General features: G+C 36.7%; 1 protein-coding gene across 1 annotated transcript; it reads right to left on the bottom strand.

The window, feature by feature from the left end:
* Window positions 1–16,908: 16,908 nt before the first annotated feature.
* TMEM47 (transmembrane protein 47) lies at window positions 16,909–45,316 on the bottom strand. The gene is made up of 3 exons (XM_037512548.2): window positions 45,070–45,316; window positions 29,898–30,038; window positions 16,909–20,254 (listed from the first exon to the last, which is right to left on the bottom strand). The coding sequence occupies exons 1-3, from the start codon at window positions 45,293–45,295 to the stop codon at window positions 20,076–20,078; spliced, it is 546 nt and encodes a 181-aa protein (XP_037368445.1). The 5' UTR covers window positions 45,296–45,316; the 3' UTR covers window positions 16,909–20,075.
* Between the last annotated feature and the right edge of the window lie 26,773 nt (window positions 45,317–72,089).

The raw sequence follows: 72,089 nt of genomic DNA, 5'->3' as shown, positions 1-72,089 counted from the left end.
AAACAAAAAAAACTGAGTAACTCACCAAAATGGCCCAAACCACTCTGTCAAATACCATCTCAAGATTAAAAAAAAAAAAAAAAAAAGATGTTGGGAAGGGGGAGCCAGTTATAGGAGGTTACCAGAAAAAGCTCAGTAAACAAGAGTATGGTTGTAATGCAGCTCTTACCTGCTCCACTGATAAGTTTCTAGAGATTTGCACATCCTTCATTCCTGGTACAAAAAGGGAGATATCTTTACAAATGGAAATTTACTTTGTAAATATCTCTTGTAAAATGGTAAGAGGAGCAACAAACATGAAATTATATCTCTTGTATCTCTTGTAAAACGTACTCAGTTTTCAGAACTTTTCCTATGTATGCTGTTTCTTTAAAGTAATCATAAAATAGACCTTATGTCAAAGACTCATATTTTGGGGTGGCAAATTGTGCTTCTCTTCACGCTAATGCGATTAAAAGCAATGATTTGAAAGCCCCAAATAATGAAAATTTAAAAAAAAAACTAATGAAAAAAATCTATTCTTCGTGCTTTATACTAATTATCTGATGTAAGTCCTCACAATGTTTCTATGAAATGAGATTTTTTCCTATTATAATTCCCATTTTACAAATAAGAAAACTGAAACTTAAAATTTTTTACAGAAAGTGAAATGATAGTAAGTGGATGATTTGGAATTTTAATAATGATCTGTCTTACATCAAAGCATCTTAAAACATATGTTAGGATGCTAGGATACTAATACTGCTAGGAGGAATTCCCTGGCGGCACAAGGGGTTAAGCACCGCACTATGAAGCAATCCGCAGCCTCTGCAGCACAAGTTCCATCCCAGGCCTGCCACGGAGCAACCCACATGGCGCAGCAGACCTCTCCTGTCTCGCCCACTGCTCCCCTCAGCAGTGTATTTCAGTCAATCTGCCTGTTCTGTTCCCCACTCTGTCTCTGATGAATCCTCTCACCCCCCTGCATCTCTGGCCTGTACCCAGCTCTTGTATGCATAAATAAATCTTTAAGAAACAAAACAAATTAATACTCCTAGGATACTAATCAAACCTTAAAAAAAATAAATAACAGGGCCTCCCCTGGTGGACTGCGAAGCTGCCCACAGCCTCTGCAGTGCCGATTAGATCCCCAGCCGCCAGCGAGGGTCCCACATGACGCGCAGACCTCTCCTGCCGTGCCCACTGCTGCCCTCAGCAGTGTACTACGTCAGTCTGTCTGCTCTGCTCCCCACTCTGGCTCTGGTGAATTCTCTCACCCTCCCACGCTTCTGACTGTACCCAGTGCTTGTATAAATAAATAAATCTTAAATTAAAAAAAGTTAAAAATTTTTGAGATATTAGTAAACTGAATGTAACAGAACTTTGCAAGGATAATGCACCATGATCAAGTGATACTAACTCTTGGAATACAGAATGGTTAAGCATACACATATCAACAAAAGTGATTTGAAAGATAAATTATTGCAGCAATAAAAGATGTTTGAAAAATACTATCACCTAAAGTCTTGAATCAAAACAAATATGTGGAAATATTATATGCAAAAAATATAAACCCTAAAATAATGCACTGTAACTGGAAGATTTGATTGGTAACTTCCTCAGCTTTAGAGGTGGTGTAGGCTATTTTTTTACTTTTTTATTCACTAGATATATAAGCAGATATCTCTTAAATGCCTCTGATGGGTCACAGATATCCAGATCATTCTCTGTATTTGCAGTTCACAGCTTAATCAACAACTGTGTGGTGCTGAAATTTACATAAGATCCCATTTGATGCTAAGTAATACTGTTCATTTGCGTTTAAACAAATAATGAAAACAAAGATCTGAATTTAAATAACTTTCCCAAAGTCACAGTAGTAGTACATGACAGCAATAGGAATCAAGTATGAACTCTGTGAAGTCATGTTCCATTCTCTCACTCTACCTTTAGATGACATATGACAGGTGTTTCATATACATACCCTCTTCAGGTTCAGAGAAGAAAACAGCACTAAGAAGTATAAGTGCTTAAGGCATCACTAGTGCTGATAAGATATTATGGACTTTTACATTAGTAACACATGTCCTTAATTTGACAGCACCAACAAAATTAATTAGTGCAATCATTCAGTTTAATAAGAATCAAGTAACAGAGTTCTGCAGGCCCCGATTACCAGTTTTTCAGAGAATAAAGAATCCTTTCATGGTGTAGACCTCAATGGGAGTAGGAAGGGGAGAATGAAATTGGTTTATTGTAAATAAATAAGGTACTAACTGGAAGATAAGGAACATAATTTAGCAGCAATATATGATAATAAGGAATTTCGTGTTTGTTGCTCCTTTTAAATATTCTTTCCTGAGATATATGCAAATTATTTGTAATTGGAAAAATAATTTGAATTGAGTATTCATTTAATTGACTCATCTGCACACACACAGGGAAATCTATTGTGCTGTAACTGTATGGCTACTTACAAATCCAGTCAATTCATTGAGTAGAGGCCATCTGAAAGATAATACATAGGACATCTCTAAAAGCATTATGATGCACAGTATCGTGCTAAATATATACTAGATACATATATAAAATAGTCCAAGTGTATTTATACATATATATGTATATATACATAAGTAGACACATTATATATATGTATATATAATGTATGTAGATAAGTAGACACATTATATGTATATATATATATACATATAATGTGTCTACTTATCTGGCTCAAATATAACTAGATGTACAAACAGGAATAAATGTGTAAAAATGTCATGACTACCATGTTTAGGAAAATACAAGTGAGATAAGCATGAAATAATGTTTTTAGCTGTAACTCACACATTCTCAAGTGTTTTTGAGGTGGTTTTTCTCAGAGTACTAATATAGCATTTAGCTACTCCAGCTCCATTTCTATTTCTGGGAGCTAGTAACCAGGAGATGGAAAGCTACAGGGTTATTGTTGGCAAAAGACCAGGTGTTTCAAATGCCATTACTCACTGGCAGTGCATGAGTTTTACAAGGATGAAGACTTGGGAAATGATGTCTCTGTGTTATATATATAAAGTCATATCACAGAATTATTTATCTATCACCAAGCATCTCAAAATGCTGCTATAATATCAGAGAAGACACCTGAATTTAGAGTCAGAAGACTACACTGAAATAAAATGCTAAAATTTACTAGCTGAGTAACCTTGAAATTTAATTAAAAATTTAAAATAAATTAATTAGTTTCTTCCACTGAAAATTAGGTAATTCATTTTTATGGAATATTTTCATATTTATTTGAAGTTGAATCACATAACATTGATGATATTCAATCATTTTTTATCTACAAAAATTATTTCATTTGTATCAATCCATAGTAATAGCTACATATTTGTTGAATTCTCTTTCAGGTACTTTGCTTTGTTTCACATGTTATAGTAATCTAGAATGATTGCTCTATTTTTTTTTTTATCACTCCGGGTATTTTTGCCCTTTGCAATATACATTTTTAGTATCCTTCCATCATGAGTGGGCTGACCTTCCCTGCCTCTTGAGTCTAAGCTCAACAATTTGACTTGTCTTTGTCAATGAGATGTTAGCAAGGATATGCAAACAGGAGGCTTGAAATGAACTTTAGCAATGGGGCTTGCCCTCTTGTACCATGAGAATATGTCTGGAATACACTGCTGGAGAATGAGACACATCTAGAACAGAGTGAAGGACACTCGGTCATCCCAACCTAGGCCACCCTACGACATCCTGCCAGCTCCCAGACTTGTTCAGGAAACAGTATGATGAGCATACCCAACCTCCATCCAAACTTCAGCCAACCTCCTGCTGTAAACTTATAGCTGTATACCACCGAAGATTTATGTCAGTACACATACTATTGTGGCAATAACTAACAGATATGAACAGTGGTCTCATTGCATTCATACAACCAATCAGTAGGCACTATTATCACTCTCACTAAACAAAAGAACACACAGTGACCCAGAGGGACGTTCAATAAACTGCCCTGAGTTATATTAATAGACAGTAAATGACAGAGGAAAGATTTGAAATGAGGGAGTCTGCCTCCACAGGCCATATTCTAAACAGTACACTGAATGGCTTTGTTCTTGTGAAGATGGAATGAGATTATTTTTTTTGAAAGTGCTTTGTCAATGTTAAACTACACTAAAAATATAAGTCATTATTATGAAGCTGCAACTCCTTTTCGAAGATGCTATAAAATTCAAGCTAAGTTTTTTCTTTGTCTCATAAAAAAAGAAACCCCAGGCAAGCACGAGATGATTTAAAATGCACTGTTCTTTGATATGCCAGTTACAAAAGGAAAACTGATAAATGGTGAAATTTAACATGCCACCTTCCTTCCAAATCAGTGATAGACCGTTGCTATTTGCTAGGCAACTACCATGTAAACAGAAAAATAAAGCCACGATCTTCTTGGCAAGTGTCATTAAAAATAGATTAAGTTTACAGTAAATGTAATCTGTGGCATAGATCATACAGACAAAAAACCTGAAGGGGAAATGAAGGCATTAATAAGATATTTCTTAATTTTATGAAGTGTTACACACATCAGACCACTGAACCAAAATAACCTAGGGAAATAGCAATGAAATAGTGTATTTATTCCTCAGCTTCAAGCATTGCAAATATAAATGGTGCAAGACAAGAAGTTGATTATGCCTAGAAATTGGAATAAACATAAAAAAGAAAAGTCTGGAGATGTTAATAAGCATTAAGTTTATGAGGTATGACTTTATTTACATGGAATATTCTCCATGGGCATGAATTTTTAAAATTCCATTCAATTTTTCATATATATATATATATATATATATATATATATATATATATATATCAACCCCCAAGTTATTATTTTCTTGAAAAAAATAAAATAAAACTTGAATGATTCATGGGGTGAAATGAATAATGGTGTAACTGAAGTGAAACAGGACTTTCTGGAAGTACATGCCTAAGCTCAGCAAGGCCTGGTCAGAAAAGGGTCTTTCTGATTTTGAAGGCTTTTTCTGAAGGAATCCTTTTTAAAAATAAAACACAGAAATGATACTTTCTAAAAAGGAGAAAGAAAAAAAATGTTCTTAATAGAAGAAACAAATGTAAAAAGGAAAACAAAAAGGCATGGATTGAGAATAGGAAAAGAGAATTCTGCTTTGAAAAGTGTAACTATCAATAAAACTTAGATGATTTATACTGAACCTACTGTTTTCTAAATGTTGCCCCAAATCCTAGGCTTGATGTAAATGACTTATTTTAATCATTCCCTTATTCTCTGAAAATTGCCACCTAATTGCCTCTGTCCTTTCTTTTAATAGAAAATAAATTTAGGGGGAAGGAGAGATACCTAGAGGTTTTGCTTTTCAGTGTTTTTGAATACAAACTACATTCATTCATTCACTTATTCATTGACTAACAAACATCTACTGAGTGAAATGATAATTCCTTTTAAGTGGGTGAGCATGCACAAGTACTTCTCAATGTATAATTGGATGGCATTGTATTTTTTCAATTTTTTAAAAGATTTATTTTTATATAAGAACCGGGGTACAGGTCAGAGATGCAGGGGCTGAGAGGATCCACCAGAAGACAGAGCAGGGAACAGAACAGGCAGACTGATGAAATACACTGCTGAGGGGAGCAGCGGGCGAGACAGGAGAGGTCTGCTTTGCAATGTGGGAATCTCGCTGGCTGGCCGGGATCAAACCCGCGCTACAGAGGCTGAGGACAGCTTCACAGTGTGGTGCTCAACCGCCAGCGCAACCAGGGAGGCCCTATTTTTTCAATTTTTAATGTTATTTTTACTATAAAAGTATTTAAACTTACAGAAAAACTAGAGAGAATAGAAGTATGAACACTTCTTATATCTATCATCTATATTTAACACTTTTAACATTTGCCAAATATTTAATTTTTTATTTATACATTTTTTTTTTCTTTAAATCATTGCTCATTTTTTGTACAATGCTTGATTTTTCCTCTCAGGTGTATTCTCTGTAGAATTCCCACCACCAAGTCACCCATGAACCATCACCATAGTCTCTTGTGCTCTTTCCAAACCTGTTTTAATCACTCTCCCTCCCCCTCCCCTGCTGAATGTCTCAGATTTCTATTTTGCCTGATAGTTTTGTCTTTGTTGTTTTTATCCCGACAACTATACCTTGGTAACATCCCACCATCTTTTTGTGTGTGAAATTCTGTGACACTTAGTGTCCTCATGCCATATCTGGTCAGATGACATAGCTTTGTGCTGCTGCTCAATTTTATTATTGTCATTGCTTCACTGTCCTAGTCTGTCAAACTTTTCAATCCCAACTATATAATGTCACAATATTACCTGTAAATATTAATGTGTTTTAAAAGTCAGTGAACATTTTTTTCACAGATTTATGACTAAAATATAAAGAATTGAAAAAATGACACTCCATTACATAGCTGCTGGGCACACAAATTGATACTACTCTTTTAGAAAAGTGCTTGGAAAGACGTATTAAGGTGAACATATGAATTTCTTTTTTTATATTTGATTTTATTTTTTTAGCTTTATTTATTTATTTATACAAGCACTGGGTACAGTCAGAAGTGTGGGAGGGTGAGCAAATTCACCAGAGCCAGAGCGGAGAGCAGAACAGGCAGAGTGACAAAGTACACTGCTGAGGGGAGCAGCGGGCGGCAGGAGAGGTCTGTGCGCCATGTGGGACCCTCACCCGGTGGCTGGGGTTTGAACTGGCACTGCAGAGGCTGTGGGCAGCTTCGCAGCACAGCACTCAACCGCTGCGCCACCAGGGAGGCACTGAATTTCTTTTTTTTTTTTTTTTAAGATTTATTTATTTATGCATACAAGAGCTGGAGTACAGGCCAGAGATGGGGTGGCGGATGTGAGAGGATTCACCAGAGACAGAGTGGGGAACAGAACAGGCACACTGACTGAAATACACTGTTGAGGGGAGCTGTGGGCGAGTCAGGTGAGGTCTGCTTCACCATGTGGGTTTCTCTCTGGCCAGCTGGGGATCGAACTCATGCTACAGAGGCTGTGGATTGCTTCATAGGGTGGTGCTCAACCCTTTGCACCACCAGGGAAGCCCGAACATATGAATTTCTTATAATACATTAATTGTATTGTAAATTATAGTTACACAACAGAATTATGTGCACAGTGCTAAGGGACCTGTACAGGAATAATACTGTCAATAAATGTAAAAGTCCAAACTGAGAGTAAACTATATGCAAAATAGTATGGATAAATAAATTATGTTTTTTTTAATATAATGAAATAATAAGCAAGAAGGAGGTGAATAAATTATAGCATATATGCGACAACATGGATAATCTCAATAACATGATATTGGGAAAAATAGAAATAAAAAAACTGAAACTTATATAATGTTATAATGCAATGTATGTCAATAAGAAAAAAAAAAGAAAGAAAAACTTCCTCAAAGCCAAGGGGGAATAAAAGGGAGGAGAGAAGAGGGAAAGATGGAAAAATCTAAGTTCACACATTTCAAAGAAATTCTTGGGCAACCAAGCAGAACAATCTATAGTTGGTAAGATCAATTACAGAGGGTAGAAATTTGGAGAAAAAAGTGCGCTACAGGTATATTATAAAATATATTAAATAAAAGTTCTGGAATGCACAAATACAAGAAACAAATAAAACATTGCATAAATCAATTTTCCTGAGTTCCAAAAACAGAATAAGTAAAACTGTAATGTATAATATCGTTGAATAGTTACATGGCCAAACTTTAAAAAGAAAATGATATAAGGAAATTATTATCTCTAGGGTGAAGGGAATGGGAAACTCACTGAATGGGAGTAGCTTAAGAGATCTCTGAAATTCTACAATTTGTTTCTTGATCTTTGTTGTGGTTATATAGATGGTTATTCACTGAGTGATAAATTACTGAGCTGTATATATGTATCTGTAATATCTACTGGTTCATCTTCATTTCTTTAGCCTAAGCTGCCATTAAATATTATGTACGTTCTTAAAACAGTTGCTTTTACATAGCGCAAGTCTTAAAAAAAAAAAACAAACACTTTAAGTGGTATCTAATATTTGCCAGCATTATTCTTTTTTGAATAGTGACAATTAGCCTAGAATTGTTAGCATGGAAGTGTATTTCCCTTGGTATATAAATAAGCTACCTAGAATTAAAGGCACAGAAAAATAATGACTAAGAGATGTACGACAATAAGATCTTCTTAAATCTCAGATATTTTCATCATAACCAAGAGCTAATTGTGAAGTAAAAGTCCTTTAATTATTACAAATAACCATATTTCATGAATTCTAAAACATATTTTTATACTTATATACTCAGGATGTATCTTATAATCAATTTCATCCCCAATCTTTCTCAGCCTAGATCCAAGTTAAGGTCTTCCAGAAAAAAAATTTGTTTGCTTTTGAGTGCCACCTTCAGTCACTATCCATCTGAGACCATTTTAAATTAAATTCTCTGCTTGAGGTTTTTTGGACCACACTGGAAGTGTGAATTCAGATCTCAAACCTGCATGAGTACTGACTAGTGGTTTGATTTCTCCACCCAGTGCCAACATTGAGACGTTAAGGTTCCCTTGCTGTTCCTGTCTGTGGCCACTCTCTTCAATTACTTAGTTTTACACTGAAGCTATAACCTGTGGTGACCCGATTTTATTCAGAGGACTCCTGTTAGAACACCCTCCACCTAATTTTGATTGTATTTTTCCTTTCTTGTTGGTATATAAGATCGTACAATAGTGGTGTCTTAGATTATACAAAATATAAGTCATAGGCAGATATTTGCTTTTTTTCCCCCAAATAAAATATTTTGCCTACAATTGGACAGGAAACCCCAGACTGATTATTACATGTATCATTATATTTAATCATGTTTGACTTTTAGTCAAAATCTTGCTACATGCTCTATATTGTTAGTAAAAGAATCTGGTAGCAATAAAATCAGTGAATTTATTTTGAGAACTTTAAGTTATTTTACCATATAAGGCAGAATTATTACTACTATGCGTCTATTTTGTGTTGCCTACTTAAGTTATAAGACCTGTGAAATATCAGATTATATCTTTGGCCTGTTGCCTTGTATGGTATTGGACTCACATTAGAGACAAATAAATCTTTTTTTTTTCATTTTCTTTAGTTTAACATTTATATATATATTTTTACCTTTTTTTAGATAATATTTGCTTCCCCCACCCCCTCAGATTGAGTCCCCATAGAATCTTCTTCCCCAAGGCACCCGTGCACCATCACCACAGTCCCCTGTGCTCCTCCCTCCATCCCTCTCACCTCTCTCCCTCCTCCTCCCCTGCAGGATGTCTCTGGTTTATAATTGTCTGTTTTTGCTTTGTTGTGTTTTGTACTATTATTTTTTTTACACTGATGTCTTATTTGGTTCTCCTACATTCCTGCTATAAGTGAAACCATCCGATATTTTTCTTTTTCCTTCTAGCTTATTTCACTGAGCATAATTCCTTCTAGCTCCATCCATGTTGCTGCGAATGACATGAGTTTATCTTTTTTGATTGCTGAGTAATATTCCATTGTGTATATATACCACATCTTCTTGATCCAGTCTTCTATTTTTGGGCATTTGGTGGTTGTTTCCAGGTTTTACCTATTGTAAATAGTGTTGCAATAAACATAGGTGTACAGGTGCTCTTTTGAATCACTGTTTTTGTGTCATTTGGATAGATCCCTAGGAGTGGAATTGCTGGATCATATGGTAGCTCCATTTTTAGTAGACTGAGGAAACTCCAAACAGCTTTCCACAATGGTTGGACCAGTTTGCACTCCCACCAGGAATGTAGGAGAGTTCCTTTTTCACCGCATCCTCGCCAACATTTGTTGTTGCTTATTTAGAGACACAATAAATCTTAATAAATAAAAAAGGGGTGAAAATCAAAACACATAAAATTCGTAAGAAACAAGCAAACATTAGGTAAATAGGATGTGTGTGAGAACGTGTTTGTGCTTCTCAATGCAACGGAAAGGTCAAGAAGTGAAGGGAGCTTCTTGGTTGGTCTTCATTATGAAAATATTTTGGCCTTGCCAGGATTAGATATTATGGATGAGTGCTTGGGAGGGGATTGGAAATCCTATCTACAATGTTTGCTCCAACAGATTCAATTCATAGCCTTAACAGGTAATAAAAGAAGTCTCTGGACCATGTAAGGGATTGCCCAGGCAAAGCTAGGTGCATTGGCCATTTTATGTATTAATGCCAATCTCAAATAAATCACTTTTCTGGTCTGCTGTGGAAGGAAAGAGGATATTTCTGTCAGTAAGTGAATGGACGATTACTGACTTGCTGACCTTTCCTGACTGTGATAAAAGATGACTTCTTTCCTTTCAGCAATACTTCAAAAATGGAAATTGCTCTTTTAAACGTACGATGTGAGAATGAAGTAGAGAGCCTGCTATTATTCCATAAATAGATGGTGGCAGAGGGCACCCCTTGGGAAAGGGAGAAATTCTCATTAGGGCTATTTTTCTGAAAGCTGTCAGTATGCATGGGTTTGCATTTAAAGACAGTGGAGAAAGGAGGAAACACGTTCTGACCGGATGTATTTTTAAGACTCTATTCTTATTCCTGCAGCATTTAAATATAGTGTGCAAAATATAGCACTCCTAATGTCTCATGCTATGTTTGTTATATGGATTCTTATGTCATTTTCTTTAATGAAGGAGCTAGGAATGCAAGATTATGTTGCCTTGTATTGTTAGATCCAATTAAGAATGGGAAATAAAAATAAATGCATTTTCCACCTGACCCTGGAAATGTGACAGTTGCCTGTTAGTTCAGAAACAAATGGCTTTTGCTGTTCAGGCCACAGGAAGAGAGAATGTGTAAAAGTTGGATTGTTTGTTAAATATGTTCAAGGGTCTCTTGAAGATCTGAGAAATGATGTCTTAGTATTTAGTGATACCAAATACTAAAATTACTAAAATGACCCGGAGTCCTACCATATCCCTGAAGTCTTCTATGAAGTAAGACTCAAGGACACTTCTTTCAGTAGTACTAGTTGTCAGACCACTCTTTTTCCTCATGCTCTGGGTGCAAGTAACTTCTCTAGACAACTTGAAGACATTCACAAAAGCAGGGATCATATATTACACCAGTAGATGCTTGTGGTAATGAATCAGTTCATCTTAAAGGGCTTGAGGCCATCTGCAGTCATAATCACAGAAAAATGTCCATCACAGCTAAAATTCACGCCAATAGATAGAAGTTTGTTTTGAAATTAAATAGGAAAACAAGTATCTCAAAGTGAATGACTTTCTTAGCTCCTGGATGATAGTTGTGGAGATGATAGATAATTTGAGTGTCTGTAATGCTTTGGGCTAAGAACTAATAAAAATGTTCTAGCATGTAATTTATTTATTTTTTTTTTAGAGGCATGTTTTATTTATTTATTTATTGGTTTGTTTGTTTGTTTTCTTTATACATGCACTGGGTATAGTCAGAATCACTGGAGGGTGAGAGAATTCACCAGAGCCAGAGCGGGGAGCAGAGCAGGCAGAAGGACCGAAGTACACTGCTGAGGGGAGCAGCGGGTGGCAGGAGAGGTCTGTGCGCCATGTGGGACCCTCCTCTGGTGGCCGGGGAGCAGCTGGGGATCGAACCGGCGCCGCAGAGGCCGCGGGCAGCTTCGCAACCCAGCGCTCAACCGCTGCGCCACCGGGGAGGCCCACTAGCATGTAATTTAAACACCAAAATATTTTTGGTCTCATTACAAAAAAAGAAAAAAAAAAGTCTTTATCCTTTTGAAGGTGATAATCTACATCATAGTGTATCTGATATTAAAAGACATTATATGTGGATTTTCATTAATGACTAATATTCTTTTCTTAAAACACACACACATTTGCCATTAGGAGGACACAATACCAGAAAGGGGAGATCTTCACTTCCCATCTCTTGTGTAATTCTAGGCTGAGTTAGGAAAACAATTGTGGAGGAGAGATTAAGTCCTTGACCTTGGGTTCAGTTGTCTATGTTTGTATATAACTACTTTTTCATGTGTGGAATCACTATGTTAATCAAAGAATTATCCAGGAGTAACTGTCAGGTTGACTTGCTTACGTCTACATGAAGATAAAGTCTCCAGAGGGGTTGGAAGAATTTACCATATATAATTAACCTGTTTGCTCCAATATTCTTGATTCTACTTAGGGTTGATTTACCTGAGCCTAAGGCAGCTCAAGTGTGAAGGGAAAGGAAACCCTCATTGGTAGTGTTGTGTGAGGCACGGCTCTGAAATCCTCAGGAGAAGTCATATGTGCAAAGAAACAAAGTGTGCAGGACTAGCATTCTTTGAAAAGATGAAGGGTGCTTTCTGGAGTTGTACAGTGTGACAAAGCTTATGTAGACTGCCAAGGTAGCCTACATGTAAGATGGGGGAGAAGGGGCCTCCCTGGTGGCGCCAGGGTTTAAGTGCCAGCACTATGAAGCTATGTGCAGTCACTGCAGCATGAGTTCGATCCCCGGCCAGGGAGAAGACCCACATGGCACAGAAGACCTCTCCTGCCTCACCTACTGCTCCAATCAGCAGTGTATTTCAGTAGATCCACCTGTTCTGCTCTCCACTCTGTCTCTGGTGAATCCTCTCACCTATACCCCAGTTCTTGAATGCATAAATAATCTTAAAAAAATGAAAAATAAGATGGGGGAGAAACCACCCCGAGAGACTTCAGTGGTTTCAGAGCAGCTTTCCTATAATCTAATAATTATTGATCTTGCCCCCACAGCAGATCTCTTTGATCTTGGAAAAAATATGCACACAAAAGGGAGAGTTAACACTAAAATAATTTTACTTGTTTACATTTAACTATGATGAGACAACTCAGAGCAATTTCTGAGAGGGAAGTAGTGTTGGATACCCCAGGGTTGGATGGAGTGTCAAGAAATCTTCATGTACTTCCCAATTCTTTTTTGGGGAGAGAGAGAGAGAGAGAGAGAGAGAGAGAGAGAGAGAGAGAGAGAGAGAGAGAGAGGGATGGAAATCCCCATGATGGTGATGTGAGTTACCTGATAGTATAGTTATGCATTTGTCAGTGCCCACAGATATCCTAAACATTGGTGAATGTCTTTATTGTTTTAGATTGATCCTACCTGGTGGCTAATATAAAGATTTTTTACTTTTCAAGCATGAGTGACCCTTAATGAACTCTGTTTTAATTGGGATATGTTCTGCTTGCAAATGTGACAAATTTCATTTGACAAAGGATCATTATTTTTTCCACAGTTATCAAATTCATTTGTATTAAGAATCAATCACTTACAAGATTTTGAAACCTTCTAAATAATGTCCACAGGCCAAATTTAAAACATTTAATCTGCTGAATAGCTTTTCAAGAAAACTTCTTTGCAGTCACTATTTCTTTTTCCCTTCATTTCCCATACCCCATCTACCTCCCTCCCTCCACCCTTTACCCTTTTTCAGAGATTTAAAACAACTAGGATATTGAGCCCTCTAACAAAGGGGTGCTTTGTCTTACAAAATGTCCTTTTGGTTTTAACTAAAATTGGTTTAATCAAAACATTAAATTACTGTAAGGATGCAGGAGTATTTCATGGAGCACAAGACAGTTTGACATTATTAGAAACTGGGGCAACCTGTCTTCCATTTTCTCTGGGTCTTACATGGTCTCTTTTGACTAATTCTCTCTATATCTAGTTCATTCCTTTATTTTATGCAGTTTTACTTGCATCTCTGCACATACCCCAAAACCCCACAGTTTATGCATTTTATTACTAAGTACATGCAGAGACTAATTCCAAATTAATGGGCAAGAAAAACAGAGGATTAGCTTAAGGCAAGAACCATCTCTGCTGTAATCACCTCTGACCAGATGCGCAAGGTCATGTGGTAAAAATATGGCTGCTAACCTAGACCTCTATTGTTCTCATAAAGATCATTATGCATGAGGCAGACTCAAAAACAATTAAGCTACATCAATCTACCAGGTTTATACATCATGCTTGTAGTCTTGTATCACAGTTAAGACTAAACAGTAAAATTTGGAAAACCCAACTGTTTGATCTCCTTTTCCTGTACATATATTTCCCCATTCCTTACTCTTTCTTTCCCTATAATTACAGAAATGCTCCAGTTCTGAAATAGACCACATGCAAACCATTCCAAGTACATAAGTACATGAAATTTGTATATATTTATACTAGTAAATCAAAATCAGTCTAACTTTTGGAAGACAGTATGTTACATGTGTTTTCCCCATCTAAATAACACAATAGTCAAACAAGGCTAACTGAAGCCAAATAGTGTTTTTGGTTTGAATGGAGGTAAGAAGTCTTAATTGTTGGCTCAATATTTAGAGCATTCCTGGTTCAAAGATGCCATAGAATCATTGGCAGCAGGAGACAGTTTCTGTTTTTAGAATCATATTTGAACTTCCTGGAACTTAAATGCCTGGTTCATTATGTACAGTTTATTGCCTTTCTGATACAAAGAAAAAAACACCTTTTCCAGGCCTGAGAAAAATGGGGAAAAATAACTCAATGTATTCCATGTCCTGAAAATTTCCTGGAAAGATGTGTTAATATTGAGGTTTGCCCAAGGTTCTGAAAAGTGGATTTTCCAAAATCCCACTTAAGAAGCATTTAAAAATATCAAGCTATGCAGAAAACAAAACTGGATGTTTTATATGAAGCATTATGTGTTCATAAAATTTTCTGTGTTGTCTAATTTATGCCATATTTGTTCCATCTGTAGCTTTGAGGTCAATGAGAAATATGTTTTTCATGATTGTGTTAAATGTTTGATTACAATTTCTCATTTTGCTTTTTTCACACATACCACAACTCAATTAACACAACCACAGTAGTTGATATTTAAATAAAAAATCTGAAAACATGTTCTGGATATCAGGAGTTACCACAACATAACCACCGAGCACTGATATGGCCACAAAAGGGACGGATCCCCCACCCCCCAAAAAAAAAATGCCTGGGAGAGGTTGCCAAGCATGGTAGCATTTTTTTTTTTTTTCAGTTAAGACACAGTATCAAAGATCAACAAATTACTGCTTTTCCTTCATTTAACCCTGAATTGAACTCCCCACTCACAATAATCTTAACTATCTTCTATTCAGGCTTAAAACACTTTCTTTGGATTCATCCTTGTGAACTACATCTTTATAAAAAATTTAAATAGGCTACATAGATGACTGATACTACCTTTACAATGATAAATTCAAAGCAATCAAGGAGTAGTCTTTAGTACCATCATCACATGTATATAATATTTTAAGTCTAACTCCGTGCCTGACTTCCTCTCTTCTAGCATTTCTAAAGAACTGTTTTCAGGCCTCCTATCCGATAAACACATGCTCACCCATGCTGAAATGAGTAAACACACAATATTTTTTGATACATTTTTCATGAATCCTTGTCACATGTAGAAATTGAAGTACTCAAGATTTTTGGTGGTTTGATGACATGATTTTCCAGTACTTGTTCCAAGCTTCTTTTATAATCATTATTTCTATGAAGTCATTCAACTTGGAAATAATTGCTTGCCAAAACTGAGTTTCTCTGGTGAATCACTCAACACAGCTTTAGTTTTACAAAGAACACCATTCTTTTTGTGCTGTTAATCTTGGCTTAGAAATACCACATATTATCCTTCCCACTTGAACAGTTCAGCTCCTGTTCTCTTAGTTATACTTCGGAATCATTAGACTTACTGCTGGAATATAAATGTGCATCACCTCTTTGACTCTCTGAGATGGTGCTTTGAAAACAGATTTTCCAAGTATAGATATAAAGATGGACCCTCTCTGCTCATGGCAACATTTAGCAGTTGTTAAAGATGTGAGGACTTCCCAGTCTACAAGTTTGCCTAATATAAGAAAAATTGTTGGGCATTTCATTACAGGGAATTTTATTTAGTCTGATGTTAACTTTGACATTAAGTAGCTATTTACCATGTTTCAGAATTTGACATGAAATTAAATTACTCAAATAAATTAGTGCTTCCTGTAAAAATAACTCCTAAACACTTTATTCTTTATTAACAGGTCATAACATGAAAAGTTGCTAAAATAAAAATTCAGGTATTTAGTATTCTTCAGAATGCAAGATAATTCACTACCAATTCATTTTCTAACCAAAATTACATTAAAACTATCAAAATGGAACACTGTGTTGCCACAGCATCGGCCTGACTTAAAACAAACTGCCAACAACTCTTATGGTCATTATGGCAAAGCAAACTGTAATTGCTTTCCTATTCATGTTCACAATGAAATCTCTAAAGGCAAAGGATATTCCCTTGTCCAATCCTAGTGAAGTGATGTCTCCATGTATTCCTAATTCAAAGAAACTGGGTCACGGATAATTATCAGGCAGGACATGTTTGTAAAGGTGTTTTGCTCATGAGAATTATGTATAAAAATGAAAGTGCTTTATACTAAAAATATATCGAATGATGCTACTTCATTGAACAAGGACACTGAAAAGGATAATTTCTGATATAAAAATGTGTGCAAATGCTGAAACTTAGAGCTGTGAAACGTGTGCTTTGGAAAGTTTGTTCCTATAACTCAGGTGCAAAAGATAGGATCTTGGGAGGAATTTTTTTAAAATAAAATTTTATTGATTTATAATACTATACAAATTTGGGAGCACAGCTCCACACCTACCTCTCTGTGTATAAGCCTCACCTCACCCACCATCGAAGTTTTAGTGTCATTTCCACTATCAGGTTGACCTTGGGAAAAAATCTGAAATAAAAGTCACAAAATTTTTTCCATTAAATGAACATATTATATTGAGCTGTGTTTTCTAAATATTATATATCTTCTTTTTATAAAGGAGTAAATGAACTGAAAACATGTAATTTAGAAACTGGTTAAGGTTCTACACAGCAGAAAAGACACAAAGTCAAACCACATCAGTGAAACCACTTTTATTTTTATTTTTTCCACATAGATAACTTCATGTCAGCTACAAAAATCATAAAATGAAGAACTGATTGTGAAACTGCAAACTCAAAACCACTGGAGTGATAAACAGATTTCCCCAGAAGACTGTTAAAAAAATCAGAATACCATGAATTCATATTTAAGTAGTAAACATGTCATATATTTTAAAATAAATATAGAACAGCAGTAGAGAAACAAATAGCATAAACAGCATGAAGTATATTTTAATTTTTAAGACAGATGAAATTTCTAGGCACAGTTTTAGGCATTAAAGAGGACACAGAGGCATAGGTTAGTGTGCGCTGATCTGTACAAAAATACAGTCTGAATAAATTACATTGCTAGCCATACAATTAGACGTCACCAGTCAGTTCATTGCATGTTTAATAATGTACAGGTACATGCTAATCCATAGATACCATTTATATTTCAAACACATAGGTCTCTCTATATTTATGTCTTTAAAATTTACATGTTAAACTTACAAAAAGCTAAAGAGTTGTGCAAGAAACCCCATAACTAGCCCTGCTGAGTACTTGATGCAATTTGTGTGTTTGTGTATATATAGCTTTCTAAGATAAATGATGGGTTCAAACAAACCTAAAGCTGCAAAGACATATGTAAGTGAAAATTTACTTGTGTTTATTCTGATAGACAAACAGTATTTCAGATGAGCAACAACTTTCAAGTTGTACTGAGCTTATTAATAATGAAACACCTTCAAATATTAGTGATGGTGGAAATATAGCATAGGGCTCTTCAATAAGAAGGGGGGAAAGTTACATAAGAAATACAATTTTCAGAAAACTCCAAATATGTGTGTCTTAGCCTATAACATTTTCTGTTACTTTCCAGCTTTGTCCTATTGACAGAGAATAAAAACTTTGTAGGACTCAAGATGTGATATCGGTCTAACAGCACACTGTGCCCTCTACTAGAACTAAGAAAAGTGCCTCATAGCACCAAAGTACTGTTCTTCCATTATCCAGGAATAAAGAGATTCACTCACCAGTGAGAATGTTTAGTAGCCGATATCCCTATTTAACAAATACCATATTTCTCATGCTGCCTCTGACGATATGCAAAATTAACTGCAAGACAGTCTGGCCCAGATATTACTATTTATCAAGAAAACTGCTTCAAAAGAGTCTATAATACTACTATCTTTCTGAAAAATGTCCACTCATAGTATCTTATGATTCAATGTAGAATCATATACTTTCATAAAGGTTTCTCTCTAGGATGCATTAAATCACCTTTGTCTGTCATTGAAAAAATAAAAATTAGCCTGATTCTTCAGATTTACTTTGTGATTCCATAGAAAAGTCACAAGCTCTTTTTTTAAAAGCACTTGAATAATAAAATAGTTCTTTTTTCCTGTTGTTTTTGGCAACAGTTCTTAAGATAAGCTGGAATTAGAACTCTGCTTTGAAAAGTAAAGCGAATTATTAAATACTATTGAGGTGGTCCTTCTTTTAATGGATTCTGCAATACAATGGAACATAGTTTACTCGCTTTAAATGATTTTTCCAATGCTTCTTTCTGCAAGAGGGCCAAAACCAGGACACACTGTTTTAACGCCTTCGTTAACAAAAATAACTATTTATAACTTTTATATTAGAACTGTATATTTGATATAAAAATATGTTTATAATTAAACTATCCAAATTTGTATATTAAACAGGATTAACGTAAATTTGCAGTGAGATTAATTGCAAACTTACTCCATATTATTGATATTTCCTTCCATTTGAACAGTCAACAAATAATTCCCGTATCATAAATCCATCATAATTGTGAGCACAAATTAGTTAGCCCATTAGTTAACTTCAGAGGACCAGGTGATAACCAGATGAATTCTACTCCTCTACTGAGACATTTATATAAATCTATCACTATATTCCTTTATTTTTTTAATGAAGATATCTAAAATACTTGGGGAAAAAAAAGCAGCTTTCTATCTAATGAATTTTAAACAAAATCATCATCCTAACTGCTACTCTCTTTTGACCTACAGTGCTTACAGAAGAATCATTAATTTTCAGATTAACACCATTTCAATTTTTCTTCTTATGCAATTCTATTAAAACTTTCCAGTGAAACAGTAGAGAACACAGAGCAAAGCTTTAAAGGATATGTACTTTTGTACGGTAAGTGTGAATACCAGTCTAAGTCTCTTAACAACGTGTACAAGATTAGTGTTCAAATCACTTCACTAGCGCAAATATTAGTTTTATGTGAATAGGCAAATGCATGTATAGGGCTAGGAAACAACTTATAACAATTTATACTAATGGTTCACCTTCTATAAAAATATTTAAGCTTGTTACATATGCACAATTGTTTGCTGTAATATTTGCTAAATGATTTAAAGGGTACTTAGGACAAATGCAACTCATGCATATTTCTTTCTAGTTGCCCCAGGGGAAGTAGAAACTCAATTTTTCCTCATTCTAGATATGGCTGAGACAATTTCTAACCACATAATGAAAAGCACATGTCTCCACATCTTGACTCCCTTCCCAGGGAGATGCTGATTGGCAAAGCATAACCTCCCGTTCAAATAAGTATTCTTGAAGGTAAAATATGTACCATTAACCAGTTACATTCAGAACTCCCATTAGATGCTGAAGGGCAGTTCACTTTTCAAGAGATCACACAAGTAAACAACCAACAGCCAATGTAGTTGTTGGTTGGGTTGGGATAAGCAGCAATAAGCCTCTGACAGTGGAATCCTTGTCAGCACAAAGGAACCTCTAAATGTTGCTTATGCCAGCTGCTCCCCTGAAGGCAATAGGAGATTCAGGCATTTCTCATTCCAACTAGTTTCTCACAATGGTTGCTGTCATACAGACCCTTCACTTGTCAAGAAAAATGACACAAACATATTGGAAGTTGGCAGCATTTGCCTATGTCTAATCAGCTCTCTTTATTTGTGCAGGTCCCTAAAATGGATGTAAAAGCTGGTTATGATGTTGACAGCCAAAAGGCAAAAGATATTAAAATCAACTGAGCAAACTGCTTTATGCTCCACAAGTGTTTTAGAAAACAGTGAGTTAGAAAAGATGCAGACGTAATTCTTTTGTTGGATGGTTGTTTCCTTTTCAATATGAGACTACTGGTTCTAGTAGTAGTCTTCATAGTTCTTAGGGTTCAGGCAATAAAGGATGGCACCCCCAAATGAAAATATAGTTGCACCCCAGGCCAGACCATAACCCCAATTGAACTCATGGTAAATTTTCAAGCTCACAGTTTCAATGAACTTGATTGGGTAAAGGACCAGACTGCAAACCTGTAAAACAACTGAAAGAAAAGCAAAGCAAAATTAGAAAAATGTTACAGGAAATAAAATAATATATAAATACACACAAGTGAAAATTACTTTTTAATCAAATAAATATAAAAGTCAAAAAAGTTGAAGCAATGTTTATTCTAGATGGCACATTTTAAAATATTAATATTTCTTCTTTAACATGATTTCACAATAAGAATTACTCTATTTATAGCTAGAAAATCAGTATAATAGTTTGGTAAAATAATTTATACAACATAATAATCTTAGCACACAAAATGATGACTTACTTTATAAACACACATATAATTATCACTATTATAGCAAGTAGAACTTATTAAACTAAAACTGCTCTACTATGCAAAACCTGTCAATAGTACCCCAAGAATAGTGACTCCAAATACCATCTAAAACTATTGTCATTTACTCATGCTCTTCAGTGATTAAAGCATTCGGATTCATTTGTATTGAAGAAACTGGTCAGCCTGAGATTCAAAACATGCTTTACTTCTCGTTGCTTCTCTACACCATCTAACTAAGACCAGTATTTTAATAAGTCCTACCTGACGTCTTTGCTTATATTACTCTGATAAAAAAAAAAAAAAAAAAAAAAAAAAAAACTATTTCATCCTTTTCCACATTTGGTCTTTCCCTATCATTAAAAGGGGTATCAAAAGTCATCTTTGTCAAGAAGCCACACCCAATTATGTCCTTTTAGTTAGATATACATGGCATTTATATATTTATTACTTACTTTCAAAAAAGAGTTAAGTCAATGGAGGCACAGGAGATTACAGTACTAAAGAAGAAAGCTAGTGACAGCTACTATAATACAGCACAAAATGTAGCTCTTAGTTCTAAGTTAGATCTTAGCTCTCAGTCAGGGCTAAAGGGGAAATGTGATCATTTGCATCTAATAAAATAAGACAAACCAATTAATCAGGAAAAGGAAGGGCTTTTTAATATCTAAAATTAAAATGCTATTTATCATGTGGATATTTTGTATGGGATTACACTGGATTACACAAGAGATGTCTTCCATTCAAAATCATAACTTCCTATTGACTCAACTATGATATAATTTCTATTTTATTTAAATTGATTTAAATTTATGGGATGCATCTGCATCATTCTCTACTATATGACAGTTTCTACCCTCAAGAAACAATCTTCCTGAAAAATACGGGGTGCAGTAATGTGACAGGGAGTAGCAGACAAACTACCAAATCTGGTCTTACTGCCTGTTTTGAAAAAAGGTTTCATTAGAGCACAGCCAGGCTCATTCATTTATATTCTGACTGCACTACAATGGTAGGCTTGAGTAACTACAAGAGAAATCCCAATGTGGACCACAAAGTCAGAAGTATTTACTGTCTGGCCCTTTATAAAAAAGTTTGTCAACCCCTGATATAGGAAATTCATCTATTATTTAACTCATCTTAAGGAAAAATCTGTAAATTCCTAAAGTGCCACAAAATGATGTGAACAATTAAGGAACAAAAGACAAGAATAAATTTTGATAAAATTTTATTAATGTTTTAAAAGCAATAGGATGGACAATGTGTTTAATTAAACTAGAATTTTGTGCTGTAAAACCTACTCTCATCTATTTGCAGTACCTATAAAAGATCATTTTTATTAATATGATTAATGTTCCTAGAAAGTCTACATAATAGTGTTCTATCTCTGTCATAAAACTGAAGAACAAAAGAAAATTCAGAAGGCACAATTCCTCTAAACGGTAACTTCTGTAAGGCTCTGTCAAGGGGGGAGATGTCAAGTGACCTCTCTGAAATCAGAAAATTCCAGGCATTTTTGCTAATTAGTTCAATTACTATGGGCTTTCACTGGCCTGCTGTATTTGCACATTGCTACTGAGAGCCAATGAACAGACCCATAAGAGGAAAATGTATCAAGATCCAAAGTAGAAATCATAACTTGTTTATAGTTGAAAAATATCCAAAAAGATTTTAAGTTGTTGCTTTAAGTTGTTGCTAAGTTGCTTTAAGTTGTTGTTATATAGCCCATACTTCATATATTTCCAACTAATAAGTACTAAATATATATTAATTAAAAAAATTCAGCTTATTGAGGAAAGGGGTACTTTCAATGTTTTAAAAGTCTTAAAACTAAGAAATAGTCAGTCAATTACTATTAATCATGAAATAACAGGGAAAAAAATTACAAGTTACTAAATAAGTATTTTTTAAAAAAGGCATTTCTCCTTAGGTCTTTATACTCTTGGTCACTAGTCAAATCATGACTGATCCTGCCAGGATATGTTTGAAATATCAGTCTGCATTAGGAATAGTAATCGACATATTCATTCAGTAAGTTAATTTACCCAGTAACTATCTGAATGTGTCCAAAGTGATACAGTTTAAGGTATTGTGACAAAACACGCTACCCTCAGGACAGAAAATCCATCAGCAAATGAAACAGCTGATATTGTAAGAGATATGAAAATATAAGAGAACAAGATGAAGAGATGCAGGCTACTCTTTTAGGTTGAGACTGAAAAAGGTGTCTCTGAGAATAAATCATTTGAAAACAGAACTAACAACAGGAGGGGTACAGACAGGTTGATATGGTGGGTTAGGAGCACAGGAGGTAGAAGGCACAGGAAGGGCAAAACTCCTGCGATAGAAACAGACTGGGTATACTGGCACATCAGTAAGCTTGTTGTGATTACAGTACACAGCGTAAGGACAGGAGTGGCATGAGATGAGATGGAAAAGTCAGCCAGGTGCCTATCTATGGATGCCCATGAGATGGGTGTGGATTTTATCCTAAGCATGATGGACAACTGCAAGGAGTATGAACAGACAAGTAGTAGCTGATCTGTATTATATGCTAAATGGATTATACTGGCTTTTATTGTGAACCAGCCAATCTATAAAATGATGCTTATCTAGACTGCTTTACTAGTCATTTCACTCTGTTTTATTCAGCAAATATTTGGCTTCCATGGCATGATACAATATAATTTCCCTCTGACAGAAAAACAACTCCAGTAGACTCCACTGGCATATTCTCCTAAACAGCTTTCTTAGAAATAAACCTTTATTGTGGTGGTAGCCAGATAAAAATTACCCTAAAACACTTCATGCCTCTGAATTAGTTTACTTTCTTTGGAATCATGGAGAAAAATGCATGTAATGGCAAAATTGAAGGAAAAAAAATAATCCCACATTTGTAAATAATTTTTCATTCTAAAAAAATACATAGATGCAGGCAAAAATGCCTCCTTGCTTTTTTTTTATAGTTTTTTTTTTAAATATTTATTTATTTATTTATACAAGAACTGGGTATAGTTAGAAGCACGGGAGAGTGAGAGAATCCCCCAGAGCCAGAGCGGGGAGCAGAACAGGCAGACAGATGGAGGACACTGCTGAGGGGAGCAGCAGGCGCGGCAGGAGAGGTCTGAGCGCCATGTGGGACCCTCACTGGCGGCTGGGGATCGAACCGGTGCTGCAGAGGCTGCAGGCAGCTTCGCAGCCCAGCGCTCAATCACTGCACCACTGGGGAGGCCCTCCTTGCTTTTAGTTATGCAGGAAACAAACAACAAAAGAAACAAGACGACAAATCTATATATTTCTATTTTCCCACCTATCAATGAAACATTATAGATGCTACCTATGGTATTCTCTATGCTCTACCTCCGAGGCAACATAGATAAAGTTGTATAGCATTTCAGAATTTGAAGAGAACCTGAGATTCATTTTATTCTGCTTCCCCACTTTTTGAAAAGAGGCAACAAAACTTTACCAACCATGAAATTGTGTGGATAGAAGCATGAAAAGAACTCAGTGGTACTAATTTCTGTGTTATTTCTAGGTTTCTTTATGTCAATATTTTTTAGGATTGAAATATTCAGTACTTTCTTCTATGGGAATATATCAATATTTCAAATGACATCGGAACTCACTGTGTTCTAAGTGAAAGGGTTAAGATAGGGTATGGCTCTTGCCTTTTGATATTTCATACTCTGTGATGGAGAGACACATGTAAGTGCAAATGGGTATGATCTACAGTAGCAGTAGAGGTAGGCTCACTTACAATTCATTCATCACCTGTTTACTGAGCTCTACGCTATTCCAAGCACCAATCTGGCCTAGAAAATAGGTGGACTTCAGAGAAGCACCACCTGAACTAGTTCATGACAGATGAATTAGCCTTCTCAGTAGAGAACGATGAAAGATCTCTAGGCAGTTTGCACAGAATTTAGAGGCGTGCTATAAAAGATTCACATGGGTGGAATGAAGGACACATTCACAGGAAGAAGTTTGGTTGAGACTATAAAAGAGTTACCATTGCCATAAAAATAATAGACCGTGCTTTCTATAGGGAGACATCTCAGAGTTTCTTTTAATTTGTAGATGCCTTTGGTGTCCTAACCATATACTCTTATGCCCAACACTCTAGTACATGTCAGCTTGAGTTCTGCTTGTTGTTATACAAAAGTTTGTTGGCAAACTTTTCTTTACCTGAATTTTTCCCTTCCACTAAAGCTACTTCTGGCTGTGGAGCAGGGCTGATGTTTTGGGAAACACTGCTGTCTCCCCAACAGCCCTTACCAATGACTCTCAGAATTTGGTTTATAAATACCCCAGTTTCCTAATCCTTCCAGTGAGATAACTCTGAGCTGTGTACATTGGCTTTCAATTTTTTTCCAGGAAGATTAAGCACTAGCTGCTTACAGTGACAACTGGCATGATAATGTATTCTTTATTGGCTGCCTTCCCTGCTCTGTCTCTCTTTTCATACCCCTTCTATTACCTCCCAGATTAAGTACTTGCACTTTGATTCCATGTCTCAAGTTCTGGCTCTGGAGAAACCAAAAGGACAACTGATGAGACCAGGCTTGTATTTCAAAACTCCACCTCATGTATTTGTGTCTAAGACTGACTAAATGGTCAGGAGACCAGAACCCCAAGAAGTCAGTCAGTACATGAATACCTGTGCACAATGATGACTGAGGTGATGTCAGTGGGAAAGAGAAGCCAGCGAATGTAAAGACTGAAAAAGAAAAACCAAACAACTGGATTCCAAGGAAGAAGTTACAAAGACATTTAAAGTCAGATGTTAGCACAGAAAAATAAAACAGGGTAGGAGAAGATCAAATTTAGGAACTGTGTTCCACTTGAGGAACAGCTGTATCCTAACCTGAGGTAATTCTGCTGGCATATGAAAAGAAGGTGCTATAGACTTAGAAGATAATTTAAAGACAGAATTGATAGAATTTATCAGTAAAGTTTCTAAATATTGAATTTACTCACATCAGGAAATGATAACTTGGAGAATAGAAATATATGCTGATGAAGGATTAATATGAAGCTATCAACTTTTCTTTTTATAAATTTAAGCTAAAATTCCTGAAAATAGTAGTACACACAAAATTAAGTATCGGCAGTGATACTATAAATTGTCCTAGCCAAAGGAGTCTGATAATGATAAATGGACAGTAACTTGGAATTTGAAGATCTGTGAATAGAAGAACTCCTTTTTAGCTTGAAATCTAAGTTGGACATTGATTTTCCTGTCAAAACCATCTCATGGTGACTTTTAAAATAGTGAGGGAGATGGTAAAACACAAACCTCTAATCACAGAAAGCTCAGAGATGGAAAGTAATTGCAGGATGCTGAAAAAAATGTCACCGTTCTGCATAAACAAACATTTATCGAAGGCTTTTTGCAGATACAACTGAAAGGAAACATCTTTAATGATACAATTAGTAAGGAGCCTGTTCTTTAAAAAAAAATCTGAATTAGAAGAGATTTAAGAATTTTCTGCAATTTGTGTCAAGGACCTTCGAGAAAAAAAGGAAAGAATCTTTCTAAGTCCCAGCGGGAAATAAAGAGACATGTGAATCCAGACAATATAAGAGGATGCACAGAGATGTACCCCTCTAATTTCACTGTCTTTACTGATAATCAGATGCCAGTTGTCAGAATCTCATCCTACATTATCTGTCACTGTGGGTTACTCAAGAAGCAACATGCTGTAGTAAACTGTACTGGACACATGGGCAGCTTTTCATGATGCGCTATGGTTCAGCCATGCTGCACTGATCAGTTTATAGTATATAGGGCATCTCAAGTTGTTGATTTCCTTTAGCTGTTGCTCCCAAGAGAAGGAGTAGCTGGTGTTACAGGGTGGATTCTAACTGCAGTACAGTAGGCCACTGAATGCAAAATTTAAGGCTGATTCTGCTCTTATTTTTCTGTAAGTTAAACATACCCAAGTAGAGATGACTCATGAATCCTGACTTGTGTTCTCAAGTCAGAGGGATGACCTGAATTTAAACCTAGATTTCAAAACTTACTACCTGCTTAATAACCCTGGGAACTTTTCTGAGTCTATTTTTTCATTGATAATATGAGGAAAATAAATACCTAATTTAATTATTGGCAATGATACTATAAACTGTTATAGGCAAAGAGCAGTTATATGGAATCTGAAGTTCTGTGGTTAAGTGTCCAGTATTGTGATACAAGTTAAGTGCTCAGTTAATTACTGATTATTATTATTCTATAGATGACTGGACCACTGAGTGAGTGTTGTAGAACATAGGACAATGTTTTGGAAGGGCTACAGTGATGGTTAGCTCTTAGATCTTCCAGCAACTATTCAAGCAGGTAACACGCCCACCCAACAAGCTCAGAGAAAAATAGAAGATAAAAAAATCTTTAAAATTTTTAAAAGACTTAATCATCAGCTTTTAGTAAAGACCCTTAGAGTATATGTTGTCTAACATTGACCTAGTATAGTTGCATACTGCAAAAGCCTAAATTACTTTTTGGGCTGTTTTGGTCTTGGCTTTGGGGTCACATGAAACTCATCTCTTCATAAATTGCAGAGAAGTGATAAAAAAAAAAAAAGACTGAACTGGGCGCCCATGGGGAAAAAAACTAAAGAACATGAACTACAGTTAGCTAGCTGCTGGCACGCCTGTTATCTCCCATCAGATTATAAGCCACATGCCTTAGTCATTTTCCATCATTCATTCATCATATATTTATTGAATGCCTCAGTGTGCCAGGTAGAGTACATGGTACTGAATTAATTATGCAGTCCTGGGTGGAGACATTTCCATGTGTCAGTGCCATGTCTGTTTTGACAAGTCTCAATATAACAAAGAATATTTTTTTCATTGAGATAGATATATTCTATGTGTGTGAATGTCAGACTTGATGTAATTTGGAGAAAGTATTTTAAGAGAGAGGAAATGCAGATCATTTTCAAGTTTGACCAAGGTGAGTAAAAAGGGGAAATTTTCCCAAATACTCATTTATAAAGAATCACTAAACTGAATTACAAGTGAGACAAGCTAACCACTCAACTGTGTATTTACAAAGTTAGCAAAAGAAACAACCATAACTTTACTTAGTATTGTTTCAAAGTAGACAGATTTTACAACTTTGTTAATGTTATACCCAAATCAATAATAGATTATTATGTGTAATGAGAATCTTTTCCAGAAATCAGCTACAGGTAACTCTTTAATGACTTCTGTAGATACAAGACAGCAATCTTTTTATGAAATGTTTCAAATAAACAGGTTTTATCTTGTTTATATGCAAAATTAACACTATTTTTTTTAAAAAGGTTCTGTAAACATCATGTCCAATGAGAGTGAGTAAAATTAACTCTCAGCACATGTATATTTTTTAAAAGTAGCAGCATAATGTTCATTTTAGGACTCAGCAGGCAGAATAACACCATATGAATATTGCTGTAGGGATTCCTTTCATTATTTTACAACTTACTAATATTTGCAGCAGCTAGAATCAAAGCAAAATCTTTATTTTGACCAAGCCCATTCACCTTTAACTGATGTTCTTTTATGTTTTTGTTATAGCCACTACTTATTTTCACAAATTTTATTATACTTGCAAAAACACATTTATCGTCTTAAGAAAAACCAAGAAACTTCCAGTTATTTTTCTAAGCATGTTTAAAACAGTTGCTAGAAACAATGGATTTCTTTATAAATTTGCAGATGCTATTATGCAGTAAGTTAAAGGCTACATGGGCTAGTAATTAGGTATACAATAATTCTGGAGACTTGGAAAAAATGTCCAAAATAACTATACCTTCCTAAAATAAGAAATATCAGAGTATTATAAAATTTATTCAAAACACAATTTCAGTTTAAAAACTTGGTATATAATTTCAGAAAAAATTATTGAAAACATCTAATAATTATTATCTAATCTCTGTTAACGAATCTTAACTGCAAAGACAAACATATTACAGCTATTTAAATTACATCATTCTAAAAAAAGAAAAAAAGAGCCATGGTACATGCATGAACAACAACAACAAAAAAAACTAGAGAAAAATCATGGCAATCTTCATGTTGTACTGATTCATGACAGAGACCTTTTATGACATGTGAAATCAACAAAATAATGTTATAGTCACTACCTAAGACTTCAAAATATGTTTTATAGTAGTGTTTCCTATTCTATTAGAAGGCATCTGTGGTGCTATTAGTTTTACAGTGTCTTACAATGTTCAGTCTTTAATAGGCACCCAATAAACAATTGGATGAATGAATGAAGGATCTGGTAAATAGTTTAAGTAGCCTCCAAGCCCCAGGTAAGCCAGAAACTACTTGAGCAAATCACTTAAGACATTGCAATTAAATATACTTTCAGATTCTCTCAGCCCTTAGGGTCTTTTTTTTGTTTGTTTGTTTTACGTTGTGGACATTTGTTAAGACACCTACATTCTGACCTGTCTTCCTGGGTATAAAATGAACACAAACAGCAGGGGGCAGCAGAACACTTCTGATTTTGTATTTTTAGCTCAAACTACAACATTGAGAAGTTTCATCTATTCCCATCTTTAAACAGCTTTAAAAAATCCATCTAACAGTCTAGATGGTTCTGTCAGTATCTTTATTATTGACAGTCACAGGGGCTTCTTTTGCAGTCTTCAAATCAGATATGACTGACAGAGAAAATGGAAGGCACCATAAGAATATTTCAGTTTGTGTCAAAGAGAATATATTCAAGGATAATCTTATAAATGAAAATTAAACACATAAAATAATGCACTGGGCTTTTAGTATTTAAGCCCCTTTTCTAAATAGCTCCATAGCTTTTAGTAAAACTTACATTTTTACCTTTTAAATTGATAAATATACAAATGATATTATACAATTGAATTCTCTAATGGTTCAAGTTATATATCATTTTTCAATATTAACTACGTTTATTGCAAAAACAGACTTATTTTATACCTTTCGATGATACAAACATTGAATTTTTTTTCAGTTAATTTCAGGAAAAAATGTTGCTTTCAGATCACCAAAGGAGCAGTAAAAGAAGGGGGTGGGGGAAACTAGATGTGAACAAATACAGTTGGTAAATACATCTGCTGCAAATCCAAAGTTGACAGCCCTAGAACAATTTTTTACTCATGTTTTAGTTAGAAGTTTAGAAATTGCCACTGTGTTCTGAGAAATGCTTACCACACTGAAAAGTGATATGATAAACCTTTAGCCAATTTACCATAAAATATAACAAATGGGTCTCAATTTGTATGTAACGCAGTAACCACATACTGCTTCTGCATGAGAACGGAAAAGAGTAGAAAGGCTCATGAAACTTTAATACCAGTTTGAAAGTAATGAATATATTTACCTGCTGCAAAAAGCATGACAGCAACAGGTCTGTAGAAGCGCCTTCGAGATCCCACGCAGATAGAAATCAACCCCACCAGGAATGCAATGAGAATGATGGCGGCACCGCCCAAGAGTAAAGCCAAAGTAGCAATCTGCCAATCTGGAAAGAAAAAGGGCATTGCTTTTAAGCAGTAAGTCCTCAAAGTATCAACAGAACTATGCTCAGCAGCCTTCACCTTGCTGCAACTAAATACAAGGGATTTTACCATAAGCTAAGCATCCTTTGGGATTTGAAATGTTTTGCAACAAAAATTACTGTAAATGTCATTCAGAAAAGTCTCCAATGCTAAACTTAGCAGAAAGTTTGCCATGCTTTTCTTACAAGGACACTCTTACCTATTTTCATGACTATTATTTAATTTTCCATTGAGTTATTAAGTTCACAGATCTTAAGTATATAAAGTGTTGTACTTGATGAATTATATATATATATATATATATATATACACATTTACCCGTTGCAGATAAATATATATATAATACACTCATGTAACCACCATCCAGATTAAGAACATGGAGTATTTCCATCACTCTGAAGGTTCCCTTGGGCTCCTTCCCACCCAGGCTACTGAGGAACATCTATCACTATTGATGAGTTTTGTCAGGTCTTAAACTTTATATAAATCAACCCTTGTGTATGTGGCTTTTATGTCTCTGGTATTCATTCATGTTACTGTGTGTGGTAACCATGCATTCTTTTGTTCACTGCTGTCCTAATCCCCTAAGTATTTTTTTAATATTTATTTATTTATAAATACAAGAACTGGGGTACAGGCCAGGGGTGCGGTGGAGTGACAGGATTCACCAGAGACAGAGTGGGGAACAGAACAGGTGAATCTACTGAAATACACTACTGAGGGGAGCAGCAGGAGAGACAGGAGAGGTCTGCTGCACTCCTGCTGCAGAGGCTGCATAGAGCTTCACAGTGCTGTGCTTAACCCCTTGTGCTACCAGGGAGGCCCCCTAATCCCCTAAATTTTGAGGTGCCTTTCTGCCTTTCCTCATCACTAGAAGAATTCCCCCAGGAAACTGGTATCAGGAGGATTTGGTGCTGGTTTTTTTTCCCCTCCTCGCTTTCATTTCATTCTAGTCTTACTGTTTTATTTACTTCCACAGAGAGCCAGAATGAACTCTAAAAGGCTGTTTGGCCCCTTTTTTTTCATTCATACACAGAAACAGCAAGCATATACTGACCACTATGTTGCCAGCCTCTGTACAAAGACACTTTAAATGGCTCCCACACCCTTAGTGAACCAGAAACCTCTCTGAAATATACTTGTCATTTCTGATAAAATAAAGATGTAAAAAGAATATGACAAAAAATTTACCCAGTTTCCACTCCAGAAGAAGAGTATTGGAATGCTCTCTCAGAAGCAAAGCAAATAACGGAAATACTGTGCAGCTTACAAAGCATCACAGAAAATAGCATGGAGATCATTTTTCAGTGATGGTTGACTGGAAGACACAGGCTGCCTCTTCTAGCCCCCTCTTTAACATATATGCAAGAAATGAACATAGATTTTAATACTGCAATTATTTCGATCCAAAGTCAGGAACTCATGACATTTTGATGTTACTCTCTGAAATTATCCCTCCAGAAAGCTTCCAAAGTATACTCTTTGCCACTGTAGGATAAGGGATGAGTGAAAAGATCTACAATACCCTAAATTTTTCTTCTTTTATTTATGCTTGTATATCCCTCTTCCACATCCTCTCCGCCCTAATAAATTCTGCATGAATAACTGGCACCGAACTGGAATTTGCACTGCAATCAGGAAACAAACAATGGAAAAACAGAACAAATCCACACTTCTTAAAATAAAAAAAAAAATCACAAGACATTGAAGAGTGTTTTTTTATGTTGTCTATTTGTAACAAAGCCTTAAAACTTTTCAAACAAAAGTATATCCGGCTTTCAACTAGAGTTTAAAAGGATAGCCACACTATGGCTGCTTTATTTCATAGCAGTATGCTGTTTTGAATTATAAAACCAAAAAAAGAATCCCTACATTTGGAAGTCTCTAAATTTCTTTGAAAAAGTTTGTACATAGCACAATTATATTTAACTTTAACATAACAGAAATCCTTCTGAAAACTTGATAGTTGAAATTTCTGAATAATTAGATTTTCATTGTATCAAAGTGTCTGGAGTACAAAGAACACAATAAAATCTATCCAGCCATCCATCCAGTTCCTGGAGAGTTTAAGAGAGCCTGTACTGAAAACTTTCTAGCTGGAGTCTTCCTTTTACAAAATGATGATTACTTTTAGCAACTTCCTCTAAATTATTTAATAAGAATATGTAAAGTATCAATTTTATTTAAATCAGGTGCCTACAACTAGTCACACATTTTTTAAAATCTTAAAATCAAAATACAAAAGATTGCTTTTTCCTAATAAGCTCTTTCGCAAATATGCACAAAATTCTACACAACTATTCCCACTTCCAACCCAAAATAAAACAGCAATTAATTTCAGTCACTTTTCTCTAAACATCCTCAAAGAATAGCTAAAATGCCATGTGTTTATTTGCATAAAGATAAGCTAAAATAGATAAAAACATAAGTCTGGTAAACTTTCCCTGTAAAGAATAAGATAGTAAATATTTGTCTTTGGGGGTTATGGACTCTTGCAGCTACTCAACTCCGCTATGTATGTGAAAACAGCCATAGAAAATATGTAAATGAATGAGTATGTCTGTGTCCCAGTAATACTTTATATACAAAAGCAAGTGGTGGGCTGGTTTTGACCCTTCACCTGTAGACTGGTGACCACTGGTCTATACTTTATATATAATTTTCAAATGTTAAACATTTATCTAAGTAACGGCCTCTTAATAATTTCACAATGAAGTCCACTTCACAAATGAGTAATACAGGAGTGCAAAGTGATGCTTATTCCAATAGTGCAAAAGCAAACTGCAAGCAATCCTAATCTCACATACTGCCAAGTTTCCTTAACATAATAATACTGTATTTCATATGGAAAACCAATAAATGCAATAGATGCCACCAGGAGAATAAGTTATTAAAAGGGACTAGAACCTAATTAAGAAGGGAACCTCTTACAGCAAATAGTTCTAAAAAGTAGATTAACACAACTAGTTCTGATTTTCTTCTAAATAGTCAGCCTAGATTTATTTTTTAGTACTGAAGTGGCTAATGAAAAGATGCATTACACATAAAGTCAAAAAAGAGTTGCCAGTATCACCACCGTTGTGTTATTCTACTTTCCTTCTCTTTGGTCCACAATCATAGATAGACCTGCTGATATAGAAAAATCATTTTATTATCCAAGAGAAGAGCAGAAATAGGCCATGTCTGCCACGATCCGGGCCAGAAACTGGGGCTTTGACTGAAGTATTGAGGCTGTATCTTCTCTCTGGTGGATGGTGTCAAGTTTTGGAATTGCTGTCACAACCATTTGCAATGATTCACTCAGGTGTGTTGCCCAGGATCAAAGTTTTAACGTGCTGACCAAACTCGATTCAGGAGGCTAATAATAAAGCGGTTAGATGAGGCTACTATGGTTAAGGAGGCCTGGGGCGCTTTTCAAGGGTCAGCGCTAGACATTTTATATCTGAGGACAGTGGTTGTGGTGTTGTGACTCTTTCACTAAGCAGCTAAATATTAGGACCTGCCTTAGAGGTGAACTTAGGTCAGGGACTGTGTAAACTGGCCTGTTACTATTTTCTCTTACTTAACAAGACTAGGATATGGGGACTAAAAAAAACGTGAAAAATACTCTTATAGATACCTACCAACAACCAATAAAATAATGGGTTGGGCTCTATGTTTACACAGATAGAAATGTACTTATCTACCAAATGTAGATTTAAAAAGAGAGACATATATCTCTATATAAAGATATAGAAATATCTTTATATAGGACTTTATATATATATATATCTTTAAATACATATATATATATATATATATATATCTTTTTATAGGACTCCGAGAATTCTGCTGTAGTATAATAAATGACTAGAAAAATTGTCTCTACATTGTTTTTCCATTAGAAAATTGGCATGCTGCGAATACTTGCTATCCCATATTCAGTATTTATAAAATAAATTAAAATGTCATAAAATTCTGAATTTTCAATCTTGCTTCTTAAAAAAATATATCTATTTTGAATTCTCATAATTGGATAATTCTGTATCAATTTTTGTTCCCTAATTATAGTCCTCACAGCATTTAGTCAGATGGAGTGTTAAGAGTCCTAGATTTATTACTTTGCATTAGATTTGCACATTTCTATAAATGATGCACTGACACTGTAGTAGAACAGTGAATACAAACCAGCTCTGCAGAACATCAGTGGCCATGGTGCTGCTTTACAAATCGCAGTGCTCTGCACAATTAAAAGTGATCATTGTTCAATATCAAGCCAGCTAACTTGAAATTTGAGTTTGGTTTCTAAGACCAAGAGAACAAGTGATAATCAGTTATGAGAAAATAATGTAACTCCTTGGTCCATAAACTGGTGAGGGGTGAGGGCTCAATGAGCATGGTAGAAAGTTCTGGACCTATAAATCAGGATGACATACCAGGAGTCTAGTTCTATTTACAAGGATTTTGGCAAAATTGAGAGTGACACACTGGAGGTGTTGAAACTGTACCTATGGAAGCTGAGGCTCAAGTTAAACTATTTGCTCCTGTACTAGTGCTTCCCCTAACAAAAAAGGGGGAAAAAAAGGGGGTGGGTGGGACTGACAGGAATGAAAATATGTATGTTATAGTTTCCCTGCAGTTCTAGAACAAAAATTGGGCAGTCCTTATGTCATACGCAAGTCCAACATTAACATGCATCTCAGGAACTAAATTCAAGTCCTCTTTCAAGGTATTTTTATTAGCTGGTGTCAGTTTCCAATGTCTATAAATGCTTTAGTATTCTGCAGAATTGTGCTGACTTACTTTAGCAGTCTAATATATGAGACTAGTCTGAAATTGCCACTGCTTTATGAAAATTCTGTGGGCCATATTATAACTGCCATATTGAAGAATTCACATTCCCTTAGGGATTTCATGGTCAAAATTTACTTCCGATTTCAGGAAAGGCAAAAATCTGCATAATGATACATTTTCCACAATTTTGAGCCAAGTTCAATGCACCACAAGAATGTCTAATGGTTTTCTTCTACCTATCCAATTTCAAAACCAACTTGTCAAAAACAGGTTAATTTATTTACCTCTGTATGTATGTTTATATGCTGAGATTACTTCTACTGTATGTAAATCCCTGAGCACACAATTGCTTCCTCTTCTACAAAATCAGATATAATTAAAAAGCAATGAAGAAACAAATTTTTAACCTTATAAATTCGACTCCCACTGTTTTGGGTGGGTAGTATTTTCCTAAATGTATTCTAATGCCTTAATGCATGAATCTCACTTTTCTGTAATTCTCATCACAAATTAAAATATTGCTTTTTAATAACTTGTATAATCACATTCAGATTTACCAGAGAGGCACTTATATTTTCAACTTTGATTTCTCCAAAACTATATTAATCAAAATGATATCCATAAACTCAATCAAAATTATTCACAATTCAACCTAGAAGAGTACTCTTACCTATCATTTTACACAGCTACTCCTAAGTGAACCCAAATTTCTCTCTAAATCCACCCATGAACTGGGTCATTCTCATTCATACCCAGCAAGTATTCAGTTCTTCCAAACACATTTATTTACTTGGAGGATGTGTTTATTATCAAACATTTACCTTTATTTTAGTTATATTGATGAGAACTCAAGAACGCTACCTCAGTATTGCCAAGTCCTTGTCTCATCAGGAACTGGAAATATTGGAATGGTTTATACTTGTGTAAGCGAAATAAAGCTCAATTATAGGATAACATTTCAAATCTACACTCCCTCCCCACGATGTCCATCTTTTCACTGAAGACCATGTCTTTCCCTGACTAGCTCACTTTGTCAGAAATTATGGCTTTGAATTATTTTATTAAATATTAAGTAAGAATTTGTTTGGGGGGCAGGGGGTAGAGTAGCAACAAAGAGGAAAGGAAGCATAAAGGAGTATGGTGGTGGTGGACTATGGGTGATTTGGTGGCAGCTACCCTATGACAGTGATACCTGACGGGGAGAATCCTAATGTTAACCCAATTAAAATAAATGATTTTTTAAAATAATTTTCTGAGAGTAAAACTAGGTCTTTCTGAATTTGGATAGAAGGGCTATAATAACCTCATATATGAAAAATGAACCAAAGTGTTACTGTTGTTTTATGTAAAAGGAAGGTAACTATAGACTTAACAGCTGAAATATTTCCTGAAGTATCAAATGATATACTTGACTTTTTTAAGGTAGTCAGCATGTGGCAAATGAAGTGGAAAAATGAAACCATTACTGAGGGAGTTTAAACTTTGTTTTCTTGGCTCAGTTGCATCCTGACCTAAATCCGTCAGTGTTGCATTAATTTTCCACCACTCTGTGAGCCATAGACACAAAGACAGCCAAAAGAAGAATTCTAATTTCAGTAATTAAAATGACCACCTCTTTTTTCAAACAACTAATATCAAAAACAACATTCTTCATGTGCAAATACTTAAAGCAAACAACTATGTGTCTGTTTATAAAATAAAAAAAAAAAAAAACAAAGACCCTACTTGCACTGTGCTGCACAAAGTGAAGTGGATGATTAAGAGAAATACCTACTTTGGATACTACCCATGTTAACCAAGCTGGAAACAATTTTACAGACCTACTCTTCTGGCCTACCCATGGATTAAAAAATGTGCTCAAAGTACATCACCAACCTGATTTTAAGCAAGAAAATGACCCCAGGCAATCATCTAAATAAATGATGCAACAGCTCTAACAACCAAAGTGCAGGTCAATTTTGCCAAATCTTTGGAAAATTCCATTTGTCCAAAAGTGCCAGACAGGTTACTAACATTCAATCTATGATGGTTTTGTTAAAGCTTTTGAGTTGTTCTGTGTTGATGTTAGAAAAATACGTATCATTTTTCCTTTAACATACAGGTGAACATTTTAGCTATTTCACAAAATTCTAGAGCGGGAAATTTGGCGGAAATGCAATTCATCATCTAAATACCATAACATGGGATGTTTTTCCTCTAAATAAAACCATTGTATATTGTGTTAAATAAAGAGCCCCACTACTACATAATGTTTCACTGTTAGACAAAAGAAACACATCACTGCTAAGGACTGCTGTTTCCTACCATGTACTATACAGACAGCTTTCATTAGCATTTGATGGTGAGTAACGTATCTAAAAGATATTTCTCAACAGTAATTTCTAATTGTATTTCCATAAAGCTGTAATCAGTTTGTTAACATTGACCATTGCTTTTCCTCCAATTTTTGGGAAAAATCTAAGAAGGTAACAATTAGTAATGTGTGATTATTTGGAAAAGCAAAAGTAAACCTACACCAGGACTAGGAGTAGATGACAGGCCTTTCAGAAACTAAAACATTTGTGTGATGGGTTTAGGGTAGCTAACAATAATCAATGAGTAGACAGCCAAAGCAGTCACCCATGATTAGTATTGACATCCTGGTAGAAAATATGAAGGGTAAAATTGGCAAACTAGTGTCCCTGCAAGTTCCCTGTTAGCAAGTTTCTTTAGATGAGATTCCTTGTTTTACCCTCCTACAGAAATTGAACTTACATTTTTTTTCCTTTAGAACATTCTGTATATTTATATTTTTTCATTAATCTGTTTTAAAAGAAACTTATTCACCTTACTCTCAACACCTGGCACAGTGCCTAGTACACAGACTGACTGGTTGACTTTGTACCAGATAATGCTTACTTCCTCCTAGGAAATAAATGACTATGTTTCCCTGGAAGTTAACTCCTTGGGTATATGTGAGAAGGTAGAAAAGAGGGGAGAGGTCATTTCTCTTTAAGTCACCCAGCGGTGCAAGGAACAGTCTGCAGGTTTCATTCACAAAGTGCGAAAGCCACATTTTGATGAACATTGGCTTAGGGGACTTAAAATATTACAATAAAAACCCCTTAGATGAAAGTTTTAATTTTTTTGTGGGTATGCCTTTTTAAGCAGGGGCCCCAGCTTCTATTTTTAAAAATTGTTTTACCTATAAACATACATTTTGAAAAGATAGTTATCAATATTTGTGACATTATCCAGACATACCAGTCATTAAGCTATCATTTTAAATCTCATAATAAACACAAATTAATAAACACAAATCTAGGTCTCCTAGATGTTTTTCCTGGTTCTTGGGAACCATGGAGGCCTCATTTTGGCTTTGGTGCCAAAGCCAAGACTATAATACAATAGAAAATTGATGATCTACTAGTGTCTCAAAATCCAACACAAATAGAGAAGCAAAAAGGGTAAGGAAAGGTGTCCTTGTCTAATTTTTAATCAAATGATCCAATACCTAGAAAAGACTGGTAAGATTTAACTCTTAGTAACTTTACCTTATTTAATAAAACCATAATGCAGTAAGTTGATCTAATGAAATTCATATTGATTTGATCAAGAAACTTCTAGCAACTGTGCAGGATTACTATAGTAATCCTTTCTACTCTGCATTAAATCTAGATTCTGCATTTAATATATGGGTAATTATAAGGAGAAGAATTATGTTTTTAAAATAAAGAAAAAACAAGCAAAAAAACAATTGCAATTCTATCTTTCTAGCATCATAAATATGGCTTCTGTCCAGAATTTTAATGTTTCAGTGTTCATGTACAAAGGATATCATCAGAGTCACTCAAAGCTGTCTTTAAAAAAGGCTATTTTTACACATAAATAGAAGATTACAATATCAGCTTGAGCCTTGGCCATTTGAGACTGTAAACCACAACTACCTAAGGTTCTATAAAGAGGGAAAAATGTTCTCTGAGGACAGGGCAGGTTTTTGAGTTCACCTGATCCCAATTCCAAGGTAACTGCCCATACAAGTGACCAATCATTAAACCCATGTGCTGGCTGAGCGCAGTTTTCATCCTAGCCAAACATTATATAATCAATTCAAAGTTGCTTTTTTAATTAGTAACTTGTGAATTTATTATTTTTTTAATTTCATTATTTTTTTATTGAGGTAATGTTAGTTTACAACACTATATATGACTTAGGGGTATACATTCATACCTATTCTGATTCCAAGTTTTTAATAGAATTTTAATAGAGAAACTATGCAGTTGTTTTTGTTCTTGGGAGAAAATAAAGACTGTAGATTTGCAGCTAGACTCCAGTGTCAAACTATATGCTGCCGACGTGGCCCAACAGCATCTCTTATCCTACAGGCTCTTACAATCTGACCTTGTTGCAGCACCTAGATATAAAATCCAGTTGTCCCTGGAATCTGAGCTGGACTGAGGGTGCCTTTGTGATTTCCTAGGCTAGTTCCGACTAAGCTGGTTCCTCCTGCTCTGAGGAAAACGATTCATCCTGTAAGAAGTTCAGTTATCCTGAAACCACAATGCTAGAAAGGCCTGTTCCAGCCGAGCCCTGCCTTCCAGCCATTCCCACCAAGGTGTCAAAACCATGAATGCAATCATTTGGAAGAGGATCCTGCGATGTATTGTAATATGTTCCAATCTCTACTCATTTAAGTCCCTATCAGCTATGGCCCCAGACATCCTGGAGCAGAGACAAGTCATCTTCATTAAGTCCTATATGAATTCCTAACCCACAGAAGTCATATGTATAATAAAATGATTGTTATTTCACACCGCGAACTTTTGGGGTTGTTTCCTAGCATGGGTAACTAGAATACTCTTGGTAAAACCCTAGCTCTACCATTGATTAAGAACTTAATAAACTTACCAAAATTCCTGGTCTCTAATAATAATGTGGTTAATATTACCTACTTTGAAGGTTTGCTATGAACTGGGAATAACAGATGTCCGAGTAGTCATCGTGCTAAAAAACAAACAAACAAACAAACAAAAAACCCATAGCTACTAGACAACAGTTTTGTAATCAGTCTACCAGAAGCTAGGTAATGCGTATCAAAATTCAAATTTGGAACTAACAACCTATTTCATTATTCAACACAAAGAAAGTTACTACTTATGGGGAGCAAAGTCCTCAGCAATTACTGAAAAAATAAATCACTTTGGGATTGTTTTTCTGAATATAAACTAAGGAAGCAGGGCCTCCCTGGTGGCATAGGTGGTTTAGCATTGCACTGTGAAGCTGCCCGTAGCCTCTGCAGCGCGGGTTTGATCCTGGCTGGCTGGCAAGAATCCCACATGGCACAGCAGGCCTCACCTGTCTCACCCGCTGCTCCCCTCAGCAGTGAATTTCCTCAGTCTGCCTGTTCTGTTCCTTGCTCTGTCTCTGGTGACTCCTCTCACCCTCCCACACATCTGGCCAGTACCCCGGTTCTTGTATAAATAAATAAATAAAAAATAAATAAACTAAGGAAGCACAACCCTAATGGGCAAGTACTTCCATGTATTTACTCTTCAAGACAAATTATTTTAAGACATTTAGTTGCATGAGGTCCTATGACTGGTAAGTGACGGCATTCAGGGCAATTAGAATCCAAAGCCACACATATTCTCCGCAACATCACTCTGCCCTCCTACAGGATTATGTTATACTTGAACACTATTCATTAGAAGTGTGTTGTAGTATTTAGGTACTATATTCCAGGGACTTATACTGAATCATCTACAATCCTTTTCACTAATGTATCTTGTAGCACTGGATAAGGCTATGATCTCACTTAGCACATTGAACTTGAGGAAATACCTAAAATGTATTCCTGACAGCAGGCAAAATCTATTGCTTGAAATATGCTTTTGTTTTTTGTTTTGAAATGTTTTATGAAAGGCCAAGCTTTTCACACACCCATCAAATCCCCAGCTGACAAAAACTGATCTAAATGGCTCCCTGGAGAGTATAATATTTCTATAAATGTGGGCAAAAGAAGAAATAGATCTGCCTACAAATTAAAATGCCCTGTGTAAAAGTTAATTTGGAGAACTTGAAAAATCTTAAGAAATACTAAAAAAAAAAAATCATGAAGATCTTGGAATAAGTTATACTTGAGTTTCTCTGACTAATTAAAGAAGTTTCAATGCTAAGTGCTATTTCTTTGTTCACTTTCTACCCATTTACTCTGTGGAGGTTAAATAAAACTGCATTTGTTCTTTTTATGTTCTTTTTCAGAAGAAGCTATAACTAGTGACTTCCAGGCTTGCTGAGTTACTTGTAAACATGCACCAATATCAACTCATTTTCAAGCAACAAGCTGAACTTTCCCTGGAGCAATGAAATCCTGTTTTCCAATTAAGGTATGGATTCAAAATACTCAGATGATACAGGTCTGAACTCAGAATCACACTGTCTCAAATTTTCTACGATTTGCAGGTGTTTAGGCAGTTCAGTTTATCTTAAGTACCAGCTAAGATAGGCTTCCCTATAATGGCTTTTAAAGGGTATTGTTATACTGAAGTTAAAAAATAAGCAACATATAAAGCACTCTTAAAAGAACCTCTTGTCAACGGAAAATAATAATTTTCACCTGTTATAAGCATATAGTGCACTGCCATTTCAAAATTGCCAGTGCAGCTATTTTTAGGATAGTGCAGCAATGATGTTAACAATACTCCTTGAAATAGGCACTACTAACTGTCTGATCATGTATTTTGTGGATTGAAAAGACAGCCAGATCTGTGGATGAAAAGATGGATAAAAGTACTTGTTAGATCCCCAAATCATTCTCAGTAAAATGTGCTCATTTTGGCCATCTGCAGGTCTTTGCTTTTTGCTTAGTCAGTGAATCATACAGAGATCAAAAAAGCAATCTGCTTTATATATGGAATAGCTCCATATTTATAAATTTTAAAGAAGAAACCTAAGATCACCCTAGAGGTTATATAGCACATTTAGTGTCGACTCTTGGGTATCAGCATTGTGTGTACACTAGAGTAATCTTATTTGCACTAAGGAGTCTCTTGTCATTGCTATGGCTGTGAAATCCTAACAACTACTCTTTAAAAAAAAAAAAAGTATCGGGACTGAATGTGACTAGGCAAAAGTCTAAAACATTACTATTGTTCTTAAAATAAAATTTAAGACTTATTAAAAGCCTGCCAAAATCAGCAGTAGGGAAAACAATCCTTAGAAAGAAATTCTATGGCCAGCAGCCACATGAGACTACCTATTCTAAAGTTCCTAACAAGCATACTTTAGTGGGGTGTTTTTGTTTAGTTTTATTTTCCTGTATCCACCACAAATGACAGCCAGCCAATTAGCTGATTTCACATGCTGTTTTCACATCTGTCTTTTTGGAAAAGTTATAGTTTAAGATGAATGCCTAGACTGCCCCCCAACACACACACACACACACACACACACACACACACAACTGAATTGGGACATGGTAGAAAAGCATTATGGTTGAATGACATCCGGAATACTGGTTCTTACTAGAAGTGCTGATGCAACCTTCAATACACCAGGACACAAAAGGCAGGGTTCTGCTTTCACTTAAAACCAAAACAGGTTATAAGCAGCAAAGGACACATACTTGGTACCAAAATTAAAATGCGGCTTTAAAAATAATGGCCATGAGTAAAGTTTCAGGAGAAACTGGGCCTAAGTAGAACATACTGTCGTCAAAAGAAATATTCCTGAAATTTCCCTTTGTAAATACAAGCTTGCCTCTTCATGGCAGTTTTAATTCTAATTAAGAAAAAGGTTTTTAATTAAGCCCTGAAGATCCTGGTGAAGGGCTTGCAGTAAAACTGTCCTTAGTGGTTCCTCCCGAGGTAATTCATTTCAAGAGACAATGAAGTGGATCTTTTAAAATCTTCAGAAAAGACATTTCCCTCCCTTGCTTTCTGCTACTCCACACAGCTAACAGAATGAGAAAAGCTGTCTGCTCTTTGGAACAAGCAAGAAAAGCATCGCTGGTTTCAATTCAAGTTCCCCCCAACCCTCCCCCCCACTTAGTTGCAAAACGTTGAAGGATAGAAGCTTCAAGTCCCTGGAACACTTTAAGAAAGCACATTTGGTAAAGTGCGGTGATAGAGCAGTTTTCTATATTTTATTTCTGCTCCTCTGGCACCTCCCCCACTACTTTAGAGAGGAAAAACGAACAGCTACTACCTAGAGAAAGTCAAGAACTTGTTCCAGATAGCCTCAAACAAAACCATCTCTATTCCCACCCTCTGTATCTGCTAACAAACTGTACTTTTTCTAGGATGAAAACGATTAATTTAAACAAAGAAAGCTAAAGCTTATTTTCAGAAACTCAAACAGAAATACATGCCAGGGTATGTGTTTCAGCAAAAGAATAGTATAACGGGTTTAGAAGGGGGGAAATCAGAAACTGTACCTGCGTCTGATTTTTTACTGTGCTGAGTCGCATTACTACTATATTTGCATAAGCTCGTGTCCCCCTATTACCTAGCCTAGAAGGGGAAAAAAAAGGCTTAGATAAATGGGTATGGAGGCAATTAAGGAAAGATTAGCAAACACTGCATACTGCTCACTCAACAAACTCGAGCTGGCTTCTCCCCATTCCCCACATTCCTGGCCAAAAGAAAGGATAGGGGCCTGAAAAGAAAATGGGAATTGAAGCTGGTTTCTCCAACCTTTCTGACAAGTCTTTATGCAATCAGGGGGCTATTATTTCAGGAGACAGAAAAAAGGGGGCAAAAGATTCATGTTGCTAAGGAGACGCGCTGAAGCTGACATTCCTACATAAATTTCCATTTCTATTGAAGAGTGGAAAGAAAAGATATTTCCCCCAAAGTTTATTTAGATCCCCTGGTTACAGCAGAAAGGCATTTTACCAATTTATTTTATCTTTAGTTGTAAACAACCAACCCTGGAAGAATTAAAAGACCTAAATGTTGACCTCCTGCTGCCAACTAGTACCCTCCGTAGTGAATTAAAGACAACAAAGACAAAAGCTTTCAATGGGAATTTGGAGGTAATATCAAAGAAAAGCCTTTTGTCAACTGAAAATTAAATTTATGGAAGAAACTTAACCAAGTAAATTAATCTCTCATAACAAGAACTAAGGATAAAAGTAAATCAGATTTTTTTTTTTTTTTTTGGTTTTAGTGCCATTTTCAACTTTGTTGGAACTTGAGACGTTTCCAGCAAAGGTTTATAAATAGTCCCAGAGAAGACATGAAACTGTCAGGAAGGAATTTAATGAGTTTCTCAAGGGTGCGTGCGTGTGTGTGCGCGCGCGTATGTGTAAAATCACGAGCAGATCCTCCCCCTTTTATTCCTCACCAACACCAGCAGCTGAGCAATGAAGATTAGCAGGGAACATGGTTTGCAGCAAAAAAAAAAAAAAAAAAAAAAAAAAAATCGGAAGTCGCCAGATTTCTGCTAAGGGCGTTACTGGGGCACAGGGGAAACAAGTGGGGCTCAAGGGGAGAGTAAAGCCCCGGAGTGTGGTAGCGCAGACTACCGACTTCTCCACCTCCCACCCCATCCGTTTGCAGCGTCCATAGCTGGCTGAATAAGCCACAACTTTCTCCGGCATCCGTGAGTGGCTGCACGGTGAAAAGAAAGGTCTAGAGGCGAGAGGAGGTGTCTGGAGTGGGGAGAAGGGCAGCGCACAACCAACGAGTGTCACCAAAAAAGGAAAGGAAATTAAGCCTGTCTCTCTCCCAACTCTCCCCATCCCTCAAAAATGCAAGGAAATGTAATCCAAAGCAGAACTCTTTGGAGAAACCCGGAGAAGGTGGACTAGGACAGGCAGAAAGAAACGTGGGCGCTGCGAGGTAAACTCCCGCACATTCCTCTGCGAGAGCGGAGGGAGAACCCGGGAGAGCGAGCAGAGCACACGCAGCGTCCCGGTGGAGTTGGGGCGTTTTGGCTTGATTTTTGACGGGGGTGTGCAAAGCCTTGCATTTCAAACACAGCCACATGGCTCTCGCCTTAGACGATAACAATTCCCGAAAATAGCCGACGTGTTACTCCAGAGCCCGAGTTTTGTCCAGGGGCGGCGGGAGAGGGCGCGGGACGTCGCCCTGGGCTCGGGGCCGGGCGGGGCGGGGACCCGAGAGGCGGCCGGGGCGCGGGGCGCGGGCCGGGGCGCGGGGGCGCGGGGCGCGGGCCGGGGCGCGGGGGGCGCGGGGCGCGGGCGCGCCGGCGGGGCAGGGGCGCGCGCGGGGCCCTCACCGCTGCTGAGCGTGGACTCGCAGTGCCAGATGTCCAGGCTGGCGGGCTTGCGGCAGGACTCCCACAGGGACAGGTAGTACTGGTGGTCGGCCGTGACCCACGCCGGGCTCAGCACGGCCCCCAGGTCCAGGCACAGCGCCAGGAAGATGCACACCAACCCGACCAGCTTCAGCGGGGTCAGCACCGACACGCGCACCTCCTCCATGCCGCTGCCCGCCGAAGCCATGCCCCGGGCGCCGCAGTCGGCCCGGCCCGCCCCGCCGAGAGCAGGACGCCGGGCGGGTCCGGAGAGCCGGGAACCCGACCTCCTCGGGAGGGAGGCGGCCGATCTGGAGCACGGGAGTCGCTCCCTCGAGGCTCCGCGCGCCGCCCGCCGTTCCACGCAGGTGGGTCAGCGGGGGCGGCCGGCCGGGGTGGGGGTCGTTGGCAGCCGCAGCAAGCCGATCCCGCCGCGGACCTTCGCCGCCGGCCCCGCGCCGCGCTCTGCCAGCGCCGGCGCCCGCGCCCGCTCAGCTCGGGCTTGCTCCGCCCCGGCCCTCCCCGGGCAGTGGGAGGCGGTGCCGAGTTGGGAGGGGCGGTGGGTCCGCACCCGGGCGGCGTCAGGCTCCGGCTCCCCGCTCCCGGCGGGTGAGCCTCGCGCCCGCCTCGCCCCTGCCGGGAGCTAGCAGAGGGCGCGCTCCCCTCGCAGCCCCGAAGCCGGCGCGCGTGGAGCCCTGGGTTTGCCCTCCGCCCGGGAACGGGTGCGCGGGACCATTGCTCCAAGCTGCCCGCCCTGGCCCCGACCTCGCCCGTCCCAGGGTCGCCTCGTTTCCCGCCCCCAACACTCCCCACCACTAAGTCACGTGGCTTTTCCTTTTCTTAGGTAGCTGGGGTGGGTCGTTTTCTAGGAGGCGTCAGCTTTGGATTGCTAGCCTGGTGGTTTGCGCGTGGAGAGGTTTTCTCTTGGTGATGTAACAATACCCCACCCCCGCCCCGCCAATGTCTGATCCTGAGGGATTTAGTGGAAGGAGGAGAAAAGTGACAAAAGGCATTTCGGCCTCTCGTTTCAACCCAGAAGGGACTCAGCCTCCTACCCAGGAACCCCCAGTTTTCCTTATTTACTAACTTCCTACCCCCAAAACCGTTTCTACTCTCTAGGCTCGTCTGCCTTCTCGCCCCCTATGAAGGGCGAATACTCCCCGAGAACGCAGACTAAAATGGGAATAAGAGCTCCTGCAAAATCTGAAGTAAACCTTACTTGCTTGCCCGCTGCTCTGTTCTTTGATTGTCTGTTGGCTAAAACCTTTATTCATTCAGCTTTGCACTGTGCCAAGTTGGATCTGAATCCCTCCGTAAGCTGACCTATCCCCTGCAAAACACAGGCCTAAGTGTAGAAAAAGTGTAGAAAAAGTAATCTAGCTATATGTATTTATTGAGCACCTACTGTGTGCTTAGGACCAGGGATTCAGCCCCATAAGACATTACCCTTGTTCTTAGAAGATGCTCAATTTGAAATTTAGTAATTGACAGGTTAAGTTTGTGATTATTGATTATGTGTCACTTATGTCTTTACATTTTTCAAATAAAAGCAATTTATTGAATAGATCATTGTAGATGAAGGTGTCCCAGATCTCTCATCGTGTGAAAAATTTGGTGAGAAATCCAAAATAGTAGTTAAATCTGAACAATGGAAGTAGTACATTCCCTCTTTTAATGAAATACCAACCTCCTCACTGAAGAATTGTATATTTTTGTTAATAACATTTTCTTTACCTTTTTTGTGGTGTAACTGACATACGACATTGTTTTAGTTTTAGGTGTAGAACATAATGAGTCACTGATTCGATTTAAAGATTAACTCAGTAATTTAACATGTATTGCACTATTATTCACTATATAGTTACCTTGCTGTAATATCCTTATGACTTATTTATACTGGAAGTTTGTACCTATGAATTTGGTTTCTTGTTTGCTTATATTTAAGATTCCATATCTAAGTAAGATCATTCAATAGCTATCCTTTTCTGACTGACTTATTTATCATAATCACCTAAAAATCCATCTATATTGTCACAAATGGCAAGATTTCATTCTTTTATTAGTGGCTAATATTCTACTCTCTCTGTGTGTGTGTGTGTGTATCACATTTCTCTTTATCCAATCAGCTATCAATGGGCACTTAGGTTGCTTCCATATCTTGGCTGTTATAAATTATGCTGCAATGAAAATGGGGGTGTATATATTTTTGAGTTAGTGTTTTGTTTTCTTTAGATAAATATCCTTACGTGGAATTGCTGGATTATATGGTAGTTTATTTTTAATACTTGCAGAACCTCTATACTCTTTACCATAGTGGATGCACCAATTTAAATTCCCACAATGGTGCACTAGGGTTTCCTTTTCTCCACTCCTCACCAACATTTGTTATTTCTCATATTTTTTGATAATAGCCATTCTAACAGCTGTGAAGTGATAGTTCCTCATGGTTTTCATTTGTGTTCCCTGATGATTAATCATGCCAAGTATATTTTCATGTATCTCTTGACCACCTCTGTGTTTACTTTGGAAAAATGTCTATTCAAGTCTTCTGCCCCCCATTTTTTAAAGATTTATTTATTTTTATACAAGAACCGGGGTACAGGCCAGATGCACGGGAGGGTGAAAGGATTCACCAGAGACAGAGCAGGGAACAGAACAGGCAGACTGAGGAAATACACTGCTGAGGGGAGCAGTGGGCGAGACAGGAGAGGTCTGCTTCGCCATGTGGGATTCTCGCTGGCTGGCCGGGATTGAACCTGCGCTGCAGAGGCTGTGGACAGCTTCACAGAGCAATACAAAACCACCTGTGCCACCAGGGAGGTCCTGCCCCCCCATTTTTAATCAGTTGTTTTTGCTATTGAATTATGTGAGTTCCTCATATATTTTGAATATTAATAAATTATTTACAAGTGTTTTTTTTTTTCACATTCTGTACATAGTTTGCCTTTTGACTTTGTTGATAATGTCCTTTGTTGTGCAGGAGCTTTTTAGTTTGATGCAGTCCTACCTGTTCATTTTTGCTTTTGTTGTCTTTGCTTTGAGAGTCAGATCCAAAAAATTGTCACCAAGATTTACCCCCTATGTTTTCTTCTAGGAGTTTTATGGTTTCAGGATTTACATTCAAATCTTTAATATATTTTGAGTTGGTTTTTGTATATGGTGTCAGATAGTAGTACAGTTTTCATTCTTTTGGAAGCACCATTTCTGAAGAGAGTTCTTTCCCTATCGTATATTTTTGGTTCTTTTGTCATATATTAATTGACCATGTATGTGTGTGTTTATTTCTGGGCTCCCTGTTCTGATCCAAAGACCTGAGAGTCATGCTGTTTTTATTACTGTAACTTGGTAATATGTTTTTCATTCAGGATGTGCCATACCTCATCTTTGTTCTTCTTTCTTAATAATGTCTTGGCTCTTTGAGATTCTGTATGAATTTTTAGGCATTTTTTCCCACTTTCTGCAAAAAGTACTATTGAGGTGTTGGTAAAAGATTGTAAATTTTGTGGATTGCTTTGAGTAGTATGAACATTTTAACAATATTAAAACTCAGCACAGAGCATCTTTGCATTTCTCTGTCTTCAATTTTTTTTTTTAATCACTGTCTTATAGTTTTCAGTGTACAGGTCTTTCACCTCCTAGGTTAAATTTACTCTTAGGGATTTTAGTCTTTTTGATGCAGTAATTTCTTTCCTTCTAACTATATTTCTCCACAGGACTGACTACATTTTGAAGCAACATTTTGAATGTAAGAAACAATGAACTGAAATTAGTGTCAAATGACTTGAGAACAAGAACCAACCCAATGTAAAATAAAAACTCATGTTTTTCTTACATTTGGAAATCAGGGTACTAGCAAATTTCTCCTACCTCTCAATCATTATAATTACTACAGAACCCTTAGCAAAGAATGCTTTTCTGAGCTCCATAATCTTCAACTTCCAACAAACTTTTCTACCTCCCAACCACCCAAGGAGAAAGAAGCCTAAATGCTTCTTCCTTAAAACAGCTCATAGTGGAAAACTGAAACCACAATAACTATTGGGGATGACCAGGCTGGTGATCTTTTGCCTTTACTTGAACTAATTTTCATAGATTTATAATGTATGTTTGAAAATAATATATAAGGAAATTCTTGACTCAAAGTTATAAAGAGGATTTTTCTCCAAGTTCTATCATCTACCCTTTAATAATTTCCATTTCAAAAATTTTTTTCTTTATCTTTTCCCCCCCTCTAATTCAGGTTTTCTTTCTCCTCCCCTCCCACTTAAACCCATCTGTATCCACATTTGATTTCCTTCATTTTTCTGGCTTATTATCAATTGTTTACTTGAGTGACTCCATCCTTTGTATTACTTACAAAAGTACCTATATACTATCTCCAAAATTAGAAAAATAAGTCATTTTTAACAACAAAGAGTCAAGTTCTCCCAAAATACTCCATTTTTCTATTAATTATTTCTAGAATTTATAGAATAACTACAGATCATTTTATAGCAACAATTATTTCTAGAATTTGCAAAACAGATTAACCATCCTTAATCCTTACTTTCAAAATATGAAAAACTCAAGACAAAAGTATTTCTTTCTTTCCATAAATTTATAGCAAACTCACTTGGAGGAAAAACCGATTTCAAACTGATGTGAAGCTATTTATGGTTTTGGTTTCTCCCACTTAGTGTGAATAAATATGCAGCCACAGACTCTGTTGGGCGTTGTCTAATTTACAGTATATGCACCATAATATCCTCAAAAATCTGATACAGTATGAATTCCTCAACACAGCAGATTCCAAGAGTTTCATATATGGAATGGTGGAATTGCATTTACCCTAAAGATGGAAAAGTAGAACAGGGAATTTCAAAATTGCAAATATTGAATGAAATTCTACCTCCAAAATGGTACTTCTCTGGAAGTGGGATGGGAGGTGAGAAGGGGTAGGGGGGTGTGTGTGTGTGTGTGCATATGTGCATGCACTTGCATGTGCAAAGAGGCATGTAGTAGGTGGGCAGCAACATGGATTGACATAGATATATATCTGAGAAATGACATAGGCCTACATTGAATTGTGAAGAAAGTTGGAGTCCCTAGCTCAGGAGAACTGACTTGAGACCTCCTAGAAGCCATGACTGATCACTGAGAACTATGGCATCACACAAAGGCCAGAGGCTTCCTCTTTCACCCATGGCTAGCATGGATACCATATCACCATGGTCATCCCCGGACCTCAGGGGGCAAAGGCCAGAGGCCCTAACTCTATCCCATAAATCTCCATGAAAACTGTAGTCACGGAACTCCGACATAGGATCCTGTGAGTTGTGATGCTAGGAAAAGGCAGACTCTGAGATAAGGAAAGAAACAAGCCCCAGGCTTGAATCAGTGCAGCCAGAACAACAACAACAAAAAAGGGCAGCAGTGTGAGAGGTGAGGCCAGATGGAAGAAACTGGAAAGTTCATCCAGAAAGGCAGGAGAGTCTCATGGTGGAAGGTGGGGGGTGTGGAAAAGATGGGGAGAAGGACCATGTTCCAGACTTTGTGTCTTTAAGAGACTAGTGAGGTGTAAGTGCCATGCTGTGTGCAACTACTAAAATTCAGTTGTTAGGGATAAGCCTGAGGAAGTTAAGCAGTTAGGAAGGGAAAGTAATTTTGGGGGATAGGGAGGGGATCTCATACATTTATCAAGTCAATTGATAAGAATCTTGTCACTATCACAGCTATCACTGGTCCCCTTCTTTTCTTTTTTTAAGATTTTATTTATGCAAGAAACGGGGTACAGGCCAGATGTGCGGGAGGGTGAGAGGATTCACCAGAGATGGAGCTGGGAACAGAACAGGCAGACCCACAAAATACACTGCTGAGGGAGCGGAAGAGACAGGAGAGGTCTGCTGTGCCATGTGGGGTTCTTGCCAGCTGGCAGGGAATCGAACCGGCACTGCAGAGGCTGCGGACAGCTTCACAGAGTGGTGCACAACCACCTGCGCTACCAGGGAGTTCCCAACTGGTCCCCTTCTTTAGGTGGGAAGTGGGGAGTTGTTCTGAATTCAGGTCCAGGTCATCACATAGAGTAGATTCCTTTCATTAGGGACAAGGACATTCAGCTGTGCTCTTTCAGGTGCGCTTCTGTGGGAGGGTGGTCCCCAGGAAAAGGGGTGGTTCTAAGTTCCCTGCCCCACCCAAGGGAGGGTGGAGCTGAGGAGGGAGGAGAAGCAGCTGGAGAGGAGACTGGGGAAGGAAGAAAGCTGGGGAGCAAGAAGGAGACCTGGAGGAGGCACGTAGAGCAGAGAGACATGTGAAGAAGCTGCACTTGCTTCTTGGCCTTGGACTGTTTGAAACAGATGTCAGTGAGATACCCATGGGGAGGTTAATGATAGCAAATTTTATCTTGATTTTAATTTTGCTCCTTCTGTCCCAGACATTCTGGGCCCCTTTTACCCCTGTCCTATGGGTCCCCACCAGAACGTACCTTAGACTTGTGGCAGAGGTCCTGATTTGGACCAACCCTGTTTGGCTGGACCTTTACCCACGAGGGGATGGGTAACTTAGGGTGCTTGATTTGGAAACTTTATTCTTAAACATTTCTGTGTTGCACACTAATTGTTTTAAAGTTCCTTTCCATTAAAGGTATCACACGCTAGAGTATACTTGTCTTGATGCAGCGGATGGCAGAACCTATTTAGAGCAGGCAGGTTTGGGAATTCTGGGGAGCCCCTCACCCTGCCCTGTAACACTTCTCCATGAAGATCCTAGAAAGTTCTTCCTATATCACAGATTTTTCAGTAATGTGATCATATCTATATGTGCTGGGGTTAGACCTGCTTGCCTTTATTTTTTTTAAAGATTGATTAATTTATTTATTTACACAAGCATTGGATACAGTCATAAGCACAGGAGGGTGAGAGAATTCACCAGAGCCAGAGCAGGGAGCCAAACAGGCAGAACGACGAAATACACTGCTGAGGGGAGCAGCGGGCGGGGCAGGAGAGGTCTGCTCTGCGCACCATGTGGGACCTTCGCCCGTGGCCAGGGATGAACCAGTGCTGCAGAGGCCTCAGGCAGCTTCGAAGCCCAGTGCTCAACCACTGTGCCACCAGGGGAGGCCCCCTGCTTGCCTTTAGAGAGGAAAAAATAGAATGGGGGAAGGAAAAAATAGAATGGGAGAGTGCTGTATGATGTTGGGTGGGAATGATGAAGCATTTATTCAACAATTACAAATATACCACAACTGTTTTTCCAGTGTAACAAATAATGAATTGGCAAAATAGTTTAGAAATTAGAAACAAAGTATTTCAGAACTTTACTGGTTTGGCTATAATTCCATTCTTGGGGTTTGTAGTGGGAGGATGCTGATGTACATGAACCCATGTTATCATACGAATTGCCTGCTACTTATGACAATAAGGTCCAAGAGAGTTTCAGAGTATGGTGCATTTTGTATAATATTATTGAAATTTATTGTTGAGTTGTGTAGCAAAATTATTGAATTACTGCTATCACAAATAATTTTGACTAATATTTCTGCTTTTTTTAAACAAAAGCATTCTCAGTCATGAAGAATTCTACATCTAAAAACTAAATTCCATCATCTTTTTATGTCTTTTCCCATTTAAAAAATGTACTATATTGTTGAATCAGTTAGACTGGGTCAGTAATAGCACATTTACTATTCACAGTATTTGCTGGTCTTTTGATTTCAAGTTAATTGTTGTTTTGTAATAGTACCTATGACCACAATAATTTACTTTCCCACAAAGAAAGGAAATAAAGCATGGAAGTGAAAACACAAAAGGCATTGGCATTGAAGGATGTTTAGTTTTAAAATAAATAGGCTTATTATAATGAAAGAAGTATGAGTCAGGCGCCCAGGAGATAGGAATACAGGGAAATAGAGCATTCCCAGTGGAACTAATCCTAAATGCCTCTTCCATTTTTTTTTCAAGCATCTATTTCCTTAATAAGGTTCATCTATAGGCACAAGTCTTCTTCCATATTTATGTTTCTTTTATATTCACTTTTAGCTTTGTGAAGAAATAATGGCTTCTAGCACCTCATGACTGCATTTGTAATTCTCATGACTGCATTTGTAATAGTTTTGTTTCTTTGTTTTTACAACTATATGTTCAAACTTTTGGTTACCCTGAGCCAAGTGCTTACCTACCAACATCATCTCATCCTGGAAGGCTCAGAAGTGGTTGCCTTTAATAGCTGAATACTTTGGTATGATGAGCAGGTCTAGTTTATGTTTAGAAGAGCTTGAAGGGGATTCGTGTTGAATCATTGCTTAGGTATTGACTTAAACAAAGGCCAAGGGAAGCTAAAGTGGAGCTGGAAAGGAGAAACAGGAAACATCCTGTGAAACGGTGCATGCTTTCCATTGCTTGCTTTAGAATTCATTAGCTAATCTTCCTCTAGGATTTTAGATTTTAGTCTAAAGCCATCTTTGTGCACTTCTGGTGAGATTTTTGTAGAGACCTTTCACCTTGGACTCTTGCATTAAGACACTCTTAACTAGAGGGAAACATTCTAAGAAATACCTAATTAGAACCTCCCCCTCTCCCAAATCAGACTACAACAGTATCAGTTCCTTATCTCAGAAAGAGTTTGGTCCATAATGACTGATACTGTTGTTGTCTCTCCCATGTGTTGGTTTTTCATAATATAGTCTCAAAATTATAGTTGGGTGTGTTCTCCTGATAGGGAGTAAGTCTACAGTGTAAGAACGTTCTCTTTCATTAGAAAGTGTGGCTATTTCTTCTCCTTTTGTGACCTGAAGAATTCATATTTGCAATGGGAAAAGAATGAACCCCAAATTCATACATCTCAAGAATAGTGACGACTCAAAGTTAATTGAAGGAATGACTGAAATTTAAAAAAGGATTAAATAGAAAGGATACCTGAGAAATTTATACTCACACTTCCAAGTAGAAGAATGCAGCTAAGCAATTTCTCTGTGGAATTTCCAAAAGGTGGTCTTAAATGTCAGCAATGCTAGGGGATTGAAACTAGTGTGGGAAAAAAAAAAAGCTCTTAGGAATTGTATTTCACTGTAGCTCTCACCTCTAGATTTCACCTTTTAAAATTTGTCTGTAAAGTGGTGAGTAGTACTGTATGACTCGTCAGGAGTCTGTCAAAATTCAAAATGTCAACTCATACAGATCCAAAATATAGGTAGAAATATCAAAACACTATGATCAGTGCTTATTGTCATCCTCTGAATCATTTTTTTTTTCAACTTTCACTAAGCCTACAGGCTTCTCATTATTTTCTTTCTCTGTTCAAGCTTTCTGGTCTTCAGTTAGCAGGAGTGGGGGTTTCTGTGATTCAGCCAGACCAAGGTTAAAATACTGACTCTGGAACCCACCGACTATGTGGATTGGGGCATGTCATTTACCTCAGGTCTTTTCTTTATAAAATGGGATAATACCTAACTCATGAAATTGTTGTGAGGATTAATGAGGTAATTTATATAATGTGTAATGTCTGGCATATGGTAAGCACTAATCATAATTATTATATTATTATAATCCAGATGTCAGCTAGGGCCTTCTCTTCCCTGGGAAGTTCACGTAAACTTTGCTTGAATCTCTGATTTCACAATCCTTCAGAGGGCAAAGTTCTATCCCCAATCTCTGTTTCTTCTGCTCATCATTATATTCAGTTCTGCCTCTACTGAAATGTTCAATTCTACCCCCTAGACAACCTAGAGGCAAATGTGGCCCGTATACCAGTTCCTAGGGGAGACAAATCAAATAACAAGATATAGTTGTAAGTTCATCAAACCTTTTTTACTACTTGAAAAGTCATGAGGAGGCAGTTTTGCACTATGAGAACATCCTTCCACATCTTGCTTGCCTCATAAGAATCCCACTCTGTCCTCTCTTCTCTCTCAGTCCGTTTCTTCGCTCCCTCTTGTCATTATGCTTATTAGCAGATTTCATCCTTCATTGCACTAAATCCTTGCTCCTTGAAGAATGGACATCAATCCTAGCAGGACTTGAATCTCCTGGAAATTTGCTAGAAATAGTTTCTTGGCCTATATCTAGACCTACTGAGTCAAAATTTGTAGTTTACTGGGATCCTTAGGAATTTGTGCATGAATTAATTTTGAGAAGTGCTGATCTACACCCTATTTGCAGGCTTCTTAGGGTTCAAGCGCTGTCACAAGTAGCTGCAAGAAAATAGGAGCTAAGAGCATAAAAAAAAAAATCACCATTTTCTCCCTTGCTATTCAACACATTATGCAGTGACTAGAAGTCAGTGTTTTTCTCATGTCCACTTCTTAGAAACCTATAATAGTCACCTATTTTGATTCTATTGGCAATGGTGAGTCAGTTGTCTACTTTAAATGGCATCAATATATGGTTCACTCACTAGTTCTAAATCACCTTGTTTTTGTTATAGGACAGGGAAAGGGTCAGCCCAAACCCCGCAAACCTGCCTATTCTAAATGGGTTCTGCCATCCGCCGCATCAACACAAAACATATAAGACTTTAATGGGAAGGAACATTAATAAAACTAGGAAACAATACAGGTAAGGCAAACAGTCTAGTTTCTAAATGAAGCACCCAAAGTTACCCATCCCCTCGTGGGTAAAAGTCCATCCATATGGGATTGGCCCAGAACAAGGCCCCAAAGCCTGCTACAAGTCTAAAGCATCTTCCAGTGGGGACCCACAGAAAAGGGTCACAAACAACCGGATAAGCCCGGAAGGAAAAGAGCAAAATCAACATCAAGATAAAAGCTGCCATTGTCACCTCCCCACAGGTCTCACCCACATCTGTGTCACCCAGTCCACGACCAAAAGACAAGTGCAGTTTCTTTACGTGTCTCTAGGCTCCATGCGCCTCCTCCAGGTCTCCTGGCTCCATACTGCTTCCTTCCTTAGTCTCTTCTCCAGCTTCTCCTCTTCCTGCTCAGCTCCACCCTCCCTTGGGTGGGGCAGGGTACCTCCCCCTTTCCTGGGGACCACCCTGTTGCATTTTGTTTTGCTCCCACTTCAGAGACCTGTGATTCTCAGTGCAGTACCAAGATTCTGACAATGTTTTTTTTTTTTTTTTAAGATTTATTTATTTTTTTTAAGATTTTTTTTATTTATACAAGCACTGGGTACAGTCAGAAGCGCGGGAGGGTGAGAGAATTCACCAGAGCCAGAGCAGAGAGCAGAACAAACAGACTGACGAAGTACACTGCTGAGGGGCGCAGCGGGCAGCAGGAGAGGTCTGCATGCCATGTGGGACCCTCGCTGGTGGCCGGGGATTGAACCGGCGCTGCAGAAGCTGCGGGCAGCTTCACAGCCCAATGATCAACTGCTGTGCCATTGGCCCTGATAATATGTTAATTGACTGTTGAAGACAAATGAGTTTACCTCTCCAAGTACACCTTAAAAGCCAACTTAAGACCGAGGACCATGATGAGCAACCACTGTTGTCTTATGAATACACTTTGAGACATTCATGTGATGTCACAATAAATAATTACACTACTAGGGATTTAGAAGTAAGAAGCAGAAGTTCAATTATCCAAGTCATCTGAAAGAGTATCAGGAACAAAGTACAAAGGGCAGCTAATCCCTACTGATAAAGACCATCTAATAGGAGAGCCACAGGCCCGATAATGATATCTCTCAGTAAAATAAGAAGATGAAGCTGCATTGTTGTGGTTTCAACCACTTTGACATTTGCTTTCTGGACTCCTTTTAAATTCCGTATCTTTAGTCAACCCAGTTATTAGATTTTGGAATCTCATGTATAGCCTTTTTAATTGACAAATTGACAAGCAAGCAATAAAAAAAGTATGCCTATAAACAGTGTTGAGAACAGAAATTGCCTTTGGAAGCAAAAGTAATCACAAGATGGCATTTGAAAAGTTGATCCATGGGCATGATATATATAAATAGTGCTTATGGAATTTTTAGTAGGATAGAGAGAAAATTAAAGTGGTAGACAAGTAAAATTTACTTTAAAAATTATAAAAGCTCAATCATATATGAATAGTTGGCAGTTCAGGAGAAAAAATAGAAGACAAATAAAATTATTGATTACTAGAGTTGACAATTAAGATTGAAGGACAGGCTAGTAAGCCTTGCAGGGACCAATTTTTCATAGCTGGCATAGAATCAGGGTGATTGACACCACCATTCCATGTTTTGACACCATCGCCCTCCAGTGAACTAAGTGAAGCTGTGATTTCTGATAACCTTTTATTATTTTTTGACAAGAATATCACCAATTTTGATAAAGCAGGAGTGATAAAGCAGATACCTAAACACATTCAGAGAAGTACATTTTCCAATATATTCTTCTATTCAGTATTGCCGTTTTTTCATGAAATGTTTTGAATCTTTTTACTAATTCACTGTCACTTGCATTTCAATATCTGGTTACATCGTTAGCTATACATCTTAATAATTTGTGTGTGCCCAGAAAGGAGAGCACATATTTTGTGTGCACTGTGTGTACACTTGGTATTTTTTTTAAAGATTTATTAATTCATTTACACAAGAACTGGGGTACAGGCCAGATGCACGGGAGGGTGAGAGGATTCACCAGAGACAGAGTGGGAACAGAACAGACAGACTGAGGAAATACACTGCTGAGGGGAGCAGCGGGCATGACAGGAGATGTCTGCTGCGCCATGTGGGCAGCTGGCCGGTATCGAACCGGCGCTGCAGAGGCTGCAGACAGCTTCATAGCAAGGTGCTCAACCACCTGAACCACCAGGGAGGCCCCACTTGGTATTTTTTTAACATATTATTTTTCATTGGCTGAAATGATATGTGCTGTTATGCTCATACTTTTTTTTTTTTTCTGCAGTACATTTCTCCCTTAGAAACAAACTTCTTTTTAAGAGATAAAATAAATCTGGTTTGCATTCTTTGCTCAAGTTTCGGAGTGTGGGATCAAAAAATATTTTTAAAAATACATTAAAGTTGTGCTTTGGAGTTAGTAAAACTAAAATAGAAATTACTTTTAAGGACGTGATTTTAATTTCTGATAGACCCACTGCAAAATATTTCCAGTTATTTCATGCTTCTTAATTCTACTTTCATTTGTCACCCTTTAAATTCATATTGTTTTCCTGATGATTTCCTTTTTATCAAATTTTATTGTTTTATCGTTCATTTACAATAATATATAATTTTAGGAGTACAACTTCACATCTCAACATGTCATCTGCTTCACGCACAGATCACCAAAGCTCCAGTGCTACTACACTAACACATTTATCCCTTCTATCCAATCCACTCTCCCTCTTCACCTCCCCTTAAGTAACCACTATATTTTTACAAAGTTATTTTTGTTGCATTTTTGTCAGTTTGTTTGCTTTGGCTATTTATATTCCACAAATGAATGAAACTATCCAGTAATTGTCTTTCACTTTCTGACTTACTTCACTTATCATAATCATCTGAAGATTGATCCATTTTGTCCCAAAAAGTATTTTTTTTTTTGATAGCTGAGTAGCATTCCATTGAGTATATACACTGTAATTTATTTAGTCATCTGTCATGGGCATTTAGGTTGATTCCATGACTTGGCTATTGTGAATAATGCTACTTTGAACACATAGGTACCTAAGTGTTTTATATTAGTGTTTTCATATTCTTTGTATAAATACCTAGGTGTGGTATTGCTGGATCATATTCCTGATGATTTTCAAGGCTTATTCTCATTTCCCAGATCCCATAAAAGAAATAGACAAAGAAAGGTAAAAACTATAAAAAGACATTTCTAAAGTACTTATACACAATTTACTTTTTCCTCCATTTAAAAAATCTTAGTCCTTTTATTTATTTATTTTTTGCTGTTGTCATAGCTAGTTTTTCACATGATTCACATTCTAACTTTTTTGGAATAAGAAAGCAGTGTGGATATAATTCTCTCTCACATACACACTCATACCGCTCACAGCCCATATGGTATTATTTGAGTGATAACTAATCCTCATGAATATCCTTGTCTCTTCCCAGGAAAAAAAATGTAGAATCCTCTTTCCCTGAAGTGTAGTCAAATTTCACTTAGATGTAAGCAATTTCACCAAACCAAAAACTGCATTTTGAAGGATAATGTTCCCACTGCCATTTTACTGACTATGGGGCTGGTTTTGCTATTACCAAGCCAGATCCATAACAACCAGCATGTCATCAAACCTAAATTTAGGGCACAAGGTCTGATCAACTAAGTGTTCAAGAGAAACAACTTGGCAAAATATTAAAAATCAGGAGTGTCCTGAAATGGCAAGGAAATAGGCTTAATGAATCTGTAAAGTGTTCACTCTTTTCTTAGATTTATTTACTATTGAAGCCAACTGTTAAGTGACTTTGTCACCACTTCATTTTTCCTTCTCTCTTCCAGTTTACCAACCATGCCTGGGTTTCTCATCATATCTGCTAAAGCAACAATACTTTGTCTTGTAAGTCGTCCCTTGCCCTCCCATCATCCCTTTTGAGAAGTAGCAGAACAAATCTAAGATAGTGGATTATGTGCATTATAAGATTATATGCATACATTTAATGTTATTATTGATGTAACATTGGTTTACAACACCGTATATGCTTTAGGGGAACAGGTTCATACCTCCTCAGATATGTCATCACACCACAATTACCATAATTTTGGAGGTAACAATCAATGATGGTGTAAATGGATAGTGATCAAAAGTAGAAAAGTTAGTCTGGATTAAACTGGAGTTGGCTAGACTATGAATAGCTGATTTGATAATGACTGCATTAGGATGAAAACTTTGTAAATATATAGAAAAAAAATCAGAGACTATTTACAAATAAACCAAAATATGTGGATACTAAAGAGTGAAGGGTTTAAAGTGGTTCCACCATTTATGAGTAACTGATTCACAAAACAACTTACAGAAAGTAGAATGGTGATTAACTGGGGCTGGGGGAAAAAGAGGAATCAGAAGTTATTGTTTAATGGGTATAGAGTTTCAGCTTTGCAAGATGAAAAGAATTCTGAAGATAAGTAATGGTGATGGAAGCACAACATTATGTGTGCATTTAATTCCACTGAACAGTATACTTAAATATGGTTAATATGGTAAATTTTATGTTATGTGTATTTGACCACACCAAAAAAAATGGACAGAAAAAGTCAACTTATTTTTTTTCCTCTTTCTCAAGTTCTTTTGAAGCATTTTTAGTGTGGAGTAATCTTCTCTTTGTTGAAATCTCTTATGGAGCTCATGGGTGTCTATACACTTTTAAGTTATGAGTCCCATGGTCACTTTAGGTTGCAAATACAATCTCAAATCGGTGATTAGAATGCCCAGCTGCAATATATTAATCAAAACTCCAAGTATCATTTATCATTAAAACTTTGTTGTAGCTCAGACTTGATCCAGTTCAGATGTGTAAAAGCTGCTTTTTTCTGTAAGAGGTGCTGTTTCCATTCTAGATCTATTTTTATGTCATTGATTAGGCTGGGAGGCTCAAGAGATATGGAACTAGTCTTTCTGTTTTTTATCTGTGTAAATACAGTAATAAGAAGAGGGAGACTTTGTCATCCTCACTATGGTATCCCACTATCTGTTCTACTCGGTACCTCACTTAAATGCAAGGCAAGGGGAGTTCTGTTATAACACCCTGTTATATTGTGCTGTCAAGTTTAGCCACAAGGTTGAGTAACAGAATACTTTGGACATTACTCAGACAACTGGTCTAGGACTGTCAAATACTTAAAAATTGTCATATCCATCTATTAATTACCTAATGTGTGAGAGATGTAAGGAACTTTGAATCAGATTTCAGTGCCCAACTATTTTATTATTACTATTTATAATTTATTGAATGCCTATCAACTGCTAGCATTTTCTGGGTGTTTTACATAGGCTGCTTTGTTCATTAGATGAAAACAACCACACAGAGGTAGGTACCAGCTCATTTTTCAAATGAGGTAACTGAGTTGCATGAAGTTTGAGTTACTTACCTAAGGGCACACAATTAAGTAGTAAAGCTGAGATTTCTATCTTATGTCATCTGAAATTGATAGAACATCAACATCACTTCATTATTCTCAACTAATTTTTTTTTTTTTTTGTTTCCAGGGGGCCTAAAGCTATGTTTTCCAGAGGGAACAAGAGTTGACAAGCTCTGCTAATTGCTTTTTGTTTTATTCTTTCTAGTAGACTTCAGCTCAGGAATGACCCCGCCCCCCACCCTTCTTCTTTCCCTTGCATTGCTGTTTGCATTTCTGTCCACTTTGAAACTTATTCTTTCAAATCAAGCAGTATTTAAAAAAATGTATCAAGATAAGTCTGTGTAAAATATGATTTAAATACTAATACAAACAAAAAAATTGTAAGACAGGTATATTAACCAGAGATGACTGAAGGCATCTTAACTCGAAGATAATAAATGTCAGTATACCCATATATTTGTTCAGATTTCTTTTGTACCATTATACTTTATATGTCATTTTAGTATATCATGATTTCATGTAAAAATCCACTCCCACTCAACCAACTAGCAAATTGACTAACACTCTCTACTGTCTCTATATAGCAAGCCAGCTGATGCCCAGGGCATACTCAAGACTCAGGACTGTTGTACACATGGAGTATGAATGTTTGCCAAGAACTATTTGTGTTTGTTATGATACCTGCATATTCTAGTAATTATCAAATAGACTGTAGGAGAAGCTCTGGTAAAAATTCAGAAGTAATCACACAAAAACCGAGAGGCAGTCCAATCCAGAATGGCTCCTAAGTATCTAGCTTCTCTTATACTTAAAATCTGATGCTAGTTCCTTAATATATTTCATGAATAAATGATTATCCATTTATAATATAAGAAGATAATATAAGAAGATATGCTGCTAATAAAGGTATGTGAGGTTTTAAACAATCAATTTGAAAAATAAAAGGGATGTGATCTAGATTACATTCTAACCTATTGAAAAAGGTCATGAACATTAAAGCAGATTTTAGGAAGTATTATTTGGCTGAATATTAAATTATTTAGTTATTGTTTCAAGAGGAGAAGTAAATTTATTTAATATCCATTTATTTGCAAATGGAGAAATCTACAAATTTAGAGAAAATATGATGTGTATCAAATAAGCATTATAATATCTGCATTTAAGGTTATTTTCTTGCTTTTGCTTCATCTAATAATTTCACTGATTGATACCTAACCTATAAAAATTTGCTATAGTCTTACATTAACTTTTTTGGTATTGCTATTGGACCAGGTTAGTTGTTTGCATCCCCCAAATCATGTGACTTTGCAGTTAGAAACGCTAAGCTAAAGCAGGTAGATATGCCCTTTTAATGGCCAAATGTAAGAAGCTGAATCTTGGGGAGAAGTCAGGCAGACCCTGTGAACAGAGTATTAGTCTGAGGTGCCGGACTATGAAGTAAAATCCAGGTATATGATAGCCATATGGAACTGAAGGAATGAGAATAATATCTGGGAGGTTCACAATGGACAGGGGAGAGGTATAATGAAGAAAAATTCTCTGAGAAATGTTAGCTGCCATGGATGTTTACAAGATATCCAAATTCTTGCTCTTGTTTAAGATGTAGCTTTCACAGGCTCTCCAATGGCATCAAAGGCAACGGGTAATTTCTCAACTGAAGATATATTTTTCAGTTTCTACTGGGTGTGTGCACACTATCTAACTTTGTGAAAACACTGCTTGGCATGAACGAGGTGGCAGATGTCTTTTGTAGTGTGTTGTAGCTAGGTCTTTAGAGGGGTCATGTCTAAATCACCAGAAATATTATAAATGATTTCCTCTACTTTAGAGAAGCCAGCCCACATCTGACAGTCCACTTCTGGTACACTGCTAACCCTAGCCAACTTTTCTTCACAATCACATGTTTAATTATGAAATACCACATATTTACAAAAGTGGTTTACCAGCTCAACCAATAACAGGTAAAAGAGCTCTCCTCTACCCAGCATCAGATTTAGAATAGAATATTAGTACTTCAGAGTCCCTTCTGAAAAAGAGTCTTCACTGATAAAGCAAAATACTAAATTGTGTGATAAAATTATAAAGTAAAAACAAAAGATAAATTTATTTAAAAATTATGCATGACATTATTTTACCTTTTTAATCACTGCAGAATCTGTGGTTATCTCTCACTCTTAATTTTATCTGTTTTCTGTTCTCTATTTTGTTTTATTTGTTTAATATAACCAGAGGTTTGTAAAAGTAATTCATCTTTCCAAATCATTGTTTTGGGGAGACTTTGCTGGCCTCTGATCTTTTGTTGCTATTTTATCATCTTTATTATTTACTTCCTAATATTTAGGGAGGTTCATTATGTCATTATGCTTTTTTAATCCTCAGGTTGGATGCCTGATACATTATTTTGCAATGCTTCTCCTTTTCTAATGTGAACACTGAGTGCTGTAAAAGTTCTTCTAAATACCACATTAGCTATATGCTACAGTTTTGATATGTGTGTTTTTGGTCATTTAGTAAGAAATATTCTATGATTCCATGATAATTTTTTCCTCTGACACAAAAGTTATATAAGAAAGTGCTTTTAAATTTCCAAATCTGTTCATTATTTGTTAAACCAGCATTTATTACATGCAGATAAATTACCAGAAACTGCACTAGTAAGAATAAATAAAAAAAGGATAAAAACTATAGGCTGTAGGTGTTTATATTCTAGTAATGAGGGGAGACAAATAACGAAGTAGATAGTATTTTAGATGGTGTGAAATAACTTGGGAAAATAAAGTAGGGAAGATGATAGAGATTGAATTATGGTAGTGTATTGCAGTCCTCAATAACAAAGTAATATTTGTAAAATGACCTAAATGACGAAAGAGAATGTGTGTTTGGATATCGGCGGGAGGGTTCTGGCAGAAGAATTAACAAGTGAAAAGTTCAGAGGTTGAATTGGGCTTAATGTAAATGGAAGAGCAGAGACTAGTGTACTGAAATAGACTGAGTAAGGGAGAGGTTAGGAGATGAACTTGAGGGACAAACCAGCAGTTGGGTAGATGGGTAGGCCTTGTGTGCTACTATAATGACTATGGATTTGGGCTTGTAGCATGATGGGATCCATGGAAGAAACTGAAGAAAGGCATGACTCAACCAGTTGGGTTTTCTCAGCATCACTTTGGTTATAAAGTGGAGACTAGATTGAATGGGGACCAAGGGGAAGCCAGAAAGAAAAAAAAAAAAAAAAAGGATTTGCATTTACTTTATATATTAGAATATGGCCAATTTTCATAATGTTCCTCAAATTCATGCAGAAATTGTGTATTCTTCAGTATGCTACATTACATATACATTCATTAGATCAAACTTAATTGTTGTGGTGTTCACATTTGTATTTTTGTTAAGTTTTTATTTGTTTGATCCTTCGGTTACTACATATATGTGTTAAAGTCTCTCAGTGTGATAGAGTTTTTGAAATTTCCCATTTAACTTTGTCAATGTATGTTTTATAAAGTTTGAGATTGTATGATTGAGCTCCTATGAGTTAAGAATCACTATCATCTTCTGGGAAATTGAAACTTTTGACCACTATGTAGGACTCTCTTTATCCTCAATAATGCATTGCTCAAATTAATATGTTTGATTTGATCCAAATATATTCATACCACCTTTGTTTTGATTGGTGTTTGTCTGGTGGATCTATCATTTGACTTTCAATCTTTCTGTACTTTGATAATTTGGTTAGTTCTCATGTACATAGCCTATGGTTAGATTTTATTTTATTCTGTATATAGTCTAGACAATTGTTCTCTTGCAGGTTAAAAGTTTAGTCTATTAGACTGTTATAACAGTATTACAATTAATTTCTGACATCTTCATACATTCATTTTGTATATTTCCCCTTATGTTAGCATTATTTCTCTTATTTTCCTGTAATTTTGTTATATTTCTAGAATTTGTGTTATATTTCTGCTATATTTCTGTTATATTTCTAGAAAAACACTGTTTTTCTTGGTGTTATCCTAGCTGTTTATACATGCATACTTTATTTAGTCTCTTTCACATTTTCCAAGTTTTGTCTCTGGAGCTGCTCTGAGAGTTTTTATGGCTCATCTTTCATTTATTCTCTCTTCATGTCCCTGGTTTTCTGTTAAATCTACGTCAAAATTTGTATTTTAATTGTCATAGATATTATCTCTAATTTTTTTAGATTCTGTTTCAAAGCAGCATTCTTACTTTGTTTTGTTTAAATTCTGAAGTGCTACTTCTTGTTTTGAGATATAGAACAATGGTTATTTTATATTCTGGTTCTGATGTTTGCAACAATGCACATCAGATTAGTTATGGCAACTGATTTCTTGTGGCTTTTGTAATTTTATTCTGTGATCTCATGTTCCTTAGATTGTTATCTGTGGAAATTATTTGAGGACTGGGTGGCAATAGTTTTTTCCAAGGATTTGTTTGATTAGTGCTTATCTTAAACACTCCACTTGAAGCTTCTGGTTATGTAAGGATTGCTTGTGTTTAAACAGGGGAGATTTTATCACCCTTCAATACAGGGTGAATGTCAAAACATGCAATTTTTCTTGTTGTCCCCTTGGTGTGCCAGGTGGGTTTCTCATTACCATTACACGACGTCTACGCACCCTGGATCTGGGAGTTGTATTAGACTTCAGCCTTAGGCGAGCCTTAGGCTCTACTCCTGTCCCTGAGTCTTTCATAACCGCAGAGAATGCTCTGTTCAAGGTCACCAAAGTTTAGATACCCTGAGGATAAAGTCTACCTTTATTTCTCTCTTACATATTAGAATTTCTGTTTTTATTTTATTTCATTTTTGTCATTTGTCTATTCTTTATTTCTTGATAGATCAGTGGTAACATTAGAAAAAAAGATGCTTGTATTTTATGCAACTTCTTGCTTTTTTCCTTAGAAGGGATTTTCAACATCTCACAACTGCATACTACTTCAAATAAAAGTCATTTTCACATGCTCTCTTTCCCTTCATATATTTTTTTTCCTTATGTTATGGTTTAGGCACATCTAAGTATGAACTATATTGCTTCACTTTGATCCTCTCCTGAACAATTAAATGTTGTAAAGTGATAACAAGTGTTAACTTGATAATTGTTGGTAAAATTGAAACCAGCAAAATATAAACCATAGTTGTTAGTATAAAATGTGGCTGACCATTTTCCAAATGGGTAATCTGAAAACTAGAGATAAAACCACTCAATTTAATCTCTATTTTATCGCACTGTTTCTTCTTGCTTTCTTCAGCAATGCTAGCAAATTGGACAGGTGCTATGACAGAGAGAGATAAAACATAATCCCTGAATTTCTTTCTGGTTTCTTCCCAGTCATTGATTTCCATTCTGACATTCAAGGAGTTTGTACTTTAAAACTTAAGGAATTTGAGGGCCTCCCCGGTGGCGCAGCGGTTGAGCGCTGGGTTGCGAAACTGCGCGCAGCCTCTGCGGCGCCGGTTCGATCCCCGGCTGCTCCCCGGCCACACGAGGAGGGTCCCACATGGCGCGCAGACCTCTCCTGCCGCCCGCTGCTCCCCTCAGCAGTGTACTTAGGTCCTTCTGCCTGCTCTGCTCCCTGCTCTGGCTCTGGTGAATTCTCTCACCCTCCCGCGCTTCTGACTGTGCCCAGTGCATGTATAAACAAAAAAAAAAACAAACAAACCAGCAAACAAATAAAAAAAAAAAAAAAAAAAAAAACCAGCAAACAAATAAATAAAAAAAAAAAAAAAAAAAACTTAAGGAATTTGAGCACCAAAAATCAGAATCTTTTAAAGAGTGCTGATAGTATAAGTTTCTTGACAGGAGATGTTTATTTTCTATGAAGAGCTTGGACTAAAAGAAAACAAGATATTATCTATGTTTTCAGAGCGCTCACTTGGAAGTAGTTCAACCTGACCAACAAGATTGTATGTTATAATGGTATAATGAATAGAGATATATAAAAGGCATTATGAGATTACACAGGAAAGACCTTTGATTCAGAATAATGGGACTGAGGCGTTGACATAATGTATCTTATAGAAAAACAGAAGATAACTTAAGGAAGAAACAGTGCTCACTATTTATCCCACCTATGTTTACAAACTGCTTTGTACTTAGATCAGGCCATTCAACGAGTTCTGACCAATGAATAATGAATGAAATCGTAGGTCACCTCTGGCTAAGGCAATTGAGTGGTAGTGCCTTTTCCAACCTGCTTTGCCTGCTGACATGAACTCGGAAACTGTTCTAGATGGTCTAGCTACAATGTGGAGAAGAACTGACTAGTTTTCATTAGACTTCACAGAAGTGGGGGAAAAAAAAAGCACTGATTGTGTTTAGTTATGAGATGTTCTGGCAACAGATGCAGATAATACTAACTACCTAGATTAATACAGTAGCTTCTTACTTTTAGATTCTCCAGATAAAAATCCCAACACTAGAAACAGAGTTTATTTGGGAAGAGAATTAAAATGGTAAATATATGGTGATTAATAAAAAGTTTATTTTCAAGCAGTCGTGGTGGGTAAATTGAGCCTGATCTGCTAGGGAATTCTGAGGGACTGTTTAGAATATACACTTCAGAGTTTTTTCAAAGTGACGACAAAGAAGTGAGGGAGCAAGAATTTTTATACACCAATTCATTTTAGTCATTGAGTGAGGGTTTCTTCTGGGAGGTGTTGATGGACCAACACTTTTGCCTTATGATGCAAGTGAGAAAATCGATATTAGTGGCCAGAAAATGTTTTCAACCAAAGAAATACAGGTGGGCAGAGTATGATTTCACTTGTATGAAGGCACAGTACAACAGGACATACCCTGAGGACCATACATAGTTGGTGACCTTTGAAGTGTAATGGAAGACACTGGATGTCATGAGGTAGGGATGAAGTGGTAATAACACATCCAGACATGGAGGCTCTTGTTTGCCATATTAGGACCTTTTGTCTTATCAATGGCAGGAAGCTGTGGAAGGATTATAAGGATAGGAATAATGTAGTCAGATTTGTACTCTAGATTGTTCACTCTAGAAAGTATTTGGAGGTTGGAATTGAAGTGGGCTAATTCAGAGATTGTTACAGCTCTCCAGTAACGAGACCTTAGGACTTGAAACTATGACGATGATGATAGAGACAATTCTGATGGAAATTAATATTATTTAGAAGTCAGTATGTATCAACTAAATTCTAGCTTTTTACATAATGAGTCATTTAATAAAACTACCATAGCTACAGGAATTATTATATTCACTTTTAGGACTCTGTGGTAGAAAAAGTTTAAGTGTATTCCTAAAGATCAGAGTTAAAAGGTAGATGAGCTTTGACCCAAACCCAGGTGATGTTTGTTGTTCCAGAGTCTACCTTCTTAACAAACATAACACCAACTATCGGTCACAAAGAATAGATTCATTAACATTATTTGGTGAAATGAACAGACTGTGGTAATTTCCTCTAAAGGAGAGGAAAGTACAAAGGATGGCTCAAACATTTCGAACATGGGTAAAAAGATGCATGTTTACAAGCATTATTTTTTAAAGACAACATTCTTGGTTGCCTAAAATGCTGAGAGGTGTTTATTTTAGTAATAACAAAATGACTTCTGAAGCTCATTGTATCCCTCTAGTTATAATAAAATTGTGCTAATTTCTTCCAAGAAATTGTTACACTCATTTGTGGCCCAAGAACTAAAATGTGAAGTCCCTCAATGGCAATGAGTAGAGTATTTTGTTTACTGACAATTTGGGAAGTGAACCTAGGACTGAACAGCCCTTCAAGTAGCAGAGGCTTATAGTTGTCATCACATGAAAAGCAAACCTAACCGTGCATAATAGTAAATAGCCTGATTTATAGTGGTCACTTCACAAAAATTTAAATTTTTAAATAATTTTCTTAGATAAAAAAGTTGTACCATACTTCAAATTTTCCTCCTCCAAGGATGCTGAAATTATATGAAAAATGAACTTGAATGTTACTTTGGTGGCACTGACAGTTAAATAATCATGAGTATTGTGGTGGTTTTACTGTATGAACTGATGGTGAGTCATTCACTCTTCATTTAGAAGTACATTTCCTGAGATCATTGGTCTAAAAATATATTTCACAGGCGAGGTGAGTGTTGTATGTGAAACTTAGTGACTGTTATTAGGAATTCTATTTTCTTGTAAGAGTATGGCATGTGCAGATTTGACTATATGCTTGTTGAGCTACTAGATATAGTAGATTTTATTTTATTGTTGTAAAAGTTTGCCATCTTAACCATTTTTAAAAGTACAGTCCAGGGCCTCACCGGTGGCGCAGCGGTTGAGCGCCAGGTCACGAAGCTGCCCGCAGCCTCTGCAGCACCAGTTCAATCCCCGGCTGCTCCCCGGCCACCGGAGGAGGGTCCCACATGGCGCGCAGACCTCTCCTGCCACCTGCTGCTCCCCTCAGCAGTGTACTTCGTCAGTCTGCCTGTTCTGTTCCCCACTCTGGTTCTGATGAATTCTCTCACCCTCCTGCGCATCTGACTATACCCAGTGCTTGTATAAAAAAATAAATTAATTAATAAATTAAAAAAGTACAGTCCGGTAGTATTAAGCATATTCACATAGCTGTGAAACAGATCTCCAGAAATATTTTTTCTTGCAAATCTGAAACTCTATACCCATTAAACAGCAGTTTCTCTTTTCTTCCTCCCCCACATGAGCAGGTCTCCTCCTCCCTCACATGAATTTGATTATGTCAAATATAAGTGCAATTTTATAGTATTTATCTTTCTGTGACTGGATTAAATCATTTAGTCATATTATAGCATGTGACAGAATTTCCTTCATTTTTAAGAATAAATAAAATTCCATTGTATGTATAGTCATATGTTGCTTAATGACTGGGATATATTCTGACAAAAATTACTATTAGGCAATTTTGTCATTGTGTGAGCATCATAGAGTATACTTATAAATGTAGATGGTATAGCCTACCTATATGATAGTCTATCTATATGTTATAGTCTATTGGGATCACTGTCATGTGTAATCCATCATTGACAGAAATGTAGTTTAGCTATGTCTTGACTGTATTCTGGATATCAACCCCTTATGAGATATAAGTATTTTCACTCATTCATTTTCTATTAATAATTGATACAAAGAAGTTTTACATTCTAAGCCCCATTTGTTAACTTTATTTTTGTTGCCTGTGCTTTTGTTATAATAGCCAAGAAATCATTGCCAAGTCTAACTTCATGAAATTTTCCCATGTTTCCTTCTGAGGAATTTTATAGTTTCAAGTCTTACATTTAGGTCTTTAATCCATTTTCAGGCAGTTTTATATATGGTGTAAGATAAGGGTCCATGTTCGATTATTTGCATGTGGATATACAGTTTTCCCATCATCATTTTTTGAAAACACTGTCTTTTCCTTCTCAAGTAGTCTTGATACTCTTGTAGAATATCACTTGACCATATATGTAAGGGTTTATTTCTGGGCTCTGTACTCCATGCCATTTATCTATTTGTTTGTCTTTATGCTAGTACAACACTGTTTTTATTACTGTAACTTTGTAATATATTTTGAATCAGGAAGTGTGATGTCTCTGCTTTGTGCTTTCTTAATGTTGTTTTGGCTATTTGTGTTATTTGAGATTTCATATGAATTTCAGGATTTTTTTTTTCTATTTCCACACAAAGGGTAGTTAGTTTTTTCTGGGATTTACATTGAATTTGTAAATCACTTTAGATAATATGAACATTCCAACAATACTGCCTGCCTTCCAATAAATAAATACCTTTCTATTTATTTTTTTTTCCTTTGATTCCTTTCAGCAGAGGTTTGTTTCTCTCTCTCTCTCTCTCTCAGCTTTAGTGTCATCCATGTATAAGATCATGTCACTGTTAACAGTAGACATAATTATCTGGAAACCCAATGACATAATACTAACTGTAAAGGTTTTTCTTGATCAATTGAGAGTAAATTTTATTCTATTGCTGTATCCAGGGAAAGAAGTACTTTGAGGTTTAATTTAAGTGAGTCACAAGAACTGACATCAGACTGTATCCAAATAGAAATAATGCATCATTTCTCTTTACTGATTTTAATTGCTGACATTTCTATTTACTGATGTGGTTGCATCAATAAATAGAAGTGGAAGTTGAAATCATGTATCTCCCAAAGATTATTTTTTATAGCACTCTACATAGGTAAGTATTGCTTAGAATAAAGGGAAATGTCATCATTGCCTCAGAAAGGTATTTCTTTTAAAGATTTTATAAGTGACATTAATGGCTAACCAAAGGAATATCACTTCACATTAAAAGAATTTCTGTTGCTAGCATTCCTTTTTCATCCTCACAATACTGCTACAGAAACTGCTATGACCATTTAATTTTACTCAGTCAATTTAAAATATATATATATATATTAAATACTTAAGTATTCAAGTTATTTTATATTTGTGAGGCTTTTCTACTTGTAAAACAATTAAAAACATTCATAGTTTGTGAATCTTTTGAAATTTACACCAGTAGGAATTCAGTTTTAGGAAACAATCTATCCAGAAAACAATCCACTGACTACAAAAATAAATATGTAAGATTTGCAGATTATGCCTCGAATATGCATTGAATTCCACAAACACTCAACAAAGAAACATCTGCCCTAGAATGATAGAAGGAAAATAGACATCAAGTGCCATATTCTTGGGATTTTCTTGGAGTGAAAAAACCTCCTGGTTCCATCAAGGCAAGAGGGTATTCTTTCCTGTAGCTGTTATTGTTCTGTTCTTTAGAAATACAGTTACATTAATAGTTTATAGATGGATTAAAAATATTCACACATTTCTTAACTGACACATTTTGAATACCTATCAGTCTTTCATATTTACTAAACTGTGTATTTGCTTGCTGGCTGACTGATTGATTGCTTGTGAAGCTTTTTTTCTTTCTTTCTTTCACTCTTTTAAGTTTCTAAGGAGACATTTGCACGGGAGTTTTGTTGGAGAGAAATAAACTTGTAATTTATTTTGGAAAATAACAAAAACATAAGGGAACATTCACTGAATTATAGAATTTGAATTCAAAACAACCACTCCAAGCTATGACTCTTCCAC

This window comes from Talpa occidentalis, unplaced genomic scaffold, assembly GCF_014898055.3.
Source record: "Talpa occidentalis isolate TD23 unplaced genomic scaffold, MPIMG_talOcc4v2.1 talOcc4.15, whole genome shotgun sequence".
Taxonomy (NCBI): domain Eukaryota; kingdom Metazoa; phylum Chordata; class Mammalia; order Eulipotyphla; family Talpidae; genus Talpa; species Talpa occidentalis.
This window is presented reverse-complemented; position numbering and strand designations above follow the sequence as displayed.

Excerpts from the sequence above, each read along its gene's own strand:
- TMEM47 (XM_037512548.2), bottom strand. The coding sequence starts at position 45,295 with ATGGCTTCGGCGGGCAGCGGCATGGAGGAGGTGCGCGTGTCGGTGCTG. Across the intron at positions 30,039-45,069 it reads CGAGTCCACGCTCAGCAGCG|ATTGGCAGATTGCTACTTTG; the intron begins GTGAGGGCCCCG and ends TTTTCTTTCCAG. Across the intron at positions 20,255-29,897 it reads TGTCATGCTTTTTGCAGCAG|TTGTTTTACAGGTTTGCAGT; the intron begins GTAAATATATTC and ends CTTTTCTTTCAG.